The following is a 72,089-nucleotide window of genomic DNA, read 5'->3' on the forward strand; positions in this document are numbered from 1 at the left end:
ACACTGAGTGTTAGTAACAGCAGACCGCTCACATCGCCGAATGATAGAGAAACCTGGTGGTACATAACACCAGGGCACTATCAAGGGTGAAGTTAACCCTTTGAAGTGCACCCATTTGAGATACCTATCATTCCTGGAAGGATATTTATGCGGTAAATAGGTATTGATACAATACCACAAATACCCTGAGGAGACTATCCCTGACAGATACATTTTAAAAGACTCTCAATAGAGTTGTTTCTTGTTTTGTTTCGTTTTGTATTGTATTACATGTGGGGATTATTATAAAGAAATAATATTAAAAGTTATATTTTAAAATCTGACCTAAAACAGGTATTACTGGTCATTTGACCATTGTCTCTCAGAAAGGGGCATATCGCCTAAAGGTATTTTAACCCCTTGTCTGCTGAAACGGTCCGTTACAATTGGTGGCAAGCAGCAGGATCGTTCCTACAGCCAGAAGGACAGCTACAGGAGACACCATTTCTTTGGATTTTACAACTTAAGGGCAACGCATGTCTCAGTACAGTGACCCTAAAAGCACCAGGATGGAACCAGCAGTGGATTACAGATACTCTGTTGAGGAATTTGACCGTATGATGTGGTTGCGGCTGAACTTCTTCGGACCCAATCCAGCTGAGAAATCCGTGAAGTTCGTGAGGAGTCTAGTGTTCAAGACCCTACTATACCGGGCAGAAGGTGACGGTCAGCTGCCAAGTTGGGTGGACCTCCATTGGAAGTTACAGTTGCGGGACAGAGGGAGCCCAGTTTCCATTCCCCAGCGGCAGTGTGAATTGCGGGGAATTGGGAGCCCAGTCTCCATTCCCCAGCGGCAGTGTGAAGTGCAGGGAGAGGAGAGCAGCGTCCTCCCTCCCCAGCAGCAGGCGGAGTTACAGGGGGCAGAGACAGTTGGTCCTGTCCCCCAGCGGCAGAGTGTCCAGCAGGGGATAGAGAGCCCAGTCTCCTTTCCCCAGCAGCAGGACACTGTATTGGGAGCGGAGACAGTCGGTCTCCCCCTCCAACAACCATGCTCCAACCAGGCTTCTTCCATGGTAGCGCTGGCACCAGGGCAGAGTCCCGCTGATCCCTGCCCACAAAGCAACCTCCACTCCAAGCCAGGGAGCAACTCAGAGACCGGGAGTACCAGCTACCAATATAACCTTGGTGGATTCACTGGACAGAGACAGGCTACTAAATTCAACAGGTCCAGTATTGGGTTGTGGGTGGGCTGCCAGACTAACTCAGGTACCGACCGGCGTGAGGTCAGGTATCTGGTTAGTCTTCCCTGGGGGGGGAGATGTGTGGCAAAACCAACCTCGCCACGGTGTTTTGGAGGTGGCTGTTTGCCAGCCTCCTGCCCTGGGATTATGGTCCCTTAAGTTATTGGGTCTTAAGGCACTTGGGACTGAGCCCTCTGTCCCTGGATTGTATCATTTGCCTTACTTGCTTGGATTTTACTATTCCCATGGTGAGAACAATGGATGAAGCACATGGTGAGAGCAATAGATAGCGGCCATTTTAACTCACAGACCACTGCTTGACCCTCAACACGGAGCCTTGTCTCGTTATTGGGGGGATTCCCTGTATGCTGTTAGAGACTGATTGCCAGGAGTGTAAGCTGATTGTATGCTTTTCCTGTTGGTCTGCTAGCAGCTATTCGCGAGGTTCTAGTTTGGAGTGCTATTTTGTATCCAGTTCGGGAGTTTGGTGTTCTGCAGTAGCTGTGCCTGTCTCTCAGAAAGGGGCATATCGCCTAAACAGATTTTAACCCCTTGTCTGCTGAAACGGTCCGTTACATTCCACAAAATACTGATTGAGGGGTTCTATTGCTATATACCTTCTTTCACCAAATACTGATTGAGGGCTGCAATATACCTTGTTCCACAAATACTGCTCTTTTCTTCGGACTTAGGCAGAGGATCAATTAGAAAATGACAGGCAGAGGAAGAGGCAGACGGTTCCACAGGGATGGTAGGGGTCAGGCAGGTGCACCTAAGTGGGAAGTTGGAGAAGGCGCGTGGTTGGTTGAGTGGCTCACTCAGCCTTCCGCTTCTGCACCCTCCTCATCCTCCTGCACACTCCTCACTCTTTGCTGTGTGCACCCCCAAAGACACCACTACTACCACCATAGCCCATCCACTCGAGTTAGAGGAATTATTTTCCCATCCATTCCCAGAACTTAGCGATGCGCAGCCATTCTTGGCATCAGATCAGGAAGAGGAGGTAGCAACGGCCGCCACCCAGCGGTCTGACGACAGTAACCAGATCAGCCCAAGGAGGGTGGTCCCCACTGTTGCTGCCTACTCCGAGATCTCTAATGTGAGTGGTGGTGAAGGTGACGATGATGACTTGTTGATGGAATTCACTTGGGTGCCCACAAGAGAGGAAGAGGAGGGGAGTTCAGAGGGAGAGATGAAGCAGCAGATAGGGAGGAGAAGGAGGAAAAGCAGGCAGAACTCATAGTGCACAGGAGGAAAAAAGCAGACTGCAAATGTATCTGGAGCGAGCCATCCACCATTCACGGTCACATCTTGCACTCTCAGGACGCCGGTACATGGCTTCGCAGTGTGGGCTTTTTTTAACCTGTCAGCTGCTGATAATAGTGTTGCCATCTGCAGCCTGTGCTGTCAACGCATTTGTCGCGGTAAGCCCAACACTCACCTAGGGACGACCGCCTTAAGAAGGCACCTGGCCTCCCATCATCGAGCCCAGTGGGAGCAACGCCACCAGAACCCACAAAGCCACACTCCTGGCGCTTCACGTCCTGCCTCTTCTCCTCTCTCCTCCCATTTGTTCTCCACCTTCCACCGTGCCGTTGTCACATTCACCTGGCACAAGGCAGACTTCCATGGAGAAAATGTTTGAGCGTAAAAAAATGATGATGCTGGATAATCCTTTCGCCCAACAACTGACCACTGGCTTGTCAGAACTGCTAGCCTGCCAACTACTGCCATATAAATTGGTGGACTCGGAGGCCTTTAGAAAATTTGTGGCCATTGGCACACTGCAAAGGACGGTCCCCAGAAGGAAATATTTCTCCCAGAAGGGCATCTCCGAGCTATATGGCCATGTTCAGCGGCAAGTGAATGTATCTCTGGTACACAGTGTCGGTGCCAAGATACATCGACTACATACACGTGGTCTAGCAAGCACGGGCACGGAAGGTTCATAACTTTTACTGCCCACTGGGTGAACCTTCTGAAAACCGTCAAGCATGCAACTCGTGGTACCCATGTGGATTTGGTGTTACACTGCTACCGCCTCTTCTGCTGCACCCCCCAAGCTCCCCAGAACCCATTAGACGTGCCAGGTGAGACGTTGCCATGCTGTGCTGCGGCTGTTGTGCCACCTTGGTCCTGCATTCCTTTCAGCTCTGCGGTCACAGGCTGATCAGTGGCTAACCCCTCTCAATTTGACAGTTGGTAAAGTGGTGTGCGACAATGGTGCCAATCTGCTGAGCATGCTGAAACAGGCCAAAAGGACACACGTGCTGTGCATGGCACATGTCCTGAACTTAGTCGTGCAGCAATACGTTGACAAATACCCCGGGGTCAAGGACGTCTTTCGGCAGGTCAGGAGGTCAGGAAAATTTCTGGCCTTTTTAGAAGATCTTACACGGCCATGGCTCACCTTGCTGACGTTCAGCGGTGACACCACTTGCCTGTCAGACATCTGATTTGTGACTAACCGACGCGCTGGAACTCCACCTTGTATATGTTTGATAGGCTGCTACAGCAGAAACGCGCCGTTAATGACTACCTGTACAAATTTTGCAGCAGGAGCGGTTCTAGGGAGCTTGTTTTTTTTTTCACTGTGCCAGTGGCTGCTCATGCGTGACGCGTACAGACTTCTGAGGCCATTTGATGAGATCACCAAACTGGTCAGTCGCAGCCAGGGCGCCATTAGTGACATCGTACCTTGCCTTCTTTCTGGAGCCTGCAATGCGTTGTGTCATTGATCAAGCCGTTGATGAGCAGGAGCTGGAAGATGAGGAGGTCACAATGCTGAATGAATTCCCTGGGGGGCTACTCCATCTGAGAAAAGTCAGTAGGAGTCTGAAGAGGAGTCAGAGGAGGATGGTGGTTGAGGGGAGAATGAGGAGGAGGAGTGCAGCGTCCCGCTCAGGACACGTGGGAACTGCAAAATTACTGTGAAACGGCATTATCACATTGCATGTCATTTGGTATTACAACACCTGTTGTATCACTGTTCATTGGCTGGTCTGGTGTAATTTATACATCCCACCATTAGATGGGGATAGCACTTAGGTCATATAAATACTTAAGTTAGGCCTAGTGTGAGGGAGTGAAGGAAGGTAGAGACAAGTGAAGAGATGAGAGGAGCAGAGCCAGTTGTTAAGCTGAGGCTTCACACCACAGAGTAGTGCCAAGGTAAGAGGCACAAGAGAGCATTTTCCTTCTGTGATCCTCTTAGTTCCTTAATCCTACAACCAGAGGATAGTGTTTGCGTTCCTGGAAGAAGACCAAGCTAAATAGAGACATCGGTGATAACAGCCATTACTTAAGGCTTAATGGGCACCTTTGCACATGGTGGAGGACAATCTAGCTACAGGCAGCCTCACCATATATTGAAGAATACAGATTAGCTACCTGTTTAACCCCTTAAGGACACAGGGCGTACAGGTACGCCCTTGTGCCCTGGTACTTAAGGACACAGGGCGTACATGTACGCCCTGTGCATTTTCAATCACCGCCGCGCGGCCGGCGGCGATCGGAACCCCGTGCCTGCTCAAATCATTGAGCAGGCACTTGGGGCAAATGCGTCGGGGGGTCCGGTGACCCCCCCATGTATGCGATCGCAAAAAACCGCAGGTCAATTCAGACCTGCGGTTTTCTGCGTTTCCGGGTTATTCGGGTCTCTGAAGACCCGATAACCCGGAACAGGATGGTGATGGTGGTGTGATTTCACTCCACCAATCACCATCCAGCGATCCTGAGTGGTGATGGTGACATCACCACTCAGGATCGCTTTCTGATTGGTCAGGGGGCGGTGCGGCGGCAGATTCAAAAGAGGCAGGCGCCCCTCTCCTCCTCCTTTTGTGTTCCAGCGCCGGAGGAGAGAGGAGCTGCCTGCTTGTGTCCACCATCGCTGCCAGCACCCCTGATCTGTGCCCCCAGGACCCGATCTGTGCCCCAGCACCCCATCAGGTACATAGGGACAGCTAGGGAAAGTTTGGGATAGGCAGGGAAAAAAAAGGGAAAGTTAGTTTTTTTTTACTTTTTATTGCATCACCCTAGTTAGGGTGTCTGGGGTCCACAGCACAGCTGTGTGACCCTAGACCCCCCAGGGGTGCTGCCACTTGCCCCCCTGCCACTTGCCCCCCCCCCCCACCTTTTTTGGGGTGCTTTTTTTTTTTTTTTTTTTTTTTTTTTTTTTGAGTTCGCTGACTGTGACCGGCACTTAGCGTCCGGCCACTGTAAGCGCATCGCACACCCCACCGCTGATCAACTTCGGACGGTTGATCAGCAGTTTTGAATTTTTTTTCCTCACTTTTTTGCCCTTTTTTTAGTTAGTTTTATTTATTTTTTTCTGTTAGTTTTAGGGTGAGTTCGTGAACACCCGTGCCCCCTCACACACGCACACCAAATAAAGAGTTACACACACGCACATATACACGCAGACACACACTCCCCTATGGCCCGCCGGACGTTCTCGGCCGAGGAGGCATACGCCCAGCTTGCCTCCGAGTCCGAGAGTCCCAGTGAGGATGAGGATGACCCCACATTCCTGTTGTCATCCGCATCCTCCTCATCATCTAGCGATGATGATGAGCCCCCAAGGCGGCGGAGACGCCGCCAGGCGTAGCAAGGGGACCGCCATGTTAGGGACCCTGTGGCCCACACTAGTACGAGCAGCTCTGGGGCTCGTACTGGTTTCCCGGCCCACCAGTTAAATCCACCGGAGCACCCTGCCGGTGAACTTGTCTGGTGTAGCCCAGAGCGATACGAGCCCGTGATTCCTGATTTTGTAGGCCAATCAGGAATCCAGATTTCCACAGTGGGCTACACTGAATATGACTTTTTTTGTCATTTTTTCAGTGACTCACTGGTAAATCTGATGGTGGAGCAGACGAATCTGTACGCCCAACAGTTCGTCGCTCAACACCCGGGCTCCTTTTTGGCCAGGCCCGGTGGCTGGACGCCGGTCAGTGCAGCCGAAATGAGGACATTTTGGGGCCTCGTGCTGCATATGGGCCTGGTCAAGAAACCCAGTGCCAGGCTGTACTGGAGTGGGGACGTCCTATATCAGACCCCACTTTACAGTACGGTTATGACACGCTCCCGGTTTGAGGCCATCAGGAAATGTCTGCATTATTCCGATAATGCAGCATGTCCACCCCGAGGTGATCCTGCCCATGACCGTCTGTACAAGATACGGCCGGTCATCGATCACTTTGGGGCCAAATTCATGGAGGCCTATGTACCTGGAAGGGAGGTCGTGGTTGATGAGTCTCTCATTGCGTTCAAGGGGAGACTCATTTTCCGCCAGTATGTGCCTTCCAAGCGGGCGAGGTATGGCGTGAAGCTATACAAAATTTGTGAGAGTACCTCAGGGTACACTTACAAATTTCGTGTGTACGAGGGGCGAGATTCCCGGATTCAACCACCAGAATGTCCCCCCACTCTGGGTGTTACCGGGAAACTCGTGTGGGACCTTATGTACCCACTGCTGGATAAGGGTTACCACTTGTACGTGGATAACTTTTATACCAGTATCCCCTTGTTCCAGTCCCTTGCCGCCAGATCCACGTCCGCTTGTGGGACCGTGCGGAAAAATCAACGCGGCCTCCCTGCCCACCCCCTCCAGGTACCCATCCCCAGGGGTGAGACCCGTGCCCTTACCACTGGAAACCTGTTGCTGGTCAGGTATAAGGACAAGAGGGATGTCCTTATGCTGTCCACAATTCATGGTAACGGCATCACCCCTGTCCCTGTGCGAGGTACCGCGGCAACGGTCCTCAAGCCCGATTGTATCGTCGCCTACAATCGGTATATGGGAGGAGTTGATCTCTCGGATCAAGTCCTCAAGCCATATAACGCCATGCGCAAAACCCGGGCATGGTACAAAAAAGTTGCGGTCTACTTGGTGCAGGTTGCCATGTACAACTCTTTTGTACTATCCCGAAGCGCTGGCAGCACAGGGACATTCCTCCAGTTCTATGAGGCAGTCCTCAAGGCCCTGATCTTTTCGGACCGGGAAAGAGCAGGCCGGAGTACCTCGGGAACTGTAGGCGCCCGGATCGTCCCTGGCCAACACTTTCCAGGTGTGGTCCCCCATACTGGAAAGAAGGGACGAACCCAAAAAAAGTGCAGAGTGTGTCGCAGGAGGGGGATACGGAAGGACACGACTACTCAGTGCGACACATGCCCCGATCATCCGGGCCTCTGCATTGACGGTTGCTTCAGGGAGTATCACACTTCCATGGAGTACTAAATTTATATCCCAATTTAGGACTGACATGGGATAAAAAAAAAAAATGGTTCTCAGACTTGAGACACCCAAAAAAACTAAAATAATTTATTAAAAGTAGACATAGGTATTGCCGCGTCTGTAATAATCTCCTCTATAAAAATGCCCCATGACCTAACCCCCCAGATTAACACGGTCCAGAAAAAAAAAAAAGGTGCAAAAAAAGTTTTTTTTTGTCACCTTACATAATAAAAAGTTTAATAGCAAGCGATCAAAAAGTCATATAGCCCCCAAATTAGTGCCAATACAACCGTCATCTCATCCCGCAAAAAATGAGCCCCCACATAAGATAATCAGATAAAAAAAAAAATTGAAAATGACCCTTAGACTTTAGAGATACAAATTTTTTTTTAGGGTATCAAAAAGGATAATATAGTCTAAAACCTAAATTATTGTAAAAAAAAAGTTGACTTATTAGGTATCGCCACGTCCGTAAGAATCTCCTCTATAAAAATACCCCATGACCCAACCCCCCAGATTAACACAGTAAAAAAAAAAAAAAAAAAAAATAGGTGAAAAATTTTTTTTTTTTGTCACCTTACATAACAAAAAGTTTCATAGCAAGCGATCAAAAAGTCATATAGCCCCCAAAATAGTGCCAATAAAACCGTCCGCTCATCCCGCAAAAAATGAGCCCCCACATAAGATAATTGGCTAAAAGAAAATTAAAAAAATTACACTTAGACTTTAGAGATACCCAAAAAAAAAAGTTGTATCAAAAAAGATAATATAGTCAAAAACCTAAATAATTGTAAAAAAAAGTAGACTTATTAGATATTGCCGCGTCCGTAAGAATCTCCTCTATAACAATATCCCATGACCTAACTACCCAGATTAACACGGTTAAAAAAAAAACAAAAAAACGGTGCCAAAACCGCTATTTTTGGCACTTTTCCATTTCAGTCCGTTTTTTCCGGTAAGAAAACAAGGGTTAACAACCAAACAAAAGTTAAAATTTATTACCCTGATACTGCAGTTTACAGAAACGCCACATTTGTGGTCGTAAACTGCTGTATCCGTAAAAGGGAGGCTGCAAAAGGAAAGGACCGACATGGTTTCTGGAAGGCCGATTTTGATGGCCTTTTTTATTGACACCATATCCCTTTTGAAGCCCCCCTGATGCCCCCCTAGAGTAAAAACTCCCTAAAATTGACCCCATCTAAGAAACTACACCCCTCAAGGTATTCAAAAATGATTATACAAACTTTATTAACCCTTTAGGTGTTCCTCAACAGTTAATGGCAAATGGAGATGAAATATCAGAATTTCAATTTTTGGTAACCTTACCTCACAAAAATGTAATATAGAGCAACCAAAAATTATATTTACCCTAAAAATACTCCCCCAAAAAATGCCACCTTATCCCGTAGTTTCCAAAATGGGGTCACTTTTAGGGAGTTTCGACTCCAGGGGTGCATCAGGGGGGTTGAAACAGGACACGGTGTAAATAAACCGGTCCATAAAAATCAGCCCTCCAAAAACCAAACGGCGCACCTTTCACTCTACGCCCCGCTGTGTGGCCGTACAGTAGTGTACGGCCACATATTGGGTATTTCTGTAAACGGCAGAGTCAGGGTAATAAAGATACAGTCTTGTTTGGCTGTTAACCCTTGCTTTGTTAGTAGAAAACATGGGTTAAAAAGGAAAATAAGGCAAAAAAATGAAATTTTCCAATTTCATCCCCATTTGCCAATAACTCTTGCGCAACACCTAAAGGGTTAACGACGAATGTAAAATCAGTTTTGAATACCTTGAGGGGTGTAGTTTCTTAGATGGGGTCACTTTTAGGGAGTTTCTACTCTAGGGGTGCATCAGGGGTCTTCAAATGGGACATGGTGTAAATAAACCAGTCCATAAAAATCAGCCCTCCAAAAACCAGACGGCGCACCTTTCACTCTACGCCCCGCTGTGTGGCCGTACAGTAGTGTACGGCCACATATTGGGTATTTCTGTAAACGGCAGAGTCAGGGTAATAAAGATACAGTCTTGTTTGGCTGTTAACCCTTGCTTTGTTAGTAGAAAACATGGGTTAAAATGGAAAATAAGGCAAAAAAATGAAATTTTCCAATTTCATCCCCATTTGCCAATAACTCTTGCGCAACACCTAAAGGGTTAACGACGAATGTAAAATCAGTTTTGAATACCTTGAGGGGTGTAGTTTCTTAGATGGGGTCACTTTTAGGGAGTTTCTACTCTAGGGGTGCATCAGGGGTCTTCAAATGGGACATGGTGTAAATAAACCAGTCCATAAAAATCAGCCCTCCAAAAACCAAACGGCGCACCTTTCACTCTATGCCCCGCTGTGTGGCCGTACAGTAGTTTACGGCCACATATTGGGTGTTTCTGTAAACGGCAGAGTCAGGGTAATAAAGATACAGTCTTGTTTGGCTGTTAACCCTTGATTTGTTAGTGGAAAAAATGGGTTAAAATGGAAAATTAGACAAAAAAATGAAATTTTCCAATTTCATCCCCATTTGCCAATAACTCTTGCGCAACACCTAAAGGGTTAACGACGAATGTAAAATCAGTTTTGAATACCTTGAGGGGTGTAGTTTCTTAGATGGGGTCACTTTTAGGGAGTTTCTACTCTAGGGGTGCATCAGGGTTCTTCAAATGGGACATGGTGTAAATAAACCAGTCCATAAAAATCAGCCCTCCAAAAACCAAACGGCGCACCTTTCACTCTATGCCCCGCTGTGTGGCCGTACAGTAGTTTACGGCCACATATTGGGTGTTTCTGTAAACGGCAGAGTCAGGGTAATAAAGATACAGTCTTGTTTGGCTGTTAACCCTTGCTTTGTTAGTGGAAAAAATGGGTTAAAATAAAAAATTTGACAAAAAAAAGAAATTCTCAAATTTCATCCCCATTTGCCAATAACTCTTGTGCAACACCTAAAGGGTTAACAACGTATGTAAAATCAGTTTTGAATACCTTGAGGGGTGTAGTTTCTTAGATGGGGTCATTTTTGGGTGGTTTCTATTATGTAAGCCTCGCAAAGTGACTTCAGACCTGAACTGGTCCCTAAAAATGTCGTTTTTGTAAATTGCTGAAAAATTTCAAGATTTGCTTCTAAACTTCTAAGCCTTATAACATCCCCAAAAAATAAAATATCATTCCCAAAACAATTCAAACATAAAGTAGACATATGGGGAATGTAAAGTCATCACAATTTTTGGGGGTATTACTATGTATTACAGAAGTAGAGAAACTGAAACTTTGAAATTTGCAAATTTTTCCAAAAATTTGTTAAATTAGGTATTTTTTGGTGCAAAAAAAAATATTTTTTTGACTTCATTTCACCAGTGTCATGAAGTACAATATGTGACGAAAAAACAATCTCAGAACGGCCTGGATAAGTCAAAGCGTTTTAAAGTTATGAGCACTTAAAGTGACACTGGTCAGATTTGCAAAAAATGGCCTGGTCCTAAGGTGTAAAAAGGCTGTGTCCCTAAGGGGTTAAGGGCTTGAAAGATACAGAAATAATAGGAGTAAGCATACCAATAAGCATTACAGGCAACCTCACCAAATTACTTTGGTTTACAAGGGTCCCAAAAGAAAAGTCACCTACCAGAAATACTTATACAGAACCACAGCCTGAGTTAAAACCCAGCCAAACCTATTAACAGTGGATCAACAGAATTCCTCTAAGAACAATAGACTGTATTCTGTCTGGATGTATATGCCGCAACTGGAACCAATATCAGTAAAAGTTGTGAATTGTATCCTACCACTGTCTACTTCATTCTTCAATATTACTACAACTGGTTGTACCACCATTAACGGTACTGGCATCACGACAAATACCACCAAAGGACCCAGCTTCCACAAGCACCCTAAACACCACTGCCATCAAGGGCACCTCAACCTCCATCTAGGCTGGTGCTCCCTACCACAGAGTGTGCCCTGGAGGATTTTGTGCTGTCTTCCTCAACACTGTGCTGTCGGCCCAGGGAGGCTTTCTGCTAACCGTAAGTAAACTGATGAACTGTGTTATTATTTGGCCCCTCATCGGCCCCCTGTGCACCTCATGTGTTGCCCCTGCGGTTCTGGCTGGCTGCAGGAGGAGCAAGAAGAGCAGGCTTTAAACTTTTCGTGGATCCCGGGTGTTGTCCGTGGCTGGGGGGGAGGAGACCGAGGACGACATTCTCCTGGGCGATGAGCAGGAGCCAGGGCACTCCACCGCTTCCAATTTAGTGCACATGGGGGCCTTCATACTCCAGTGTTTGAAGAGGGATCCCTGTAAGAAAATCAAAAAGGTCAAGGACCTGTACTGGGTGGTAGTGTACTCAGACCCCCGTTACAAACGCAAAATGGCAGACATGTTACCAGCATCACAGAGGGCTGTCAGAATGCAGCATTTCCAGGCCTTGCTGCGAGAGATGCTGCATTTTGCTGTTGCGAGCACTGGCAGAGGAATTTCCACCCACAGCGAAACAGGTGCGGGTACCAATCCTACCGCACATGTAAAAAGAGGGAGGTTTGAAGATGTGTTGGTCACTTCGGATATGAGATCATTCTTGCAGCCAACCCATTAACAGCCGTCCTTTGGATCCAGCCTCAGGGAACGCATTGAATGACAGGTGTCCGACTACATCGGGTTAAAGTCCGATGTGGACGCTCCGAGAAGCGATGAACCCCTTGACTACTGGGTGTGCAGGCTTGACCTGTGGCCAGAGCTGGTACAATTTGCCATGGAATTCTTGGCTTGCCCCTTGTTGAGTGCCCTGTCTGAAAGAACGTATAGTGACCTGTGACCGCCTAATGTAACTCCAGCCTTAGAATCCAAAGTTCTTTGTTGTCACGTGAATGCCTATTGGCTAATTTTGGAGCCTGTACTGGCCGACAGTTACATATTTATCCTGTGACACCCTAATGTACCTCCAGCCATAGAATCCAAAATTCTTTGCTGTCAGGTGAATACATATTGGCAAATATTTGGGGCCTGTACTGGCCGACAGGTACGTATTTATCCTGTGACCGCCTAATGCACCTCCAGCCACAGAATCCAAAGTTCTTTCCTCTCAGGTGAATTCCTATTGCCTAATTTTTGGGGCCTGTACTGGACGACAGATACATTTTTATCCTGTGACCGCCTAATGTACCTCCAGCCACAGAATCCAAAGTTCTCTGCTGTCAGGTGAGTTACTATAGGCTAATTTTTGGGGCCTGTACTGGACGACAGATACATATTTATCCTGTGACCTCCTAATGTACTTCCAGCCACAGAATCCAAAGTTCTTTGCTGTCAGGTGAATTCTAGTGATGAGCGAGCACCAAAGTGTTCGGGTCTTTGGGTACTCGGTCCGAACACATATCAATATTCGTGTGCTCGGCCGAGCACAAGAGATTAATGGAAGTCAATAGGAGCCAACTAGGCAGCCCCTGCTAGGATGAGGGGAGGATGCCTGGTTCATAGGAAAAGGTCTGAATTGATCAGGAACAGCAAGGGGACCATGTCTGGATGCATCTTGGACTTCGATGTCGCTGCTGGGAATCCTGTTGTCAGAGTTGTTCTCCACTTTTACAGACTGACAAAAATACGCACAAACCCCCCCCCCCCAAAAAAAAAGTACTCCGATACAGCCTGTATTTCACATAAAGGAGGGCCTCATTCACATTGTGGTACAATAGTTCAGGCAGTGGGACTCCTACGCCTATGCACTAAGTCTGCCAAATATTACAAGGAACCAACACTCCAATACACCCTTTCTTACACATAAAGGAGGGCATCATACACACATCCTTGAAAAATTATCCTTGATGGCCTGCTGGAGAGCCTCCAAAACATTCGGAGCAAGGGTCTGTTGATCTGACCATCTAAGAAGTTAAGTGACCCGGTCAGCGAGGCTACCAAGAAAGAATGACTATTTTCAATTTCTTTTTTTGGGGGAGGATAGAGATAACATTAACGTCACATAGCAAAGTACTCGCAGTGAATGGCGGTCAGTAGGGTTGAGCAAACTCAAACTGTAAAGTTTGGGTTTGTACCGAACTTTGGGATTTTTAGACCCCGGAACCGAACCAGAACTTTTCAGTAAAAGTTTGGGTTCAGGTTCAGTGTTCGGCGAGTTAATGGCACTTTTTGAAAAGCTGCAGAGCAGCCAATAAACAAGCGTTTAACTTGCGTGCCATTGGAAGCCATCACAGCCATGCCTACTAATGGCATGGCTGTGATTGGCCAGTGCAGCATGTGACCCAGCCTCTATATAAGCTGGAGTCATGTAGTGCTGCACGTCACTCTGCTCTGATTAGTGTAGGGATAGGATGCTGCTGCTGTGAGGGAGAGAATAGGACAGAATCTTTAATCAGAAGTCTTTTTACCCTGACCTGAGCCCAGTGACACAGAAAAATAACTTTTATCCATCTGTTAGTTAGGTGGGTGGCGGAGGCCATTTTATGTAAGTTCAGTGCACCAGCACAGCATATGTGCATTTGTGACAGTCAAATAGAAGCTTATGCAGTATTTGTTAGTGTGAAATTTAAGCTTGCTGCTTTAAATACTGCTGCCATATTCTGTTATTTAAAAAAAAAAACACCTATTTTGGGCAAAATCCTAATTTTGCGGCATTTGCTGCATCTGTTATTGTTAAATACAAGCTTGAAAGACTGCAATAATTTTCTGGGTTTCAAAAAGCACCGCTTTGTGGCAATACACTCCATCTGAGGCCTATGCAGCATTTGTCAGTGTGAAATTTAAGCTTGAAATACTGCAATACATTTCTGGGTTTTAAAAAACACCCTTTTTGGGCAAAAGACTACATTTTACAGCCCTTGCTGCATCTGTCAGTGTGAAATACAAGCGTTAGATACTGCTGTTATATTCTGTTATTTAAAAAAAAAAAGACAACACCCATTTTGGGCAAAATACTAAATTTGCGGCCATTGCTGCATCTGTCAGTGGAAAATACATGTGTTAGATACTGCTGTTATCTTCTGTTATTAAACAAAACACCCATTTTGGGCCAAATACTAAATTTGCTGCATCTGTCAGTGTGAAATACACGTGTTAGATACTGCTGTTATATTCTCCACCCACATCCCTGCCCCTGCCTACTTGCAGCACTCGTCCTAGGCAACGAGGTACAACTGGACAACGTTCCCTAGCCTGGGTAAGTGCAGAGGGACATACAAGACAAACAACAGATATGTCAGCAAGCCGAGTCAGAACCAGGATGTCGCTAAAGTTCTAAAGGATAATTAAAGACAAGGCAAGTCCATGCCAAAGGTCAAACCAGGAGAAGCCAATAAATGCAGGGAGCAACCGAGGATGCAGTCGGGAACGGAGCCGGGAATCTAGCCGCATGTCACGCTGAGCAAGTTCAGGAAGAGACTAAGGGTTTCCCAGGGCCATCCACATAGCCCTGACCCAGAAGTGGAAGAGATAGAGTGCTCCGATGCCCAACCACTTATGTTTCAGGATGAGTACATGGGAAGACCACTGCAGCACATCTCGGATGATGACGAAACATAGGTGCCAACTGCTGTGGCTTTCGAAAGTGTGCAGACCGACAAGGAGGGCAGGGGTGAAGACTGGTTGGAAGATGATGTGAAGGACAATGAGGTCCTCGACCCCACATGAAATCAAGTTTATGCGAGTGAGCCAACAGCACAGCAGAAGAGGGAGTAGGGTGCAAAAGCGGAGCGGCAATCCCCTAGACAGTACGCCTGCTACTGCCCAATGCAGCAAGGGACCGAGCACACCAAAGCCATCGCCAAGAAGTTCCCTGGCATGGCAGTTCTTCAGACAATATGCTGACGATAAGACATGAGTGGTTTGCACCCTGTGCAATCAGAGCCTGAAGCGAGGCATAAACGTTCTCATCCTGAGCACAACCTGCATGACCAAGCATCTAACTCAAAAACAAAGAAAGGTCTCTGGCTCCTCCTGCTTCCTCTTCTGCTGCAGTCTCGGCCTCTTCATCCACCTCTGGAGTGACAGTGCCACCTGCCACCCCGCAAACAGAGGATCTGCCAGCAACACCACCACCTGGGTCGCCAGGCATCTCCACTCCTCTCCTACCGCCTCCTCATCTGGTCAGCGTAACACCTTCACCAGCAACTTCAGCACAGCCAGGGGTAAACGACAGCAGGCAATTTTAAAAACTTATCTGTTTGGGGGACAAACCCCACACCACGCAGGAGCTGTGGAAAGGCATGGAACAAAATACCAATAAGTGGATGGTGCCAGTAAGCCTCAAGCCCGGCCTGGTTGTGTGCGATAATGGGCAAAATCTCGTAACAGCTCTGAGACTAGCCGGTTGGACGCACATCCCTTATCTGGCGCATGTGCTGAATTTGGTGGTGCAAAGGTTCCTTAAAAATTACACTGATATTTCAGATCTGCTGCAGAAGTGCGGGTCATCTGTGCGTGGTTTCGGCGTTCTCACCCTGCTGCTTCTCTGCTGTCAGCGCTGCAACGTAACTTCGGCCTTCCCGCTCACCGCGACGTGCCCACAAGGTGGAATTCCGCCTTGCACATGCTGGCCAGACTGTGCGAGCAGCAGCAGGCGATAGTGGAGTTTCAGCTGCAGCACGCACTGGTGAGTCGCTCTGCGGGACAGCAGCACTTCACCACCAATGACTGGGCCTCCATGCAAGACCTCTGTTCCTTGTTGCGCTGTTTTGAGCACTCCTTCAACATGGCCAGTTCCAATAACGCCGTTCTCAGCGTTACTATCCCACTTCTATGCCTCCTTTAAAAAACGCTTCTGGCGATGATGGAAGAGGAGGAAGAAGAGGGATCATTTCATAGGGTTTCCGGCCAGTCATTTACAAGTGGCTCAGAGGGTGGGTTCCTGCACTCACAAATGCCGGTTACACAATTGTCCAGCCAGGGCGCAGTTCTGGAGGATAAGGAGGTGGAGGATAAGGAGAAGGAGATGGAGGAGGATGAACTGTGTTCACAGCAGGGTGGCAGTAAAACCAGCTCATGGCCATTACTGGTGCGTGGCTGGGGGGAAACAGAGGACACAGATGATACACCACCCACAGAGGATAGCTTGTCATTGCCTCTGGGCAGCCTGGCAATTACATGCTGTAGTGTCTCCACAACGACCACTAAGTTGCCCACATTCTAACTTGTGCTGATTACTGGGTGGCCACGCTGCTGGATCCCCGTTACTAGGACAACGTACCGTCCTTAATTCCGTCACTGGAGCAGTATTTGTGAACTGCTCACGCCTACACGTACTGAATGATGGGTCTGCCCTCTTCAAATTCTGGGTCTCCAAATTGGGCACTTTATGCCTTGGAGGTGCCGGCCTGCCCTGCAGCCAGTGTATTGTCTGAACGTGTGTTTAGCATGGCAGGGGGCATTATCACAGACAAGCGCAGCCATCTGTCCACAGCCAATGTAGACAAGCTCACGTTCATTCAACTTAACCAGGCATGGATACCACAGGACTTATCCATACCTTGTGCAGAATAGACATGTATACCGGCCTTACCCATCCATTGTTATAATACAGCGCAATTGCTCATTGTTGTATTTTTTATATTTCCCACTCTTTTGGGGTGTACCCTAATTAAAAAATAAAATAAAACATTTAACCAAAAACCAGTGTTGACTACATCGTCCTTCTCCACCGTTGCTTCCATCTACACCGCTACGTCCACTGCCTCCTCAACCTCCTACTCCATATGGACCTCCACCTCATGCATCAAGATTATTTATTTTAATTTGTAAGTATTTTATTTCAATAATTTGTCTGTTAAATTTTCGTGTGAAATTCACACATTTTTTTGCTGTGATATACCCCTGCTCTACCTAGTTGACAGGTTAAAAAAAATTCACTAATTTGTCTGTTACATTTTCAAATGAAATTCACCAATTTTTGGCTGTGATATTCCCCTGCGCTATCTAGTAGACAGGTTAATAAATTTCACTAATTATTTTTTTTACATTGTCAGGGGACATTCAACAATTTTTGCCTGCAATGATATACCCCTGCTCTACCTAGTAGACAGGTTAACAAATTTCACTAATTTGTCTGTTACATTTTCAAATGAAATTCACCAATTTTTTGCTGTGATATACCCCTGCTCTACCTAGTAGACAGGTTAATAAATTTCACACATTTTTATTTTACAATGTCAGGGGACGTTCACCAATTTTTGGCTGCAATGATATACCCCTGCTCTACCAAGTTGACAGGTTAATAAATTTCACAAATTTTTCTGTTGCATTCTTGGGTGACATTTTGCCAGTTTTTCCGTGAATAAACCCCTGCTCTGCATAGGTGACAGGGACCAACATTTTTAAAAATCATCTGTTTCATTGATAGGTGATATTAACCCATTTCTGGCAATGAAAAACCCCTGGTCTTCATAGGTGACAGGGACTTCAATTTCTAAAATTCGTTTTTAATTGGCCCTTTCATTCGATCCTTATGCTTTAATAATTTGTCCCACATATTAGCTTGATCACATTGCAGCCATTGAGCTCCCTTGGATGTGTTCTACCTTTCTCACGCTCCCTCACCGGCGTGAAACCCTGATTCGCCGCTGACCGTGATCAACATGGTAGGCACAGCAAAGAACATCGAAAGTTGATAGAGCAGATATCCAATTGGATCGTGGACATCACGGGCACGTGCGACATTGTGGAGCAGTATGTATGCAAATGTCTACATGTACTAACTGATGGGTCTGCCCTCATCAACTTCTGGGTCATCAAATTGGGCATAAGGCCTGAGCTTGCCCTTTACGCCTTGGAGGTGCTGGCCTGCCCTGCAGCCAGTGTATTGTCTGAACATTTGTTTAGCATGGCTGGAGGGGGTTAAAACAGGTTGTATTTCCCAATGTTTTGGGGTGTACCCTAATTACACAAAAAAATAAAAAAAAATAAAACCAAAAATAAATGTAGGCTACCTCCTCATCCTCCACCGTTGCTTCCACCTACACCGCCACATCCACCGCCACATCCACCGCCTCCTCAACCTCCTACTTCAGATGGACCTCGTCGTCCAAGATCAAGAGTATTATTTTTTATTTTTACGTATTTTATGTTATTTGAAGTCATTTCCCTATCGACATTTGTTTGCAGAGCACTTGCCATTCTCTTAATCGCATTTTTTCTGTCATTTGCAGCCCTCTAGCCCTTTTCATCAGTTTTTTACAGCCATTTTAGTGCTCAAACGTTTGGGTCCCCATTGACCAATGGGGTTCAGTTTCGGGGTCAAGTTTAGGTCCCGAACTTGAACTTTTTTGTGAAGTTCGGCCGAACCCGAACATCCAGGTGTCTGCTCAACTCTAGCGGTCAGCTCCGACTACAAAAAAATTACATTGCATTTCACAGTTATATTTTGCATGCGCTAACTTTACTCTGCAGATTGAGTTCAGGGAATGTCATTCAGCACTGGCTAAGAAAAAAGTTTGAAATATTTACCCCAGTGCAAATGTATAAAAACCCGAATCCTGCAAAAAACACATGCGTGAAACATTCACCACCGAAGGAAAGCAAATTATGTTTCCTTCCAAGTCTGAAACATAGGAGTTTCACAGTTCAGACAATAACCAGTCTGCAGGTCTTATGTGTTTGGAGTGGCAAATTCCAATTAACAATATCACAGGTAACCACCCTTAAAACTTAACTTTTAATAAATGATCTATCTAAAATAGCTACAAACCCTCCAACACAAACCACATAACAGTAAAATAAGAAAACAAGATGGAAGATATCATTTGGTTGATACTTAGCTTTGGGGCTAGGAATGGCAGAGATTGGGCCTAATATAATGCTAAGGGCTCTCTCCCTATAGCTGACCGTCTCGCTATTTGTGCCCTGCCTACAAACGGAATGGCCGCCCCGATAGGGGATATCCCGTATCAGAAACCTCCTGAATGCCCTTGAATGGACCAAAGTCGGGATGTCCCTGGTAGCTATTGTATGCTCACCTATTAGTTAATCGTTATTGTAATAGCTAACGACTAAAGGTACATAAAAAGGCATCAGCGAAACGAATCTGCATCCTTGAATTACTTATCTAGTAACAGGGCGGAAGTAACAGCAAGCTCCCTACGGGTGATGGGGTTATTACTAGAACAAGAAAATAGAAAGTTCTTAGAGATTGAAAAACAGATGGAACAAGTAACAGAGATAGCTCTCAAATTTAGGGACCACACACAGTTCCCCAAAAAAGAACTAGAATTACAAAGTAACATTGATAAATTTAAGACATCCCTAACTGAACGAAAACATAGACAATTTATTAAGAACCTTACTGAATTCCGTAATAAAACAACAAATGAGAACACCCTTCCGAACCAGAAAGGATCTGTAACAGACTCATCTGTATTGGAGTTAGATAGTTCTGACCCAGAATTTTATTCAGGACAACAAATCAACCGGAGGAGCAATTGGAGAGGTAGAGGGTGGTATAGAGGTAGACAGAGATACTCAAGATTTGGCTCAAGAGATAGTGAATAGAGTTGAGCGGACACCTGGATGTTCGGGTTCGACGGGTTCGGCTGAACTTAACAAAAAAGTTTGATTTTGGGACCCAAACTTGACACCATTGAAGTCAATAGGGACCCGAACTTTTGAGCACTAAAATGGCTGTAAAAATGTAATGGAAAGGGCAAGACGGCTGCAAATGCCAGCAAAATGTGGTTAAGAGCATGGCAAGTGCTCTGCAAACAAAAGTGGATAGGGAAATGACTTGAAAAAACATAAAATACAAAAAAATATATATAATTTTGATCTAGGAGGACGAGGTCCATATGAAGTAGGAGTTGAGGAGGCAGTGAATGTGGCGGTGTAGGTGGAAGAGGCATTGGAGGAGGAGGTAGCCTACAGTTTTTTTGTTTTTAATTTATTTTTATTTTTTTAAATTAGGGTACACCCCAAAACATTGGGAAATATAACCTGTGACAACACCCTCCAGTCATGCTAAACACACGTTCAGACAATACACTGGCTGCAGGGCAGGCCAGCACCTCCAAGGCATAAAGAGCAAACTCAGGCCATGCGCCCAATATGGAGACCCAAAAGTTGAAGGGTGCATAGGGAATGTCACTGTGGTATTTTGGATTTGGAAACGTTAGCCAGGAGAGGCCCTGCTGCCGCTTTGTTGACTCTAGATAACTTATGCCTGATCGCACGTCCCTGTGACGTCCACCATCCATTTGGATATCTTCTCTATTAACTTTCGATGTTCTTTTCTGAGCCTACTATGTTGATCACGGTTATTGGCGAATCAGGGTTCCATGCCGGAGAGGGAGTGTGAGAAAAGAGACCACATCCAAGGGAGGTTAATTGTTTCAAATTAAATATGATAGAGTGGAAATATGGGACAAAGTATTGAAGCACAAATGTGAGACAACTTAAAGTTTAAGCATTGAATGAAAGGAGGTGGCGCTCATCAAGTAAAGAAGAATTTCTGAAATGTTATTCCCTGTCACCTATACAGAGCAGGGGTTTATTCAAGTCCAAAATTTTAAAATGTTAACCCAAGAATGTAACAGAAAAAGGGGTATATTACACCCAAAAATTGGTGAATTTCACCCGAAAATGTAACAGACAAATTAGTGATTTTTTTTTAACCTGTCTACTAGGTATAGCAGTGGTATATCACGCCCAATAATTGGTGAATTTCACCTGAAAATACAACAGACAAATTTGTGAATTTTTTTAACCTGTCTACTAGGTATATCAGTGGTACATCACACCCAAAAATTGGTGAATTTCACCCAAAAATGTAACAGACAAATTAGTGATTTTTTTCCCCCCCACCTGTCTACTGGGTATAGCAGTGGTACATCACACAAAAAAATGGTGAATTTCACCTGAAAATGCAACAGACAAATTAGTGAATTTTTTTAACCTGTCTACTAGGTATAGCAGTGGTTTATCACACACAAAAATTGGTGAATTTCACCCAAAATGTAACAAAGTAGTGAAAAGACATAAAATAAAATACGCACAAATAAAAAAATAAAAAAATTGATTTATGAGGTGAAGGAACATATGGAGTAGGAGTTTGAGGAGCCGGTGGACGTAGCAGTGTCAATAGAAGCAGCGTTGGAGGAGGAAGAAGTAGCCATCACTTGTTTTTGGTACACTCCATAAGAGTGTGAGATATCCAAAATACAAGAATGAGCAACTGCGCTGTAGTAAAACAATGGCTGGGTAAGGCCGGTATACATGTCTATTCTGCACAAGGTACGGACAAGTCCTGTGTGATCCATGCCTGGTTCATTTTAATGAACGTGAGCTTGTCCACATTGGCTGTGGATCGGAGGCTGCGCTTCTCTGTGATAACGCCCCCTGCCGTGCTAAACACACGTTCAGATAATGCACTGGCTGCAGGGAAGGCCAGCACCTCCAAGGTGTAAATTACAAGCTCAGGCCATGTGCCCAATTTGGAGACCCAGAAGTTGAAGGGGGCAGACACGTCATTCAGTACGTGTAGCCGTGTGCACACATACTGCTCCACCATGTTGTTTAAATGCTGCCTCCTGCTAAGACGTTACATATCAGCTGTTTTTCAAATAACTGAATTGAACCACAGTATGTAAAGGGTGTATCTCACACGTATCAATGCAGACTAGGCCGCAAGTTTTTTGCCTAAAATGGGTGTTTGTTTAATAACAGAATATGACAGCAGTAAATAATCCTTGAATTTCACACGTGCTGATGCTGAAAGGGCTGTAAAATTGTGTATTTTGCACAAAAAGGGTGTTTTATTTATAGAAGCATATAACCACAGTATCTAAAGTGTGTATCTCACACGTGCAGATCCAGACTAGGCCGCAATTTAAGTTTCTTGCCCAAAATGGCTGTTTTTAAAATAACTGAAAAGAACCACAGTATCTAAAGTGTGTACCCCACACGTGCAGCTCTAGACTAGGTAGCAATTTAAGGTTTTTGCACAAAATGGTTGTTTTTCAAATAACAGAATATAACCACAGTATTTAAAGTGTGTATCTCACACATACAGATCCAGACTAGGCTGCAACTTAAGTTTTCTGCCCAAAATGGCTGTTTTTCAAATAACTGAATAGAACCACAGTATGTAAAGGGTGTATCTCACATGTACAGATGCAGACTATTAAAGTTTTAATTAAAGTTTTTTGCCCAAAATAGGTGTTTAATAATAGAATATGACAGCAGTATATAACCCTTGAATTTCACACGTGCAGATGCAGCAAGGGCTGTAAAATTGTGTATTTTGCCAAAAACGGGTGTTTTTAAAAACCCAGAAAATTCTGGCTGTATTTCTAGCTTAAATTGCACACTGACTAAACCTGCAAAGGCACCAGATGTTGTATATTGCTAAAAAAGGGTTTTCTTTTAAAACCAGATTATTAGTGCAGTATTTCAAGCTGAATCTGAATGTCGCAAAAGCACAGAAGCAGTGCTGGTGCACTGAGCTTGTATAAAATGGCCGCCGACCCCCAACACTAACTAACAGACAGATAAAAGTAATTTTTTTCTGTCACTGGGCTCAGGGCAGGGTAAAAAGATTGTGCACTGCACCCACATAACTAAATCTGTGTGAATCTGAGTTCAATTGGAGTTCTAATAACAGATTCTGTCCTATTATCTCCCTCACAGCAGCAGCAGCATCCTCTCCCTACACTAAGAACAGCAGAGTGACGTGCAGCGCTACGTGACTCCAGCTTATATAGAGACTGAATCACATGCTGCACTGGCCAATCAAAGCCATGCCATTAGTAGGCATGGCTGTGATGGCTTCTAAGGTCACACAGTTAAACGCTTGTTGACCGGCTGCTCTGCAGCCTTTCAAAAAGGGCCAAGAAATGGCTGAACAACAAACCCAAACTTTTACTGAAATGTTCGGGTTCGGGGTCCAAAAATATTAAAGTTCGGTACGAACCCGAACTTTACAGTTTGGGTTCACTCAACCCTAATAGTGAACATAAAAGAAGTCATCAATACAAACAATAGGGCCCTACAGATCCTCAGTCCACACTAACTATGGCCAATATAGCAAAGGAACAAATACAATCAAAGAAAGTAGATGGATACTCTACCTCCTCTGGTACATCTACACATTCCTCTACCAGTCCAGCCTCTTTTTTAAGTCAGATGCCAGTGAATACCTATGGACTTAGAGAGAGACTGCAGGTACCAAAAAAGTCATAGAACATACTAATGATAAATTGACGGTACTGAATCTTGCGGGAATTCCGCTGTCTAAGACTGAAGTGGCTATCCTAGAAAAAGGCTTGTCCTTGTCCATGAGAAAACATAGATGGCTGAAAATCTTTGCATCTTCAGACCAGAAAAGATGTCAGGAACTAGGACTGGAAATAAATGATCTGCAAGGAGTAGACACTCTGGTACAATTGTTAAATGAGGAGGACCACCCAAAGGGACAAGGTCCTTTTACATCACTTAGGAACAAAAGTCGCCGAGGCGAATATCGATTTATTTTTAAAATCAGTGGTTAGGGACCTAGAAAATATCCAGCCGAAAACTACTGACAGAAATTATTCTAGGATAGAAATGGAGGCCCTTAAGTCATTAAGTGAGAATAAGGATGTTGTAATCAAAACCGCGGACAAGGGGGGCAACATCACTATTCTCCCACGCCATCAATATAGAGAAATGTGTCTGTCCCTGTTACAAGAGGAACTAATTTATGAGTCTCAGAATGGACCCTACAGATATGTACTCAGCTGAACTCATTTTAATCCTCCAAGCGGCTCTTGAGCAAAAACTCATTGATAGGACGGAGTTTGAATATATTAGACCTGGAGCCCCAAAGGTAGCTACCTTTTATGCACTCCCGAAAATACACAAAGGTCTAGGTCCCATCAAAGGGCACCCAATAGTGTCTGGGATTGATTCCCTTACACAGATCACAGGGACTTATATTGATCAGATCCTTCGCTCTTTCGTTACAGCCTTACCGTCATATCTGAGGGATACGACTGACCTTCTTCAACGCCTAGAGGGAATTACAATAGAATCAAACACATGGATAGCCTCCATTGATGTAGAGGCATTATACACATCAATACTTCATAACAAAGGTCTGGCAGCTGTTAAATACTACTTAGATCCAAGATCCAAAGAGTTGTCTGAGCACAACCATTTTGTCATTCAACTATTGAACTTTGTATTAAAACATAACTATTTTGTGTTTGAGGACCACTTTTACCACAAGCTCAGAGGCACTGTGATGGGTAGCCCCTGTGTGCCGACATATGCAAATTTGCTCCTGGGCTGGTGGGAGGACACTGTGGTTTTCGCAGAGTCAATGTATCACTGGACGAAGTACATTGTGCTTTGGTCCAGGTTTATTGATGACATTCTGTTACTATGAAAGTAAAGAAGTGGAATAGACGGCTCTACTGCTCAGATAAATGATAGAGGTGCAGAGCTGCTTGATCTGACTCACCCAGTCAGAGATATAAAATTGCAAATGAATAAGAGATAAGCAGGCACACTTATTTGGGTACAAGTATTATTTATTAATAGTTTAATATATGTGTAGTCTAGTAGAAAGTTGTATGCAGTCCCTTTTTGATAAAAAATGAAGGTATGTTGGAGTAGTGATGAGTCTTTTTAGCACATTTTCCCAGAGAAAATGTGGGTGTAAAAAATGATCTGCGTAAATGGTGGATTGTATGTTTTGAGTATATATAAGAGAAAAATTGTATAAAATTATCAAAAATTGAAAAAATTGAAAAAAGTTTACAGTCTTTCAAATGCAGGTAAAAATGCAGGTAAAAAGATGTCAGTAAAAAAGATGTCTAAAAAAGTTCATAAATTCTTGCATATAATAATCACTGATCAGGATAAAAATCACTAAAAATCTGCAGGATGATCATTCATCATTCAACAGGGTTGTTATCCAGTAATGCCTCTTAGTGGAATTAGAATAAAACAGATGGCCGTTCTGTAGGGGATCAATAATGCGCCTTTTAGAGATAAATGCGTGTATAGCAGTTTATAACTGGTGGTAATTCTGTATGTATGGTGCGCTGTGGAAGAAAGTGGTGCTCTGTGCCACAGTGCGGCGTCCCGCACTGTCCCTGGCTACAGAGATCACTTACCCTTCCCGGCGCTTGATCTCCTGTGTTCTCTGGTGATGGTCTGCTGTTCCTGGGAGGCTCCTGCGATCCAGTCCGGTTCTCCAGAGGCAGCGGCGTGCCTCGTGTTGCCAGGGACGCCAGGGGGCGTGGTTCGCGCGTCTGGAGGATGACGTAGGTGGTCACGTGATCACGGACTTTCTCTCAAGCGCCTTCACAGTGTTCTCCCGACTATGTGAGTGGTGAGTGTTCCGATAATCCTCAGCTTCCTTAAACGCGTTTCGGGACTCTGTCCCTCCAGAACTTGTAAGTGTCACAAATATTTAGACAGCACTCCTTTGTTTAGTGATAATTAAATGATTTTTTTTTTAAACTTCTCTTTATTTGAAGAAGACAGCATTGACAAGTTACACAATACTCCAGAGTACATCAGTATACAATTTTATTTTTTTTCCAAAACATAATCCCCATACAACTTTTTCCCCTCCCTCCCCCTCCCCCTCCCCCTCCCCCTCCCCCCTCTCATCTCGACTTCAGCATATGATGAACCTATCATCATGGTTCGCCATCCCTCTCACTGATTCCCTGTCCTGCTTTTTCATTTAGCAACTGGTACCATGGGTCTGAAGTTCCCAATTTTAAGACCCACTCCGTTTGGGTGAACGGCACAACAATATCTCGAATTTCATCCTTGGTGAAGAAATGTTCCATATATGATCTCCACTTTTTGAAAAAGGGCCCTGTCGACTTTGACTTACAAATTTCCGCCTCAATACATTCAAGTTTCAAACAATGCGTGGATAAGCGAAATGCCTCATCAATACTGGGAAGCTCTGGACGTAGCCAGTAAGCTAGTATACTCCGCTTGGCTGCGAGTAGTATCACATGTATTGAGTCGTTTAGACGAGGTTGCATCTCAGCTCTCCCCACTTGAAATATAATCAATTCTGGGTCCAAAGGAATCTTCATTTTGTACTTGTTAATCTTATCAATGATATAAATGATTTTATTTCATGTTATTTCAGCCGGAATAGGTGGTTTTTGTCAGTTGCCGGCTGTATACCTAGTGTGGTCCTCAGAGTGCCTGATGAAGGGCGATTATTACGCCTGAAACGTTGCAACTGACAAAAACCACCTATTCCGGCTGAAATAACATGAAATAAAATCATTTAAGCATCAATATGGGGGGGGGGGGGATCTAGACAATATCCTGAGACAAAAAGAGTCCAGGTGGATCTTCACCCTCAAAACTACGGTTCCACAAAGTATTAATGATGGAATCGATTTTGCGTGCTTTCTATAGTCCAGAACTATTATCATATGCAGGGGTCCTACATCCTTTGATATAATTATGGAATAGCCAAATAACATAGGGGGTCTATGGTGACCCCAATGGCTCTCACTGGCCCAGAAACAATATAATTGCTAATGTATTATGGACCAAAGCCTCTGCCCCTGCATTAGTGGTTTTACTGAGCTGGGATGACTCTTTGGTAAATAAGAGACTATACATCTTAACCTATTGTTCTGATTCTGATATAGACGGCAGTGTCACTGGTTCAGAGTTATCATACATGGACTGGGCTCTGTAGATTTACCATCTAAAACAGGCATCTTCAAACTGCGGCCCTCCAGCTGTTGCAAAACGACAACTCCCAGCATGCCTGAACAGCCTATAGGTATCAGCTTACAGCAGGGCATTGTGGGAGTTGTAGTTTTACAACAGCTGGAGGGCCACAGTTTGAGGATGCCTGATCTAAAAGGTCTGCGGAGACACCACTGAAGTAGTATTATGTCCTTCTGATTACTGGACCCCGGCAATTAGTAAGTACTACACGCGGAAATACAGACACATCTTTCTGCATGTTACAATTCATAAAGCCAACTAGAACCAGATATTCAATAAAAAGAAAAAATAAACTATTGTATGCTAATTTATGGCACCTACAAGCAAAATAGTATTTTATTTATATTATATCATATTACAGGTGGCTGCTACTACATGGAGATATCCGGTATAATGCCCTCTACCATGATACGCAAGTAGACAAATATTTATCAATGTCATAACTCCCAATTTAAATCTTTTAGATACTAAAGCACTATTTATACCCCTGTTTCTGAATACAATTTGGTTCTCTGATAAACTGAGTACAATAAGGGTGAAAAGCGTCGGGACAATGGTGTCATCAACTTAGATGGCATCATAATATCTATGAAATAAAGGGATATTGATACCACCAACTCTAGCTGATGTCAAATATTCTGTTTAACTAGAATATGTGATTATGTGCTATCTGACAACAAATAGTATGTATCTACAAGTATAAGCAGGAGATAGACTAATCATTCCATGATCTGTCTCTAAACTTTCATTACTTTTTATGGTATATATATACAGTACAGTCCAAAAGTTTGGACACACCTTCTCATTCACAGAGTTTTCTTTATTTTCATGACTATGAGAATTGTAGATTCACACTGAAGGCATCAAAACTATGAATTAACACATGTGGAATTATATACATAACAAAAAAAGTGTGAAACAACTGAAAATATGTCATATTCTAGGTCCTTCAAAGTAGCCACCTTTTGCTTTGATTACTGCTTTGCACACTCTTGGCATTCTCTTGATGAGCTTCAAGAGGTAGTCACCTGAAATGGTTTTCACTTCACAGGTGTGCCCTGTCAGGTTTAATTAGTGGGATTTCTTGCCTTATAAATGGGGTTGGGACCATCAGTTGCATTGTGGAGAAGTCAGGTGGATACACAGCTGATAGTTCTACTGAATAGACTGTTAGAATTTGTATTATGGCAAGAAAAAGGCAGCTAAGTAAAGAAAAACGAGTGGCCATCATTACTTTAAGAAATGAAGGTCAGTCAGTTCGAAGAATTGGGAAAACTTTGAAAGTGTCCCCAAGTGCAGTCACAAAAACCATCAAGCGCTACAAAGAAACTGGCTCACATGTGTACCGCCCCAGGAACAGAAGACCAAGAGTCACCTCTGCTGCAGAGGATAAGTTCATCCGAGTCACCAGCCTCAGAAATCGCAGGTTAACAGCAGCTCAGATTAGAGACCAGGTCAATGCCACACAGAGTTCTAGCAGCAGACACATCTCTAGAACAACTGTTAAGAGGAGACTGTGTGAATCAGGCCTTCATGGTAGAATATCTGCTAGGATACCACTGCTAAGGACAGGCAACAAGCAGAAGAGACTTGTTTGGGCTAAATAACACAAGGAATGGACATTAGACCAGTGGAAATCTGTGCTTTGGTCTGATGAGTCCAAATTTGAGATCTTTGGTTCCAACCACCGTGTCTTTGTGCGACGCAGAAAAGGTGAACGGATGGACTTTACATGCCTGGTTCCCACCGTGAAGTATGGAGGTGTAATGGTGTAGGGGTGCTTTGCTGGTGACACTGTTCGGGATTTATTCAAAATTGAAGGCATACTGAACCAGCATGGCTACCACAGCATCTTGCAGCGGCATGCTATTGCATCCGGTTTGCGTTTAGTTGGACCATCATTTTTTTTTCAACAGGACAATGACCCCAAACACACTTTCAGGCTGTGTAAGGGCTATTTGACCATGAAGGAGAGTGATGGGGTGCTGCGCCAGATGACCTGGCCTCCACAGTCACCGGACCTGAACCCAATCAAGATGGTTTGGGGTGAGCTGGACCGCAGAGTGAAGGCAAAAGGGCCAACAAGTGCTAACCATCTCTGGAAACTCCTTCAAGACTGTTGGAAGACCATTTCAGGTGACTACCTCTTGAAGCTCATCAAGAGAATGCCAAGAGTGTACAAAGCAGTAATCAAAGCAAAAGGTGGCTACTTTGAAGAACCTAGAATATGACGTATTTTCAGTTGTTTCACACTTTTTTGTTATGTATATAATTCCACATGTGTTAATTCATAGTTTTGATGCCTTCAGTGTGAATCTACAATTTTCATAGTCATGAAAATAAAGAAAACTCTTTGAATGAAAAGGTGTGTCCAAACTGTTGGTCTGTACTGTATGTATATATATATATATTCATTCTCAAACTAGAGCCATTCTTATATTGATATGTGCACATTATATTAAGTGCACAGATTTGTCTATCACAATAACTGCTATCTGTGAAATTATATGAATGGCCGAACTTGAGCCATTCCCACATATATACAGTATAGGTATGTGCATTATATTATATTATATTATATTACTAACTGCACAGAATTATAGGGGAAAAAGTTTTAAATTTTATAATAGATAAAAAAATACAAAGTAGAATAGAAAAATGATCAATAGTAACCAAAAGTACAGTAGCAACAATTTAATAATATGCAGAGGAAAACTACAATAACCAAAGGATATTTTTATATGGTAATATTGTTACAAATCGGTAAATGTTCAAAAGAGATCAGTAATATCATTACAAAATCTTAAATGTTCTAAAGAGTGTGGGTGCAGCACTAGTAACAAACAGATGGACTGGAACTGTGTGTGTATGTGGGGGAAGATTAGCAGAAACAATAGGCTTGGTAATTCTACCATGTGTGTGTACGGTATGTGGGGGAAGGGGAGCAGAAACAATAGGCTTGTTAATTTGCTCATTAACAATCCTACAGTATACAGTACAACCCTTTCAGCAGCAGCGACATGTTACCTACTGTATATAAAGATCAGCCTGAACATGTGAAGTGGGCAGAAAGGAGAGGAACACTGCCTCATTAACTACAGTATATTCATACTCTATTAGCTACAGTATTTTGCAGGCTACAGGTAGCAAATATAATATACTATAGTTAATAGAGCATGAATGTAGCTAATAGAGCATGTATCTATTGCAACATTGTCACTGGCTGGGTTTCAGATGCAATAGTATCATGCCCAAGCCTCCTGGTGGGCTCCACTCTTTTCCGATGCTCCTGGAAGAGCATTCAGCCTCTATCTATATACAGTATGGTAGTAGATCATTATATACTGTATATAAGGTAGTGTGTGTATATATATCTGTGGATAGATGGCATTTGTAAGAGACTGGCTATCTGGTATAGTCTATATGTGTATCATGATTATCAATTTTGTGTATAGGCTACTCTGCTCTGGTTGAGCATGCAACACTAAGTTATTGCACAACAGACACATAATAGATAAAATGACACATACCGTATTATAATAAAAAAAAGAATACAAATATATTTAAATGTATTAATCTAAATAAAATAGTTGTGATTATTAGTAAAAAAAAAAAAACTGCACAAGAAAAAAAATGGGAGCACAGTAGTAGATTAATAAATCAATACAGGCACAGCACTGGATAAGGTGTAAAATACACCAAAAGTGGACAGGCAAAAAAGCAGTGTGTGCAGTATGTGTCTGTATATAATATTGTGTGTGATGCCAGTAGCTTGGCAAGGGGAACATCGTGCAGAGCATACCAGCGTGCGCTGGGGCATGTTCGTGGCAGGAGCTCCCACCCAGGTTTTAGTGGGATAGGATGCGCTGTCATGCCTGCTGTCCCTGCTGCTGGCGCCTGGTGGCTTAATTAGAGATGAGATTGAGATAGATATAGATATATATCTATCTTTCACACAACACTGAGAGGCGTTAACAATTTGGAAAAGAGTTTTCTGCTCACTGAGCAAGCACTCTATAGGGTAGTTAAGGGGCAGGATGATAGCGAGGATGCTGAGGAAAGTGAGGTAGCTAGCTAGGTAACAGTTAGAAAGCGGGGTAGAGGGAAGAGTGCCAGGGAGGCTAGCTCTGATCTGTCACACCCCAACAAGTTTGCACGGTTGGCAGATGAGGGGGATGTCGGTTCAGGGAGAGCACTGCTGCAGCCAGACACTTCCTCTGCAGTCAGGGAAATGTCAGCTCCAGTAAGCAGGGGACCAGGAGAGCAGGGAAGGCCAGACAGGTGCTGGTAGTGGGAGACTCTATTATTAGGGGTACAGAAAGGGCCATCTGTGACAAAGACCGTGATAGCCAAATAGTGTCTTCCTGGTGCTAGAGTTCGACACATTGCGGATCGGGTTGACATATTACTGGGAGGGGCTGGAGAAGACCCAGCAGTCATGGTCCATATCGGAACCAATGACAAAGTTAGAGGATGGTGTAGAGTCTGTACCACAAGCCACACAAAGGCAGCAGGAGATTATGGAGTTTAACAAGTGGCTCATGAACTGGTGTAGGAAGGAGGTGTTTGGGTTTCTAGAGAACTGGGCCAACTTCTCTGTCAGCTACAGGCTCTATCGTAGGGATGGGCTGCACCTCAATGGGGAAGGGGCAGCTGTGTTGGGGGGGGGGGATGGCTAGAAGGTTGGAGGACTGTTTAAACTAGGGACTGTGGAGGGTAATTACGTTATAGGATAGGAAGATAGTGAAGATAGAGACCAGGGGCAAGGTAGTGGGATTGGGGGAGGAATGGAAGGAGGGACTAGAACAGTTCAGAAAGAAAGGTGTAGGGTAAAAACATTAAATAAACCTCTTAATTGTATGTATACTAATGCCAGAAGCCTGACCAATAAAACTGGTTAATTGGAATTAGCGATCTGTGAGGAGGACTATGACATATTGGGAATAGCTGAGACGTGGCTGGATGATAGCTATGACTGGGCAGTTAATGTAAAAGGTTACAGTCTGTTTAGAAAGGATCGTCAAAACATGAGGGGGAGGGGTCTGCCTTTATGTAAAGTCTTGTCTTAAGCCAATAGTCCGAGAAGATATAAGTGAGGGACATAAACATGTGGAGTCACTGTGGGTAGAAATACATGGATGCAAAAATAATTATAAATTACTAATAGGAGTTTATTATAAACCACCTAATATACCAGAGTCCACAGAAAATCTACTACTAAACAAAATAGACAAGGCAGCAAATCATAATGAGGTGCATAGACGTGTGCACGGGGTGTGCCGGGTGTGCCTGGGCACACCTTATAGTCACCTCCGTGCTCACTGCCCGCCGCTGATTCCGCTGTCTGTTATGCTGCCGCCGCCCCCAGCACTGTGAATTAATTTACAATACCTGGCTGTGGGCGGGCAGTGGCTAGTATTCACATAGGGGGTGGAGTCCTGGACCCAGCAGAGGCAGAGAGGGAGCTGTACAGTGTGTGCTGTGCGGCGCAGGCTGAGTTGACTTGACGTGACGTAACGTCACGTCACGCTACATCTGTGTGTACCTAGCGCGCCTGCAAGTGGGTGAGGGCTGAGGGCTGATAAAAAAAGAAGTATGTACCTTTGTAACCCTCTGTCCCACAGTGCTACGCCTCCTCTGTTGTCCCCTGTATTACCCTGATATCCCTCAGTTATATAATATATCTGAGGGGTATCAGGGTACATGAGGGGTAATATAACTGAGGAGGGCTAGGCTACTATCAGACATTATACAGGGGTAATATAACTTATCTTACCCCTCACCCCTATATTATGTCCCTGATAGCCCTCCTCAGTTATATTACCCCTGTATAATGTACCATGATACCCCTCAGTTATATAATATAACTGAGGGGTATCAGGTTAAATTATACAGGTCAGAGTAATATGACTAAGGGGTATCAGTGTACATTATTATACAGGGTAATATAACTAAGGGGTATCAGGGGACATTATTATACAGGGGTAACATAACTGAGCAGGGCTATCAGGGGACATTATACAGGGGTAATATAGCTTATATTACCCCTGTATAATGTCCTTGATAGCCCTCCTCAGTTATATTACCCCATGTATAATTTACCCTGATACTCCTTGGTTATATTACCTCATGTATAATTTACCCTGATACCCCTCAGTTATATTACCCCCTGTATAATATCCACTGATAGCCCTCCTAAGTCATATGTAATCCACAGATGCCCCCATAAGTGTGTCATCCACAGATCCCCCATAACAGTGTGTCATCCACAGATCCCCCATAACAGTGTGTCATCCACAGATCCCCCATAACAGTGCACCCGCGCACTGAGGAGAGACTGAAAGCAGGGGAAGATCCGCGGAAGCAAGCAGAGGACGGCACAGCAGACGACTGAACAGCTTCTTTTGTAAGTAAATTATTTTATTATAGTGCTTAAACTGCTTTAAACGCTAAAGAAAAGTTTTGGAGAGTGTTTCTCTCTTTCTCAGGTCTGAAGCAATACTGAGGAAGAAAGGAAAACTCTTGAAAGCTTGTCTTTTAAGTATTAGGATAGTACAATAAAAATATATCCCTGCATACCGCAATACTCTCGTATTTTGTAATCTTATTTATATATACTTATTTAGGTTTTTTCAGTAGTATGATTAAGTGGTGAAAATTATTAGTGACCCCCCCATTTTTGACTGTGGTATCTTATGTGCCCCCCTATATATTGTTCCTAGGCGCAGAGGCAGAGTCACAACAACGCTAGGTGAGACCCGGCCTGTGTGTGTATGTATATAGTATATATATATATATATATATATATATATATATATATATATATATATATATATATATATATATATATATATATATATATATATACACACACACACACGTGCGCGGGGCTGCGCACGCCTATGATGAGGTGGTTATTATGGGGGACTTCAACTACCCAGATATAGACTGGGAAACTGAAAGCTGTACATCTCATAAAGGAAACAGGTTCTTGGCAATAAACAAAGACAATTACCTCTCCCAACTGGTTCAGAACCCAACTAGAGGGACGGCCATACTGGACTTAGTATTAACCAATAGGCCTGACAGAACAACAGATGTGCATGTCGGGGGACACCAGGAAAATAATGACCATAAAGTAATAACCTTCCAATTATCCTTCAAACAAGCGTTTCTACAGGGAGGAACACATATACAAAAATTCTAAAAAGCTAACTTTAGCTAACTAAGAGAGGCCATAGGCCTAACTAACTGGGACAAAGTCCTAAAAATACCACCACAAAATGGGATATTTTTAAAAGCATCCTAAAATATAATTGTGAGAGGTACATACCTTATGGGAATAAAAGGTTAAGGAACAAAAAGAAACCAATGTGGATAAATAGAACTGTAAAGAATCAATAAATGACAAAAAAAAGCATTTAACCCCTTTAGGACATAGGGCGTACAGGTACACCCTTGTGTCCTGGTACTTAAGGACACAGGGCGTACATGTACGCCCTGTGTATTTTCGAATCATTGAGCAGGCACTTGGGGCAAATGCGCGGGGGGTCCTGTGACCCCCCCCCATGTATGCGATCGCAGAAAAACGCAGGCCAATTCAGACCTGCGGTTTTCTGCGTTTCCGGGTTATTCGGGTCTCTGAAGATCCGATAACCCGGAACAGGATGGTGATGGTGGTGTGATTTCACCCCACCAATCACCATCCAGCGATCCTGAGTGGTGATGGTGACATCACCACTCAGTATCGCTTCTGATTGGTCTGTGGGTGGTCCGGCGGCAGATTCAAAAGAGGCAGACGCTCCTCTCCTCCTCCTTTTGTGTTCCGTAGCCGGAGGAGAGAAGAGCTGCCTGCACGTCCGCCATCGCTGCCAGCAGCACCCGATCTGTGCCCCCAGAAACCCCCATCAGGTACATAGGGACAGCATAGGGAAAGTTTGGCTTAGGCAGGGAAAAAAAAGGGAAAAAAAAGGGAAAGTTAGTTTGTAAACCTTTATTGCATCACCCTAGTTAGGGTGTCTGGGGTCAGCTGTGTGACCCTAGACCCCCAGGGGTGCTGCCGCTTGCCCCTCCCCCTGCCCTCCTCCACCTTTTTTTTTGGTGTGCTGTTTTTTTTTGTGTACGCTGACTGTGGCCGGCACTCTTAGCGTCCGGCCACTGTTAGCGCATCACACACCCCACAGCTGATCAACTTCGGACGGTTGATCAGCGGTTTAGAATTTATTTATTTTCACATTTTTTGGGCTTTTTTTAGTCCGCGAACACCCGTGCCCCCACACACACGCACACCAAATAAAGATTTCCACACACGCACATACACACACAGACACACACTCCCCTATGGCCCGCCGGACGTTCTCAGCTGAGGAGGCATAGGCCCAGCTTGCCTCCGACTCCGAGAGTCCCAGCGAGGGCGAGGATGACCCCACATTCCTGTTGTCATCCGCGTCCTCCTCATCATCTAGCAATGATGATGAGCCCCCAAGGCGGCGGAGACGCCGCCAGGCGGAGCAAGGGGACCGCCATGTTAGGGACCCTGTGGCCCACACTAGTACGAGCAACTCTGGGGCTCGTGCTGGTTTCCCGGACCACCAGTTAAATCCACCGGAGCACCCTGCCGGTGAACTAGTCTGGTGTAGCCCAGAGCGATACGAGCCCGTGATTCCTGTTTTTTTGTAGGCCAATCAGGAATCCAGATTTCCACAGTGGGCTACACTGAATATTACTTTTTTTTTTTCATTTTTTCAGTGACCCACTGGTAAATCTGATGGTGGAGCAGACGAACCGGTATTGCCCAATAGGTCGTTGCTCAACACCCGGGCTCCTTTTTGGCCACACAGATGTAACACTGACTATGCTGGCAAGACACAAATGAAGGTATTAAAAGCTGAGACTTTTGCCAATATGTTCCAGTAATGGAGATATCGGAGCCCATCATGCACCACGTCACGGTTCTCAGCATGGCAAGGGGTCCTAACCGCTGCTCTAACTATGGTGTGAACACGGTCTGGGGGTGATATAATTCAGCTCACAGCAAAGCTTCCCACAAACGCCCAGCATGAATGCTGCGGTTGTGCAATGTGAATGAAGCCAGGCTGCAAGCCACACCCTCACCAGACCATGATGGGCTCCGATATCTCCATTAATGGAACATATTGGCAAAAGTCTCAGCTTTTAATACCTTCATTTGTGTCTTGCCAGCATAGTCAGTGTTACATCTGTTTGGTGCATTCTTTCTCTGTGTTTCATATGATTGCTACATTCTGTGTAGTTTGCTCTTGTGGTGCATGTGGACTGCGCCGACATCCTCCATTGTATGCATATTTTGCTGGGGTCAGTCGATTACTGCTGTCCACATTCGGTCGGGCTGCTCCCCCTAATTAAGGACACGACACAGTGTCAGGGGTTGAGCAGCTCCTCCAGAATTGCCACTATATTTTTTGTTTTTTGGTTTCTTCCTTTTTGGCCAGGCCCGGTGGCTGGACACCGGTCAGTGCAGCCGAAATGAGGACATTTTGGGGCCTCGTGCTGCATATGGGCCTGGTCAAGAAACCCAGTGCCAGGCTGTACTGGAGTGGGGACGTCCTATACCAGACCCCACTTTACAGTATGGCCATGACACGCTCCCGGTTTAAGGCCATCCGGAAATGTCTGCATTATTCCGATAATGCAGCATGTCCCCCCCGAGGTGATCCTGCCCATGATCGTCTGTATAAGATACGGCCGGTCATCGATCACTTTGGGGCCAAATTCATGGAGGCCTATGTACCTAGAAGGGAGGTCGTGGTTGATGAGTCTCTCATTGCGTTCAAGGGGATACTCATTTTCCGCCAGTATGTGCCCTTCAAGCAGGCGAGGTATGGCGTAAAGCTATACAAAATTTGTGAGAGTACCTCAGGGTACACTTACAAATTTCGTGTATACGAGGGGCGAGATTCCCGGATTCAACCCCCAGAATGTCCCCCCACTCTGGGTGTTACCGGGAAACTTTTGTGGGACCTTATGTACCCACTGCTGGATAAGGGTTACCACCTTTACGTGGATAACTTTTATACCAGTATCCCCTTGTTCCAGTCCCTTGCCGCCAGATCCACGTGCGCTTGTGGGACCGTGCGGAAAAATCAACGTGGCCTCCCTGCCCACCCCCTCCAGGTACCTATCCCCAGGGGTGAGACCCATGTCCTTACTACTGGAAACCTGTTGCTGGTCAGGTATAAGTACAAGAGGGATGTCCTTATGCTGTCCACAATTCATGGTAACGGCATCACCCCTGTCCCTGTGCGAGGTACAGCGGCAACGGTCCTCAAGCCCGATTGTATCGTCGACTACAATCTGTATATGGGAAGAGTTGATCTCTCGGATCAAGTCCTCAAGCCATATAACGCCATGCGCAAAACCCGTGGATGGTACAAAAAAGTTGGTACAGGTTTCCATGTACAACTCTTTTGTACTATCCCGAAGCGCTGGCAGCAAAGGGACATTCCTCCAGTTCTATGAGGCAGTCCTCAGGGCCCTGATCTTTTCGGACCGGGAAAGAGCAGGTCGGAGTACCTCGGGAACTGTAGGCGCCCGGATCGTCCCTGGCCAACACTTTCCAGGTGTTGTCCCCCCATACTGGAAAGTAGGGACGAACCCAAAAAAAGTGCATAGTGTGTTGCAGGAGGGGGATACGGAAGGACACTACTACTCAGTGCGACACGTGCCCCGATCATCCGGGCCTCTGCATTAACGGTTGCTTCAGGGAGTATCACACTTCCATGGAGTACTAAATTTATATCCCAATTTAGCACTGACATCGGATAAAAAAAAAAAAAAACTGGTTCTCAGACTTGAGACACGCAAAAAAACTAAAATAATTTATTAAAAGTAGACATATTAGGTATCGCCACGTCGGTAATAATCTCCTCTATAAAAATACCCCATGACCTAACCCCCCAGATTAACACGGTCCAGAAAAAAAAAGTTGTCACCTTACATAATAAAAAGTTTAATAGCAAGCGATCGAAAAGTCATATAGCCCCCAAAATAGTGCCAACAAAACCATTGTCTCATTCCACAAAAAATGAGCCCCCACATAAGATAATCAGATAAAATAAAAAAATGACTCTTAGACTTTAGAGATACAAAAAAATGTTTTGGGTATCAAAAAGGATAATATAGTCTAAAACCTAAATAAATGTAAAAAAGTAGACTTATCAGGTATTGCCACGTCCGTAAGAATCTTTTCTATAAAAATACCCCATGACCCAACCCCCCAGATTAACACGGTCAAAAAATAATAATAAAATAGGTGCAAAAAAAGATTTTTTTTGTCCCCTTACATAACAAAAAGTTTAATAGCAAGCGATAAAAAAGTCATATAGCCCCCAAAATAGTGCCAATAAAACCGTCCGCTCATCCCAAAAAAGATGAGCCCCCACATAAGATAATTGGCTAAAAAATAAATAAATAAATGACGCTTAGACTTTAGAGATACCCAAAAAAATTGTATCAAAAAGGCTAGACTTATTAGGTATTGCCGCGTCTGTAAGAATCTCCTCTATAAAAATATCCCATGACCTAACCCCCCAGATTAACACGGTTAAACAAAAAAAAAACAGTGGCAAAACCGCTATTTTTGGCACTTTTCCATTTCAATCCGTTTTTTCCAGTAACAAAACAAGGGTTAACAACCAAACAAAAGTTAACATTTATTACCCTGATACTGCAGTTTACAGAAACGCCACATTTGTGGTCGTAAACTGCTGTATCAGTAAAAGGGAGGCCGCAAAAGGAAAAGACTGACATGGTTTCTGGAAGACCGATTTTGATGGCCTTTTTTTATTGACACCATGTCCCTTTTGAAGCCCCTCTGATGCCCCCCTAGAGTAAAAACTCCCTAAAAGTGACCCCATCTAAGAAACTGATTCAAAACTGATTATACAAACTTTATTAACCCTTTACATGTTCCTCAACAGTTAATGGCAAATGGAGATGAAATTTCAGAATTTCAATTTTTGGTAACCTTGCCTCACAAAAATGTAGAGCAACCAAAAATCATATTTACCCTAAAAATAGTCCCCAAAAAATGCCACCTTATCCAGTAGTTTCAAAAATGGGGTCACTTTTAGGGAGTTTCTACTCCAGGGGTGCATCAGGGGGGTTGAAACAGGACACGGTGTAAATAAACTAGTCCATAAAAATCAGCCCTCCAAAAACCAAACGGTGTACCTTTTACTCTACGCCCCGCTGTGTGGCCGCACAGTAGTGTACGACCACATATTGGGTGTTTCTGTAAACGGCAGAGTCAGGGCAATAAAGATACAGTCTTGTTTGGCTGTTAACCCTTGCTTTGTTAGTGGAAAAAATGGGTTAAAATGGAAAATTAGCCAAAAAAAAGAAATTCTCAAATTTCATCCCCATTTGCCAATAACTCTTGTGCAACACCTAAAGGGTTAACGACGTATGTAAAATCAGTTTTGAATACCTCGAGGGGTGTAGTTTCTTAGATGCAGTCACTTTTAGGGAGTTTCTACTCTAGGGGTGCATCAGGGGGGTTCAAATGGGACATGGTGTAAATAAACCAGTCCATAAAAATCAGCCTTCCAAAAACCAAACGGCGCATCTTTCACTCTACGCCCCGCTGTGTGGCCATACAGTAGTTTACGGCCACATATTGGGTGTTTCTTTAAACGGCAGAGTCAGGGCAATAAAGATACAGTCTTGTTTGGCTGTTAACCCTTGCTTTGTTAGTGGAAAAAAAGGGTTAAAATGGAAAATTAGACAAAAAAAAGAAATTCTCAAATTTCATCCCCATTTGCCAATTACTCTTGTGCAACACCTAAAGGGTTAACAACGTTAACTACCTTGAGGGGTGTAGTTTCTTAGATGGGGTCATTTTTCATTTTTGTTTTTTTATTATGTAAGCCTTGCAAAGTGACTTCAGATCTGAACTGGTCCCTAAAAATTGAGTTTTTGTAAATTTCTGAAAAATTTCCAGATTTGCTTCTAAACTTCTAAGCCTTCTAACATCCCCAAAAAATAAAATATAATTCCCAAAATAATTCAAACATGAAGTAGACATATGGGGAATGTAAAGTCATCACCATTTTCGGGGGTATTACTATGTATTACAGAAGTAGAGAAACTGAAACTTAAAAATTTGCTAATTTTTCAAAATTTTTGTTAAATTAGGTATAGGTGTCATGAAGTACAATATGTGATGAAAAAACAATCTCATAATGGCCTGGATAAGTCAAAGCGTTTTAAAGTTATCAGCAATTAAAGTGACACTGGTCAGATTTGCAAAAAATTGCCTGGTCCCAAACCGAGAGATTAATTGCCAAAGAGAGCAAAACTTACCCTAAAATGTTCTTCAATTATATAAATGGTAAAAAGTATAAATCTGAAGGTGTCGGCCCTCCACAGAGCAATGAGGGGGGAGTTGCAGAGAGCGACGAGGAGAAAGCAAAGCTATTAATTTTATTTTATTTTTTCTCTAATGTATTCACTGAGGAAAATAAACTGTCAGATGAAGTTCAGAATGTAAAAGTAAATTTCCCATTAAAAGTGCCCTGTCTGACCCAGGAAGAAGTACAACAGCGACTTAAAAAGATTAAAATAGACAAATCGCCAGGGTGCAGATGGCTTACACCCCCGTATCCTAAGAGAATTAAGTAATGTCATAGCCAGACCCTTATTTCTGATATTTACAGACTCTATGCTGACAGGGAGTGTTCCACAGGATTGAGGCATAGCAAATATGGTGCCAATATTCAAAAAGGGTGCAAAAACAGACCCCAAAATATATAGGCTGGTAAGTTTGACATCTGTTGTCAATAAACTGTTTGAAGGTTTTCTAAGAGATGCTATCTTGGAGGATCTCAATGAAAACAAGCAAATAACATCATATCAGCATGGCTTCATGAGGGATCGGTCATGTCCAACTAATTTTATCAGTTTCGATGAGGAGGTAAGTTCTAGACTTGACAGCGGCAAATCAATGGATATTGTATATCTGGACTTCTCTAAAGCATTTGACTCTGTACCACATAAAAGGTTAGTATATAAAATGAGACTGCTCGGACTGGGAGAAAACATCTGTATGTGGGTAAGTAACTGTCTCAATGATAGAAAACAGAGGGTGATTATTAATGGTACACACTCAGATTGGGTCACTGTCACTAGCAGAGTACCTCAAGGGTCAGTATAGGACCCTATTCTCTTCAATATATATATATTTTTATAAATCTTATAATTTTACAGTTCATTACAAACGTCAGCATTGTTAATTATTTTTAAATTGTAAAAAAGTATAATTACGGTTTATAAATTGCCCACCCAATTTACCCCAGTGCCTGTTGCTCCCCTCGAGGGGCGAAAAAAAAAAATCCTCCTTAACTCACCACCCCTCTCCATTCGCTCACCAATCCCCATCTTCCCCCCCAAGACATCTCCCAGTTCTTATTCATTTGAACCATTTCTGCCACAATCTAGTAAATAAAAAATATATATCTTTATCGATACCAGGTGTGATCTTTCTCTGATAATCGAGATTCTAGCTAGGTTCTCCCATTCCTTGGCCGTGTGTAACCCACTACTACCCCAATGTCCGATGATGCATTTCCTAGCATAAAATATAAGTTTTATTGCTATTTCTCGATTATTTGAGTTGTTTATCCCTTCCATCACCCCAAGAATACATGTTTCAAACTCTAGTGGGACTCATGATATGCCTCTATTCTTTAATTTACCTTCCTCCAGAAGTCTTGGATCTCCCTACAAAGGATATGGATGTCATCCATACCCATCTGTCCGCATCTTTAGCATCCAAAATCTTTGGGTTTATAAAATTTCATCAGATCTTTAGGGGAGTAATATAGTCGATATAGGATGTTAAATTATGAGACCCCATTTTTACCTGTATCGCCTTCTCCCAAAACTCTATAAGTACAAGACTTTTGCATTTGTACAGTAGGCAGTTGATTGCTTTTTTTTCTGTCCTCTGTTGTAACAGACCTTGATATATCCTTGATATCAGCTTCTTACCCACAGTTAGCTTAGATATATTAGCTATAACTTGTGGAAGGGTAAATATGAATGTTCCCTTTCCTAACGATGCCCTCAGGGCTTGTTTCAGTTGTAGATAAAAAAAAGGTCAGCTCTCTATTTCCAATTCCACTGAAACATATGAGGTCTGAATATGTGATTATATCTCCTTCCTTCCATACCTGTCCCAATCTGTAAATTCCATTCTTACACCACACTTCTTGTAGAATTGATTTTAGTTCTCTAAGATAAGTATTATCCCACAATAGAGTATCCATATGTGCTCCAGTATAGGTCCACATACCTCTTACCTCCTTCCAAATTTTGGTCCATAAAACAAATAGTGGTATTTTCTTAGTTTGCTGTTGTGACAGAATGTCAGCTTTCAGCAGTTGGAAAATACTACAATTATTTAATCCCTTCTACCATAGCTTTATATCTTTGTGAGTTGCTCCAATTTATCATATTTCTAATATGGCCGGAAAAAAAGTAGAGTTCCAAATCTGGAGCCAATAAACCGTCCTCTTTCTCTCAGATATACAAAATTTGCGTTCTTATTTTAGTTTTTTTACCGCGCCATATCAGATCCATCAGTAGGGAGACTACCCTTTTAAGGATTCTCTTGGGGATTATTGCAGGCGCATTCCACATAGGTGTAGTTCAAAGAGGGTAAAATATACATTTTCACCAGTGAAATGCGGCCTGCCATTGATACATGTAGTTTTTTTTCCATACTTCTACTTTTTTCCTTATTTCCTGTATTTTGGGAAGCACATTTAGGTGCAGATAGTCCTTAGGGGTGATCTGAATGCCTATGTTTAGAGGATCAATTGGAATACAGGCCGATTTAGCCCAATTTATTTTAAGTCCAGCATACTTGCTATAATTATCAAATATCTGGAAAATCCTAGGAAGTGAACCGTATGATCCCACAAACAGCATAATATTGTCTGCATATAAGGCAATTTTTTCTTCATAGGATCCATACCTGAACCCCACAATCTCCCTATCTTGCCTGATCATGTAGGCTAGGGGTTCCATAGCTATAGAAAACAGCAGGGGTGGAAAGAGGGCAACCCTGACTAACCCCCCAGCCAATGGGTATATTATCAGAGTACTCTCCGTTCAGTATCACTCTTACAGCTATTTCAGTATATAGTAGTTTAACCCAGGAGACAAATATATCACGACTCCCATTTTTTAAAATGTTGCCATTAAAAAAGGCCATTCTATGGTGTCAAAAGCTTTTGAGGTGTCTATAGTTAGAATCATACGCTCACCACTGTTTGTAGGTTCCACTTGGGTATTTACAAAGTATCTAATAATATTTTCAGTTGTTGTTTTACCCAACATAAATCCTGACTGTTTCTCATGTACCAGGGCCGGCAACACATCCCTAAGCCTAGCTGCCAGAATTCTTGCTAGTATCTTATTATCAGTATTAATCAGTGAGATGGGGCGACATGAATCTGGGAAAGTTGGATTTTTCCCGGGTTTTAAAATGAGAGGGATCAGGGATTCCCTCAAAGAGTCGGGTAATTTTCCTGATTCTCTCGAGACCGCCCACATTTTAGGCAGTTTCGGGATCAAAATTTCTCTATATTGGGAATAAACTTCAAACTGAATACCATCTGTACCCGGGGTTTTATTCTTAGTTATCTTTGATAATGTATTCTCCACCTCTACTGGGTCTAAGAGAATTTCCAGCCTATCCCTTTGATCTATAATTAGTGTGGTAATAGTGATTTTCTCCAAAAATTGTTGTATTTGCTGTATGTTCTTCTTTATTCTACTGCAATATATATTCTTAAAATATTCTTTAAGCAGATCTATTTTAGCCGCTTGTTCAACGATGTTATGTTCGGATTTATCTACCAAACAGTCTATGTACCTGTTCCTATTTGTCTGAGCAGCCACCAACACGGCTAGCCTTTTACCAGGTATATGCGCATGAATGTAATTGTCTCTCACAAAGTTCTCTTTTTGTTGTTCTGCCATCAAAACAGTTCATCTTCCATACAAGTAACTTTATCTAGCCATTCTTTATAGTTTTGCTCTGTAGGATTTTCAATATATATATATATTTTCATATCTTTCCGCTTCATGTTCTAGTTCTAGTATTTTTCCACTTGATTTTTTATTTATTTTTATTTATTGCCGTATATTTCACAATAATCCCTCTAATGAAGGCCTTTTTGGCCTCTCAAACAATGTTAGTTTCCACTGAGCCCTCATTTATAAGGAAATATTCCTTAATCTCTTTCAAAATGTTATCATGTGCACCCGTTATATTTATCAAACCTATGTTTATATTCATACCTCTTTCCCACCACCCGTTTTCGTGTTTATAATGATAGAATTATGATCCGAGATCCCCCGTTATCTGTAATTTACTGGTTCGATATCTAGTGAGCCTTTGCTATTGGTGAAAGCTAAATCCATCCGTGATAAGCTTTTGTGCGTTTTAGAAAAACACAAATATTTCCTTGATTTTGGGTGCATTGCCCTCCAAATATCAGTCCAACCTAGTTCTTGTGTAGTGTTTTTTTTAATTTAGACCCCATGCATTTTCCTTGTGTGTTCCCTATTCTACATCTATTTGTCCCATCCATTATGTTATTAAAATCACCTAACACCAACAGTGATTTATCCCCTGCATTAAGCGCAAGTGCAGCCATGAGGTGCAGGGTGGACCGATGAGGGGCCAAATAATATAACATACAGTTCATCAGTTTACTCACGGTTAGCAGAAAGCCTCCCTGGGCTGGTAGCACAGTGTTGAGGTGGACAGCACGAGATCCTCCGGGGCACGCTCTGTGGTAGGAAGCATCAGCCAAGATGGTGGGTAAGGTGCCCTTGATGTTAGGGGTGCTTAGGCTGAGTCCCTTGATGTTTTTTGTTGTGAAGCCAGTACCGTTAATGGTGGTACAACCAATAGTGGTAATAATGAGGTAGACAGAGGTGAAATGCAACTCACAACTTTTACTGTTGATGACTTTGGTTGTAGCAGTACAAAAATGCAGTCTCTTGATGGTACAGAGTTGATTCTGCAAATCTACTTTTTCTAGGCTTTTCAGGTTTTGGTTTGGAGCCGTGGGTTAGGTGTACCTTGTTCCTATTGATGTGCTGGATCCTATTCCTTGTCTTTCCCTACAAGCTGAACATTTAGACAGGAAAACTCAACTGTCTCTCAGAAGTATGGTGTGGCTGCCAGAAGCTATAAATCCTCCACCATGCAAAGGTGTCTGTGGCCCTCAATAATGGCTCTTTTCACCGATGATTCCTTAGGAAGCTTGTTTCTATTCCAGGGAGGCAAACTCTTCTCCTACTGGTCAGGGATGCAAGTCTATAGTCCTGCCACAGAAGGAAACGCTCTTCTGCACCTCACATCTTAGTATCACCTCCTAGCGAAGTTGGCTCCACTCACTAATCTGTGTCATGGAGTCTTCACCCTACATTCTCTCCCACTAATCTGATCTGACCTCCTCAGATCTGCTCTCTTCTCTGACTACATTTTCTCATCTCTCTCCTCTCACACTAGGTCTGACCTAGGAATATATATAAGACCTAAGCTATATCCCCATCTAGTGGTTGGATGTATAAATTACACCTAATCTGCTTGGTAAGAGGGATTTTGCAGATATAATAGTACAAAGTCATACATTACAACATAATACTTAAGTCTTAAATGTAAAAAAGTGTTTTTAAGCAGTGCCCACACACACATAGTGGGACGCTGCACAAGTCATGGATTTTTAGTAGGGTATCTATTTTAAAAGGAGGCGGTATATAAACATTTGCTATTATCCATACCCTATCTTCTAATAAACAATCCATGAGAATATAGCGACCTTTGTCTACAACCGTTTTTACTATTTTGATGTCGATATCGAGGTGTATTAATTGCAGTCCCTCTATAAACACTGCCACTTTTTAATGTCGTATTGTGTCATGAGTAAGGGCGTGAATTGTTTTCAGTAGCCCGAAACGCGTAGAACTGTAACTGTAACTGGATGTGATTTTACCACAAGCAAAATAAATTTTTCCTTTACCGAAGTGGAGCTGGATTTCTTAAACCACATTGTAATAACGAGGTGTATTAATATACTCACTCCCCTTGCATAGGATAAAAAAACGAGTGAAAGGAGTGCTGCATCCATGGTCTAATTATCCACCCCACTGTCTCGTTTGTTAAGTGGGTTTCCTGCAAACAGACTATAGCGGGGAGGAATCTTTGTATTTATACCCCTACTATTCCATGAAATTATCCTCATAAAAGCCTATAATATTATCCATCTCTTGCCTTCTTTATGATAGTCCAAGGGGGAGAGGAGAGATGGCGACCGGGGAACATCTGGGGGCCAGAAGAGGAGAAGAAAAAAAAAAAAGCAACACAGGCAGGCATTGCCAATTTACCCACCCTACTATACGTATGACCCAGGATAACCTCAGTCCTGGCTCTTACTCAGCATTACCCCCTCCCAGCACGACCCCAGCCCCTGCACATCAGTTCTTTATCTTTTCTCTAATCCACTCACTCACAGACTCTACAGAGTCAAAAAAACAAGTTCTGTTTTCCCATTCTATCCGTAGTTTAGCTGGAAACATCATTGAGTACTTGACGTTATTCAGGCGCAATATTTTTTTAACATCAATAAACTGACTTCTTTCTTTTACAGTTTCCCTTTCATAATCGGGAAACAGCATTACTTCTTCACCCAGGTACTCCAGCCTGCCCTTCTTTCTAGACCTACTCACTATCTCCTCCTTGTCTCTGACTTATAATAGATTCATCATTATCTGTCTCGGTCTTGTTCCCAGTGGGGTGGTTTTGCCGGTACCCTACCATATTTTGTGGTCTGAAATATCCTGACCCAGTTGTTCCAAGAGCCACTTTTGCATAAACCCACAGAGGTCTCGTCCCTCCACCTCCTCCGGGATCCCCAATCATCTCAAATTGGTCCTCCTGGACTTGTTGTATAATTCTAATAGTTTATTTTTTAGTTCTCTATTTTCGTCCTTTAATGTTTTTTTTTTTCCCCTTGACCGTTAATTGTAGAAGATCTTCCAAGTATGATATTCTTTTCTCTGCTTCTGACAATCTATCTTTATACTTTTGTAAATCTTTTTTATTTCTTTAAATATATCCTGCAGACTAGGCGCTTGTTTTTTTTTTCTTCCGTCTACCTCTTTTTGTTGTTTAGTACCTCTCTCCCCAGTCCGGGGGTCCTCATCAGCCATTTTCGAATAATGTTCTCCAAAGAACCAAGGGATTCGCCCTCCTGGTCCTGAGATATATCCTCCTTTTTTTCTTAGGGGGGCTTATCTGTCCTCGCAGATTAGTCAGTAACTGACCTTTCAGCCTTTTTGAACATTGGGGAGATTGAAGTATTCAACTCAAGTAGTCCCCTCCCCTTTTTCCTTGCTCCCTGTCTAGCCATTTTATCGTTCGTGGACCCCTCTGAAACGTCCTAAAAATTTTGACAAGGAAATTAGCCCGATACACTCAGGGGGTTGTGAGCTTAAAGCCTTAGCGCAATTCATTCAACCCCACAGCCCTTTAACTCCGGGCCAGCAGTCATACTTTGGCCTGTATATGACAGGCTGCCCACAGACTGCCAGGTTATATAGATGTTAATTGCGAACAATTGCTAACAAGCAGGTCTCTTTTGATATGTGGGCAGTCGGTCACAAAGGGGGTCAGATAGACCACACCTTCACAGCACACAGTTTAAAGTCGTACATGTAATTTTCCGCCACAGCGCCACGCATAGTCCATTTAGTACAATGACACAACTGAGAATGCCTTCTGGTTAATGCAAGTTCCATTAAATATGGTTAACACCACTAACACAGTCCCCAGTAGTTCAGTTAGTGTAGTTAGGGCCTTTAAGTTGGCAGTCCAGATAGTGCAGTTAGTGACGCAGATCGGTTAGTATATTAGTACACTTAACAGTCAGACAAGAAACCCAACATTTCTGCTGTAGAGGAGCAAAATTAGCATATGCCAATTAGTTGGATTCAATCATGCAATAGCTATAGATGAGAACATAGTCCTACCACTTTACAAATCACTAGTAAGACCACACATGGAGTACTATGTACAGTTTTGGGCTCCTGTGAACAAGGCAGACATAGCAGAGCTGGAGAGGGTTCAGAGGCAAGCAACTAAAGTAATAACTGGAATGGGGCAACTGCAGTACCCTGAAAGATTATCAACACTAAGGTTATTCACTTTAGAAAAAAGATGACTGAGGGGAGATCTAATTACTATGTATAAATATATCAGGGGGCAGTACAGAGATCTCTCCCATCATCTATTTATCCCCAGGACTGTGACTGTGATGAGGGGACACCCTCTGCGTCTGGAAGAAAGAAGGTTTGTACAGAAACATAGAAGAGGATTCTTTACGGTAAGAGCAGTGAGACTATGGAACTCTCTGCCTGAGGAGGTGGTAATGGTAAGTACAATAACGGAATTCAAGAGGGGCCTGGATTTATTTCTGGAGTGTAATAATATTACAGGCTATAGCTACTAGAGAGGGGTCGTTGATCCAGGGAGTTATTCTGCGTGCCTTATTGGAGTTAGGAAGGAATTTTTTTTAAGTGGGGAAAATTTGGCTTGTACCTCAGTTGTTTTATTGCCTTCCTCAGGATCAACTTGCAGGATGACAGGCCGAACTGGATGGACAAATGTCTTTTTTCAGCCTTATATACTATATTAATTTTATATATATATATATATATATATATATATATATAAATCTGTAATATTTTTTATTTTTTTATTGCTGTAAATAACTACGAAAATAGCATGCAAAAGCAAATACAGAAACTTATGTTGTAACAGGAACCTGAAGGTACTGTACTTTATATAAAAAGGACACATACAGTATATAAATATACACTGAATATACTGTACAATGAAAATTGCTTTTTGTAGGGATTTTTTACAATACAAAGATGAAATTAAAGATCAATTCATTAAATTGCAAATTGAATTGGAAGAAGGGAAAAGAAACAAATGGGTACGTGATACTGAGGATTATAGAAAAGGAGACATTTATGCGTGGCATTCTGATTTTTCCAATATGGGCGTTAACCGTGACAACAAGAAGAAAAGAAAGAACACTCAACCGACTACAGATGATGATAACGCCGTTTTTTTAGGGAGCAGTCAGGACATAAAGAAAAGAAAAGAACAAGAACCAGAAGAGGTGGCTCCAGATATAGAAGGAAGACAAAAACAACGCTACAACAGGACCAGATTGCAGTCGATGAAAGTACCTTCACACAAAAAGAAACCATAGTTTTTAATTTGTCATCTATGCAATTGACTGAAGCACAATATAGAGTTCTATCTAAAGGACTTTCATTTTCTCCTAGTTCCAAGGTAAATTGGTTTGATTTGGAAATTGATTTAAATTGTTTCTTTCGCTCTGTAAAATTGAAAAGTTTCTTTAGGGGCACCAACATTAATTTACAAACACGCACTAGTGAACTAACACTTAAAAAATTAGGTTTGACAAACAAAAGTACCTTTACTCCGATTGTCAACGAGCCAGCAGTAGAGGCCTACATTTCTGCGGTCAAAAGAGACATAAAAAATTTGAAGTCCTCCATAGGGGAATTAAATGTGTTGAAAAATCCTAATCTAACCACTGCAGAAATTGAGGCCTTGGCGCAACTCAAGGACAACTCCCTTATAACAATCAAACCCGCTGATAAGGGCGGGGGGGTAGTTGTACTTGACACATCCAAATATATTAAAGAAATTCAACGTCAATTGGAAGATACTAATGTATATGGTATCTTACACAGTGATCCGAAATTCATCATAATGAACACTATTAAAAAGAGTCTATCTGATGCGGTGGTGGCAGGTATTATAGACGAGGACTTAAGAGATTATTTGGAGGTACCTTTTCCGGTTACCCCGGTAATATACATTTTACCTAAAGTGCATAAAAGTCTTGTGGATCCCCCCGGCCGCCCCATCGTATCAGGCTCAGACTCTGTATTTAGTAGAATAGCCATTTTTTTGGATAAAATGTTGAGGCATTTCTCGACAGCTGGAGAATCCTATATCAAAGATACAGGACACTTTTTGGAACAATTAAAATCTGTTGACATTAGTAATGTAAAATCTTTATTTCTTGTGTCCTTCGATGTAGTATCGTTATACACATCGATCGGACATGAGAAAGGTATTGGAGCAGTCAATAAATATCTTGAAGGTACAAATATCTCTATGGAGACTAAACATTTTATTACCTCCCTTTTGAAATTAATTCTTGAAAATAGTTATTTTCTGTTCCAAGACACCTTTTTTAATCAAAAACGCGGCGTTGCGATGGGGTCAAATGTGGCCCCAACGTACGCGAATATATATATGCGCCATGTGGAGGAGGACTTTATCTATGTATCCCACCACTTTCAACATGTTTTGAGGTGGTGGAGATACATAGATGACGTCTTCCTCCTATGGACTGGTACTGAAGCACAATTGACTCAATTTCATGAATATTTGAACAGCATGGATGCCGATCTTCAGTATACTATATCATATTCTGCAAACCATTTGTCATTTTTAGATACTAATGTTAAATTAGATGGAGGCAGAATAAGTACGGGGTTGTTCGTCAAATCGACGGACAGAAATACGATTCTACGCTTTGAAAGCAATTACCCACGTAGTCTTATCAAACATCTTCCCCAATCCCAATTCTTGAGGGCAAAACGCATTATATCTGACCACAATGAATTGCCAACCACACTAGATATGATGGTTGGTAAATTCAGGGAACGCGGTTATCCACGTAAATTGTTAAATGAACAGAAAAATAAAATCCTTAACAGTGATACAGAACGTGCACAATCCACTCTTCTAAAAACTCAGAGGATACCATTTATGTCTACATACTCGAACTACAGTGTAGAGATAGGACAAATTTTAAAAAGGAATTGGAATATTCTCAGTAAAGGAATTAAAGATGTCCCTGAATTTAATAATCCTCCTCTGTTATCATATCGGAAGAATAAAAATTTGAGAGATTATCTGGTTAAAGCAGATGTAGGTCCAAAAAAACATGTCATTCAGCGACCATTGACGCAAGCGGGGCTGGGATGTTTCCCGTGTCTTAATTGCGTAAATTGTCGTTATATCTGCAAATCAAAATTTTTTGTACATCCATTTACAAATAAAGAATATCCAATCAAATTTCATTTGACCTGTACGTCGTCATATGTAATTTATGTTTTATCATGTCCATGTAACCTACTATATGTAGGAGAAACGTCCACTGAACTAAAAGTCAGATTAAATAATCATAGAAATTCAATTAGAAAAAGCCGCACTGATTTACCTGTTTCCAGACATTTTGCATCCCTTCATCATGGTGAACGGGATCTAAGATGCTGGATAATTGATCATGTTGCAATGCCCAGGAGAGGTGGCGACCGTCTGACCATCTTAAAAAAACGAGAATTAAGATGGATTTACACTTTGGATAGCTTGCATCCAATAGGACTTAATGTAGAATTTAGATAAAAAGCCTGTAATGAAGCTGAACCATATTTTCTCTGCATTTGCTGTTCTTCCTTCCCTGCTTAGTATTTTTGTGCCTTGAAACAGTGATAATACTGAATAAGTACATTATACGGAGTATTCAATTCTGTTATTAATTTGTTAATTTCTCTTTGCCTTTTAGAACCATTTTTGTAATTTTATAAGAAGTTTGGATTGAGATCGTGGATCTGGCCCTCTTCGATGATAATGGAACAATGCTACAGCACCAAAAAATCTTGCACTGCGCATCTCCAGTGATAAAGGGAAAATATATTTTCTTTGTTTTATTTGCATGTTTTCCTTTAAGAATTCCCCTTATGGCTGCGAATCTTCAGTAATTACGCTGGCGGTGCCGGTCGGGTACATTGACGTGTCCCCTTCTGACACATGCCGCGCAGTGGGATGGATCCACCTTGACAAAGTTGGCTCCTTCCTCACATACTGATCTAGTAGGATGTACCTACTGCGGCTTAATATACAAAGTACCATATAGGAAAACATTTTGCATATCGTAGGCCCTCATGTATTACATATTGGTTGGGCAATGTTGCCCTTTACCTAAATGGCGCCTTTGAAGCAACTAGGCGATAGCGCATGCGTCACCGGAGAACTGCATGACAGAGACGATGACGCGAACCTGGGCATGCGCAGTGGACGAACAGAGACGCTCAAGGATACATGATGCTGTAAGCGGACGCCATTTCATCGAGAGGTGCGATATCTACGATCTCCGTCCAATGTATTATTCACTCTATTGTATACACTTTATAAATCTATAGTAATTTTTTATATATATGAATAGCACACAGGGAGAAAGTCCCTGAGCTGTATATCTTTCATACACTTGTATAATTATGCACTTGCACTTTATTCATATGCCTCACATGTGTTTGATTTACTTATGATTGTAACCAGAATACGATTGGTCAGTCACTTTAGACATGCCTTTATATGTCGCCATTTTCACTGTTTCTATGCTGGAAGAAGGCTCTTGTGAGCCGAAACGTCGCAAAGTTGCCATACTATGGGTGAATAAAGCTTCACAGAATTTCACTTTTATCCGGAGTGCAGTCCTATCTTTCTTCAGTTATAATATTGGGTCTCTGCCGTTGCCCTTGTGGATTTTGCACCCACGTTCAAGGTGGTGCTCCCTCAGGATTTCTCTTTTATATATATATATATATATATATATATATATATATAAATCTGTAATATTTTTTATTTTTTTATTGCTGTAAATAACTACGAAAATAGCATGCAAAAGCAAATACAGAAACTTATGTTGTAACAGGAACCTGAAGGTACTGTACTTTATATAAAAAGGACACATACAGTATATAAATATACACTGAATATACTGTACAATGAAAATTGCTTTTTGTAGGGTTTCTCATACTGTAGGAATCCCCTATCCTCTCATCTGTACATCATCTTTCTCTCTCTATTAACTCTCTATTTCTTTATCTACCTATCTATCCACAGTATCTATCACTGTACTGTATCTATTACTTGAACAGGTGTAAAAAGTGAAAGGCATGAAAAAAAGATATTGTCTAGAAATAAGGTGGCTCTCCCATATACTGTGAGGAAATGGGGTGCACTAATCCTTGTGACTGACTTACCCTGTCACTGAAAGTAATTAATATAAAGCTATTAAATGTTTGATTGGAACACAACATCCAGAATCACAATGAGAGATAATGTATTTATGAGTCAGATCAATAACTGTAAAAATATTAAATTGAAAATAAAAATTGTTAAAAACAAATACGGTATTTATACAGTATGTCCTATGTTGAGAATGCCCATACAGTATATACCACTCAAATCATATATGGCGCTCAAATAGAGTAGCAATTCCTTCCATCAATATTATTGGAGTAAGTACAAAATACTTCCGCAATATCTATACTGTACATTTGTTGAACACACTGTCGCATCCAGCATCTATGCGACTGCATGAGCATAAAAATTGCTTGTTGTGTTATCTGACTGCATGCCAATAGAAAACACTTGTTGTATTTTGGTGGTGTCGAACTGTAGCGCTTATGCAATTCACTAAGTGCAGTTGTTCCTTGTTATGTTACACTGATAATGTGTATCTACTTGTTCAGCAGATGTAGTTCATCCCACCATATGCAAAGCACGTAAGTTCTTGCGTGGATGATTAAGGCCTCTTTCACACTTGCGTTGTCCGGATCCGGCGTGTACTCCACTTGCCGGAATTACACGGCGGATCCGATAAACGCAAGTGTACTGAAAGCATTTGAAGACGGATCCGTCTTCAAAATGCTTTCAGTGTTACTATGGCATCCAGAACGCTATTAAAGTCCTGGTTGCCATAGTAGGAGCGAGGAGCGGGGGAGCGGTATACTTACAGTCCGCGCAGCTCCCGGGGCGCTCCAGAGTGACGTCAGAGCGCCCCATGCGCATGGATGACGTGCCATGCGATCACGTGATCCATGCGCCTGGGGCGCCCTGACGTCACTCTGGAGCGCCCCGGGAGCCGCACGGACGGTAAGTATGCTACTCCCCCGCTCCCCACTACACTTTACCATGGCTGCCAGGACTTTAGCGTTCCGGCAGCCATGGTAACCATTGAGAAAAAGCTAAACGTCGGATCCGGCAATGCGCCAAAACGACGTTTAGCTTAAGGCCGGATCCGGATCAATGCCTTTCAATGGGCATTAATTTACGGATCCGGCCTTGCGGCAAGTCTTCAGGATTTTTGGCCGGAGCAAAAAGCGCAGCATGCTGCGGTATTTTCTCCGGCCAAAAAACGTCCCGTTCCGGAACTGAAGACATCCTGATGCATCCTGAACGGATTTCACTCCATTCAGAATGCATTAGGATAAAACTGATCAGTATTCTTCCGGCATAGAGCCCCGACGACGGAACTCTATTACTGTAATCCCCTTAAGGACATGCATATAAGACATATATGCTGGATCCTAGGGGAAAGATCACTAGTTTGAAATAAAAGACTTCAATACAGCGATCTGGCACTATCCACATTTGAGTATCATATTGTAGACTATTAATACAACTTACTTGCTTTGCATATGGTGGGATGAATTACACCTGCTGAACAAGGACAGTAGATACACACTATCTGTGTAACATAATAAGGAACAACTGCACTAAGAGAATTGCATAAGCGCCATTTTTCGCACTAACAAAATACAACAATCATTTTCTATTGGCATGCAGTCGCATAGATGCTGGATGCAATATCTATATATTGTGTTCAACAAATGTATAGATATTGCAGAGTTATTTTGTACTTACTCCAATAATATTGATGGAAGGAATTGTTACTCTATTTGAGCGCCATATATGATTTGAGTGGTATATACTGTATGGGGATTCTCGACATAGGACATACAAATACCGTATTTGTTTTTGCTGGCACACAGAGATGAGACTCCACGTAACACTACTGGACAGCCACCCATTATCAAGGAGCCCCAGTAGACAGAGCCAATCTGTGCCCTACGCCTGGTGGCACCACATCGCCCAGGCCTCTGGTTCAGGCTGGAAATCAACGGGAGCACGCTATCTTGCAGAAGAATATGGTGTCAGCAGCGTCGGGTGCAGGATTCAGTACATGATGCTGAGTAGGATGCAGTCCGGTATGTGCGGCTCCCCACCACCTGCACAGATTCACTCTCTGCACTGGCATCATCACATGGTCCTTACAGTTAGAGTCTGGATGGCCATCAACAAATCCATGTAATCCTGCCAGCCGGACATCTTCGGGGGGGGGGGGGGGGGGGGGTCACTGACAGGGGTGAACAATCGATACAGGTGATAGCAATAGCGGGGAGCCTGGGGTAGGGATGAGGGTAGCCGGTATTAGGGATGAAGTGGGTCCCTCACCACCAGAGATAATCTGAGCTCAGACAGTGGGGAGAAGCCAAGGAAATAGATTAGCGTTCCTGTGTAGCCCCCCTACCCCTGTAATGCCACTACAGATCTCTCCAGTGCCAAGCTTTTTTTTTTTTTTTTGCGCATAACTACATACTTTAGCTTAACACTGCCATCTACTGACCTTGTTGTGCATTGCTGTAGTAAAGGAGGAGAACTCGCGTTTAGTTAGTAATAAGTGAAAGCAGTGAGCGCTACCATGGCTACATCTGTATATGTTCGAAAGCCCTTTTTGGTGTATATTAATGGCAAAAAAATATATATATTTGCTGTTCAGCGGTGCAGTTATATGTTCTAAAGCCTTCTGTGGTGTGTATAAGTAAAAAAAAAATAAGGACCTATTTGCAGTTCGGCGGTGCAGTTATGTTATAAAGCCTTTTTGCTGTGTATTAGTGGAAAAAAATGGGCTTATTACCTTATTACAGGTGACACCTGCCATTTGCTCAGGCCTTTTAAGGAGGCCACGTTATTTGTCAGTCGCCAGGACTACGGGATAAACGTCAGTATGATGTTCAACTGAATTTAACTTACTTGGTGCAAGGATATTTTTTAACGTACGTGCTCTCCTATATGTTAATGTCGGGAGCTCTGGAATAATCTGGTTTAGGATTGGGTCCCTTTTTAAAATATTCCAATGTTTCTCTAAAATGGCTTTAATGGACATATGGTTTTGATGGTAAGTAGTAATAAAATTATAACTATATCGCTATTACTGTCTTTTTCCTTTTTAGGAGCTATAATGAGGCATTTCGTCTTGGGTGAGTTTGGCTGCTTTGGTTCTTGCGCCAGAGATAATGTTAGGGGGATCCTATATTGTTCCACCCTGTGGCCTCCCCCTGATGCTGCTGCCACCTCCAGACTCTGTCATTGGGTCACTCTGTGGTCTCCTCATGCTGCTTCCACCTCACCACTCTGTCACAGGGCCACTCTTTTGACTCCTCATGCTGTTCCCACCCTCCCCACTTCAGGACTGGGCCACTATTTTGCCTTTCGGCCTGGCTGACATCATCATTTATTTGACCTTTCTTCTGATCTGTCAGAAGGAAAGAAAAATGAGACGCACAACTGATCCTGTCTAGTGTTGATCACGAATATGCAAATTTTAATCGCGAATATCGGCACTTCGAGAATTTGCGAATATTTAGAATATCGCTAAATATATTCGTAATCGCGAATATTAATTTTTTTTTTAAATACTAGTTCATGCGAATTTTTATGCGAAAAATGGTTATGCAAATTTTATGCGAATTTTCACAATCAAGAAAATAATGTCTGGAAATCAAATTCGCGAATTCTCGAATATATGGCGAATATTCGCCCAAATATTTGTGAAATATCGCAAATTCGAATATTGCCCCTGCCGCTCATCACTAATCCTGTCTATGTAACAGCTGTAACTTTTGCATCAGAATTGGCTTATAATTTGGTAGCCAAAAGCATGCGTGGGTACAAAACACAGAAGACATGCAAATATTCCATTCACGTGTCATCTGTTTCGGATCCACTCCTGTTTTTTTTTTTTGGGGGGGGGGGGATTTAGCAATACTGATGACCGAGTGAAGGTGGATGCTCCACAAACAGGATCAGTTTTTTTGGGGTTATTGCTCTTGATCAGTGGAGGGGCAAAATAATCAGTGACGTCAACAGAAACTTACTGCTGACACCCTCTCCACTCTGTCGGGGGGGGCTCTACTTGTATAAGCATTTAATAGAACAGGTTCTGTAGACATCTAGGTGGAATCAGCTGCCGACGGTGTAAAATGTGTGTGCTTCTTCTTGTTGCTAACATTGACCTGTATGGCTGAGTTTACACTTGAGTTATTTGGTCAGTTTTGGCCCTTTGACTGCCCAAATAAGTGAAGTATGCAGTTATTCTAAGAGTGACGCCTGTCATCCGCATGTTGTACTGACTCACAGTATTGTTTCACTACCATAGCAGACTCCCTATGCGTGTTACTGCAAGGTGCAGTGTTCTACACTACTATAAAGGCTCTCTACAGCCCGGAAATAGCTGTTTTTTAACGCGATTCACCACAAATAAATTCTGATCAAACCGGACGAATTGAGAAATTCGGTCATCTCTAATGGCTATGTATGAAATCTTCACTGTGGAATAAACTGTATTTTAAAACATTTGCACATTTCCACTCACTAGATCAAACTCTGAAGATAAAATACTATTTTCCTGCACTTTTGATTATGTCGATTTTATATGGGGTCACTGATCAGTCAGCTATTAAATAAAATACAGATTGCACAAAATAACACCAGCAGCAGCATCATAACTAACTGTAACACTATCAATGCAAGGGAAATTACACTTAGCTTCACTGTTATTCAAATACATAAATTATGCTGGCTGATTAATCCTAAAGGCATTTGAAGCCATTAAACATATTTTATGAAAGCAGAACCTGATGAGATTGTAAAATGTATCTGTCACTGAGCAAAGTAAATAAAATTGTCAAATGAATTTGCCTCTAGGTCTTTCTCCCTTCCAGTTAAAGCTTTAGCAAAATATTAAGGAAGGAACCTCACAGCTAAAACTAAGGAATTTGTACTTGGATTACAATTTAAAATAAAGGGAAAGACTGTAATTTACCATCTTGTTTCATGTATACAGTAATGTACTGTATGGTCAAAACTGAAATGATAGAAAAGCAGATTATTTTTGCTTCAAATCAATAAGCTAAGACATTATATTTAACCCCTTCAGGACCTTTTTTTTTTCCCTTTCCTTTTTTTATTTTAGTTTTTTACGGACTTCCCGGATACGATTTCATTCACGTATCCATGTGATGGCTTATTATTTTTTAAAGGACAAGCTGCACTTTCTATCGGCGCCATTGAATATTGTATATGGGAAGCTGGAAAGACATTTCAAATGGGCTGGAATTGTAAAAAGAAAATGCTATTCTGCCATAAATTTAGGGTTTAATTTTTACATAATTTCACATGCATTAAAAGTGATCTTTTATCTTTACTCTCCAGGTTAGTACAATTATGGCAATACCACATTTGTATAGTTTTTCTATAAAAGTTTTAATTTTGGAAAAAGTGATTTTTGCCTTGTATCACCATATTCTGTCCACCTCATATTTTTTATTAATTTATTTAGTTATTTATTTTAGTTCACCGTATGGGATTAATAAGTCTACAATTTTAATAGTTAGATGTTTTGATTAACGGCAGTGCAAATGATGTTTACTTTTTATTTTATTTTTTATTATGGGGAAAGGGATGTAATTAGATTTTTTATATTCTATTTTTTTTTTATATTTTTAAGAACTTTAAAAAACATTTAACCGAGTAGGGGACTTTAACAAGTTATTGTTAAAACTAACAGTCATTAGATTAATCCCTTATCCGATAAATTGCAATGAATTAGCATTGCAGTCTATGGGAGTTGAGTTAGGCCTCTATAGGAACCACTGCCGTGATGGCCTCGGATCCTTCAAAAGGATCACAAGGAATGAATGGTACCCCAGATGACTGCCGCCTCCGATGCCATAGTCACAACTGACCATGGCATCTGAGGGGCTAAATGTGACTTGCTTTGTGACTTAATTAATAGGTATAAAAGATGATAGCTGGAATTATATGGATATAAGGTTGGGCTAGGTTGCCTTGGACCTAAGTTTGATATATAAATGGTCACTTTTAAATACATAATAAATTAGGATAATAGCATTGTTCTAACAAGACATATAAGATCATTTCTTAAAGGGAATCTGTCAGCTCTTTGAAGCATATCTAACAGATGACAATGCCTGTTAGGTCAGTTTAACATCATCTTAGCTACATACCTTTGCTATGGACTTTGCAGCTTTTGATCAGAAAATGAAGATTTTCTTTTTGATATGTTAACTAGCCTTCAAAGTGTCCAGCAGAGTGTGATTAAAGGTTGGTGAAGCCCAAGCACACTCTTGAGAGTGCCTAAGCGTACCTCCATGAAGTGCCCAGGTCCACCTTCACACAAGTTCTCAGTGCTGCTCATGCAGCTTAACATGAAAAAGGCAGCAAAACATGAAGTTAGCAATGTGTGCCAGAGTACCAGAAGGCAAAATGTCGATGTAGACATCAGGATGAATCTCCACCTCCTTTTCCTCTTCTTCCCATCAACACTGAACAGATGGAATTAAAGTTCCATGGGTACTACCCTCTGTAGCAGAGGCAACTGTCTCCAGCTCCTCCTCCTCCTGGTCCAATCTGCACTGAGAAGACGAACCGTGGGTGGTCTGGCTATCACCTGTGTAATGTCCTCCCCCATTTCCTCATCTGCCACATTCAGATCATCGTCCTTAATTGTGAGCAGCGATCATTTGAGTAGACACAGCAGTGGGATGGTTACGCTGATAATAGCATTATCACCACTAACCATCTGTGTGGATTCATCAGTTTTTTAAAACCTTACAGAGACCTGACATAAATGCCCACTCCTCGCTTGTGAATAGTGGCAGTTGACTCGAAAGGTGACGTCCATGTTGCAGCTGGTATTCCAGCTTACTCTGCTTACAAATCCTGGCCAAGATGTGGAACGTAGAGTTCCAGTGCGTGCTCACGTCGCACAACAGCCTGTGAGCTAGAAGCCGAAAGGTACTGCAGCATTGACCAACTGAAACTGTGGATGACTTGCGGAAATGGGCACACGCGGCGCTCCTTCACTAGTAGCTCTGGCAAATTAGGGTAGGTTTTTATAAACCGCTGAACCACTAAGTTTAAGACGGGGGCTAGGCATGGAATTTGTGTCAGGTTGCTGAGCTCCAAAGCTGCCACCACGTTAAGACTTTTGTCAGACAGAACCATGCCTGGTTGTAGGTTGAGTGGTGAGAGCCACAGCTTGGTCTGGTCCCTTATACTCTGCCACAGCTCTGCGGCGGTTTGCTGTTTGTCCCCTAAGCAGATCAGCTTTAGTATGGCCTGTTGACGCTTATCCACAGCAGTGCTACACTGCTTCCAGCTAGCGACTGATGGCTGAATGCCGCTTGAGGTAGAAGTGGAGGAGGAGACGGCGGAGGAGGAGAAGTGGGGATTGGAGCCAGTAACATAGCTGCTGGCGGAGACCCTGATGGACGTAGGGCTTGCAATCCTGGGCATGAGTAGCACCTGTGCCATCCCAGGGTACGACTTACTCCCAGCCTCCAAGACATTCACCCAGTGTGCAGTCAGGGAAATGTAGTGTCCCTGGCCACCAGCACTTGTCCATATGTCCGTGGTTAAGTCGACCTTCCCAGTAACTGCATTGGTCAGGGCACGGGTGACGTTCTGGGACACATACTGGTGTAAGGCGGGCACGGCACACCATGCAAAATAGTGGCTGCGTACCGAGGGACTGCCGCCAACATCAGGCTGCGGAAGGCCTCGGTGTCCTCAAGCCTAAATGACAACATTTCAAGGGCCAGTAATTTCTAAAGTTAGGCATTTAGTGCTATGGCCTGTGGGTGGGAAGTAAATGATGGTTCATGCGAAGGTCCAGGTGCAGGGCGAGGGGCATCCGGGCCTGCACCTTTGACAGGGGATTGTCCAGCAGTGCACAAAACAGGGGAAGAGGAGGCAGTGGTGTGACCCACAGACACATATTGTGGACCCAGGCGTTCGGCTGACTTATTAGGGTGCTTGGATGCCATGTGACGAATTATGATGGTGGTGGTGAGGTTGCTAGTGTTCATGCCCCGGCTCATTTTGATATGGCACAGGTAGCAAACTATCACTCTTTTGGCGTCTGCTCTTTCATAAAAAAATCAACATACTGCGGAACACCTACCCCTTAGCAAGGTGCTGGTTGTAACGGTTGCGGGCCTGTTTGGTGTGGCAACTTCTCCCTTTTGCAACCCTGCTGCCTCTTCCAGTCTGTTGCGGTGCTGCAGATCTCTCCCCCTCTGTACTGCTGTCCTCTCTCGGCTTTTCACCTTCCCATGTTGGGTCAGTAACTAGGGTTGAGCGAAGCCGTACTGAACTTTAGGATTTTTGGACCCTAAACTCGAACCTGAACTTTTCAGTAAATGTTCGGGTTCGGTAAGTTAATGGCGCTTTTTGAAAGGCTGCAGAGAAGCCAAACAACAAGCGTTAAACTTGTGTGCCCTTAGAAGCCATCACAGGCATGCCTACAGTGCACCAGCACAGCCTATGTGCATTTGTGTCAAATACAAGGTTTAAATACTGTAGTTATATTCAGTGTTTCAAAAAAGACACCCATTTTTTGCAAGACACTACATCTGGGGCCTTTGCTGCATTTGTCACAGTGAAATACAAGCTTTAAATACTGCAATTATATTTTGGTTTTCAAAAAACACCCATTTTGGGCAAGATAATAAATTTGCGGCCTTTGTTGCATTTGTGACAGTGAAATACAAGCGTTTGATACTGCTGTTATATACTAGTTTTTTTTTAAATACTGCAATTATATACTGGGTTGAAAAAAAACACGCATTTTGGGCAAAATACTACATTTGTGGCCTTTGCTATATTTCTGACAATCCAATACAAGCGTTTGATACTGCTGTTATATACTAGTTTTTTTTAAAAAAAAACACCCATTTTGTGCAAGACACTACATTTGGGGCCTTTGCTGCATTTGTCACAGTGAAATACAACCATTCAATTCTGCAGTTACATTGTTGGTGGACAAATTTAATTTTTTTTGTGATTGTGAAGTAATTGTATAAAATTTGCCTGTCACAATGTTGTGACCTCAATAAATTTTTCATCTTTATGACACAGGCACTGCCTTACCCTCAATGAACTTAATTGTTGACTATTGGCAGTTACATTGTTGCCTGACATAAACCATTTGTTTGGTGGGTAATGCAAAGAATGAGGAGAGTGTCAAATAAGGGACGTGGCCCCGGTCGTGGTGCTGCTAGTGGAGCTCCTGTTGCAGGGAGAGGACGTGGTTGATCTGTACCAGCTACACGCACAAGTCAAACACCTTCCTCAGGTGCGAGTAGGAGACAGAACATTCAGCATTATTTTGGTAAGGCCAAATGCGGCTCTATGAATGGAATCTTGTGAGTATATCTCTTCCTTGTGGTTTTAAAACACAGTGGCAGAACTTCACCATATGGAGTTTCTATTTGCACCCTGCAGGCACTTGAAGATCTGAGGAGGATTTTTTTACATCTTGTGAACCTGGTGAAAACCCAGTCTTTCCATTTAAATCCGAGGAGAGAAGTTTGCAGAAGAAAAGAGGAAGGAAAAAAAAATTGAAAAAAAAGAAAAATTATATTCTTTTGGCAGCGCAGTCTCTTTTTTTGAGTAAACAACAGCAGGCATTTTAAAAATATATCTGTTTGGGGACAAACCACACATAACGCAGGAGCTGTGGATGGGCATGGAACAACAGACCGATGAGTGGTTGGTGCCAGTGAGCCTCAAGCCCGGCCCAGTGCGCGATAATGTATGAAATCTCGTAGCAGCTCTGGGCCTAACCTGTTTGATGCACATCCCTTGCCTGGCGCGTGTGCTGAATTTAGTGCAGAAATTCCTTTAAAATTACCCCGTTATGTCAGGCTGCTGCTGCTCGCCTGTCAGCACTGCATCGTAACTTCGGCCTTCCCGCTGACTGCCTCCTATGAGACAAGCCAACAAGGTGGAAATCCACCTTGCACATGCTGGCCAGACTGTGCGAGCAGCAGCAAGAGATAGTGGAGTTTCACCTGCATCACGCATGGGTGAGTCACTCTGCGGAACAGCACCACTTTACCACCAATGACTGGGTCTCCATGCGAGACCTGTGTGCATTTTTGTGCTGTTTCGAATACTCCACCAACATGGCCAGTGCCGATGACGCCGTTCTCAGCATTACTATCCTACTTCTATGCCTCCTTGAAAAAAACGCTTCGGGCAATGATGGAAGAGGATGTGGCACAGGAAGAGGGATAATTTCCAAGGATTTCAGGCCAGTCATTCACAAGTGGCTCCGAGGGTGGGTTCCTGCACCCACAAACGCCAGGTACACAAATTTACAGCCAGGGCACAGTTCTGGAGATGAGGAGGATGAGTAAGAGGAGATAGAGGAGGAGGAGGAACCATGTTCACAGCAGGGTGGCACCCAAACCAGCTCATGGCCATCACTGGTGCGTGGCTGGGGGGATACAGAGGACACAGACGATACACCTCCCACAGAGGACAGCTTATCATTGCCTAGGGGCAGCCTGGCACACATGAGCGATTACAAGCTGCAGTGTCTCCGCAACGACCGCTGAGTTGGCCACATTCTAACTTGTGCTGATTACTGGGTGGCCACGCTGCTGTATTCCTGTTACAAGGACAACGACTCGTCCTTAATTCCATCACTGGAGCGTGATTGTAAGATGCGCAGACATGCTGGTAGACATGCTGCTAGTGGTATTCACACCTGACAGCGGGGACACAGTGGAAGCACAAGGCGAAGGCAGAGGAGCAGGAAGAGTTTGTCAACGCAGCTGGAGCACCACCAGCACCTCAGAAGGCGGGTTAGCATGGCCGAAATGTGGAAAAGCTTTGTCAGCACGCCACAACAACCAGCACCACCAGCTGATATGGAACGTCTTAGCAGGAGGCAGCATTTCAGCAACATGGTGGAGCAGTATGTGTGCACATGCCTACACATACTGAATGATGGGTCTGCCCACTTCAACTTCTGGGTCTCCAAATTGGGCACATAGCCTGAGTTTGCCCTTTAAGTCTTAGAGGTGCTGGCCTTCCCTGCAGCCAGTGTATTGTCTGAACATTTGTTTAGACCAGCTGGAGGGGGTTATCACAGGTTATATTTCTCATTGTTTTGGTGTCTACCCATATTTAAACAAGAGGTTGCTGGTTTGTGTGTGCATGCACACAGTAGGGTATTTCTTAACTGAGGTTGCACAAAAGGCAACCTCAGTTAAGGGACTTTTGGTGAAGTAGCTGTTTTATTGTTCAGTAGACAACGCGTTTCAGAGTTTATAACTCCTTTTTCAAGTCTAAAAAGGGTATAACAAATCTGGAGGAGAGGGCTATAGCTGGCAGCGGGGGGGGCGGGAGGAAGGTGGGAGGATGAATAACCTGTAGTGGGTATATTTTGATGAAGGCAATCATATAATAAAATAAAGTAAAATTGTGGCCCCATATAGTGGTTGGATAGAGTGGCAAAATGGCTTTTGGTGAGTGCAGTGTATAATGTATCATCATTGCGCTGCTGGTGTATGCCGGTGAGCCTCTTACCTGGAGCCTCTTCTGGTGCGTCTGGTTTGCTTGGAGCGCCGCTCTCCATGTGTGTGAGCGCGCGCTATTTGAAGATCGGGTGGCGGGGGCAGGGTTGTGACGTCAGGTGGGAAAGGTTTTCACCGCTAGCGGCGCCGATCAGCTGGTCTGCTGGAGGCGGGGTGGTGACGTCAGGGGATGCCGCTTGGCGAGCGCTGGGCAGCAGGTGTGTGTGTTTATGTGATGCGACGGGGATGATTGGACAGCGCAGGAGAGGAAGGGGAAATAAAGGGCTGGCACTGTGTACTGATGTGTGGTGTTGGGGTTGGTTTAATGGGTTAATGGGACGTGTTTATGGGACGTGATGTGATATGGGGGCTGGTGTGTTGTCAGATGTTATGGCTAGGCTAGGGCATGCATATAGGATTTGGTAGTGTTGTGTGGCAGGATGGGTGATAAATCGGTAGTGGGGGTGGTAGGGTGGGAGTGGGACATGATGTGATGTGGTGTTGTGGTTGGTGTGTGGGTACTGTGTGGTATGGCTAAACCAAGCAGTGGGGGATAAGATCAACCTGAATGGCATGGTGGTTGGCAGGCGGGCAGATTGGATGTTGTGGTGAGAAGGGGGTGGGGATGGAACTTGATGGACAGTGGTAGAGAGGTGGCGGTGATGTGGTAAGAGAGGGGGGGGATAGAGAGGGATGGGGTGGACGTGTTGGAGCTGCGGTGTATTTAGGGGGGGAAGGTGAAGGATAGGGCAGGTGTGCGTGATGGGGAGGAGAGTGCGAGGTGGAGTGAGTGGTGAGATTTGGAGGTCAGTGATCTGGGTTTTAGAAGCAGTTGATTTCTAGCGATTCGTTTAGGCCGTATGGTTCTATGGTTTGCAGTTTGAATATCCAGTACATTTCTTTTCTCCTCAATTTCTGGAAGCGGTTTCCATGGGTGGCTGGGATTTCTTCGATGGGTAATAGGGAGATTTCCCCTGGATCTTTGCTGTGTGCCTGCAAGAAATGTCGGGACACCCCATGTTTGAGGAAGCCGTTCGCGATGTTCCAGCGGTGCTTGTTCATCCTCTCTCTCAGAGTGAGGGTGGTTCGGCCAACGTATTGTAATCCACAGGTGCATTCCAATAAATAAATTACGTATGTCGATGAACAATTTAGGAAGTCCTTTATTTCAAAATTCTCTCCTGTCACATTACTGGAGAACTTGGTGGTCTGATTCGAGATGTTTAGGCAGCACTTACATCTACGGTGCCCGCATTTATAACTTCCCAGCACTTTTGGAAACAGGCTCAAAGTAGGTGAAGGATGTTGCGCAAGCGACTGGGGGCAATGAGATTTTTAATTGTTTGCCTCTTCTAAAAGTTAATGTGTGGTTCCAGTTGTATATGTTTTGTTAGGAAGGGATCCGCTTGTAGTATCTGCCAGTGTTTCTTAAGTATATTTCTCAGGGTCGTGTGGTTGGTATTGAACGGGGTTATGAAGGACTGCGCCCACCACAAACCTTCTTGTTATCGCCGGCCACCCGCTCCCATCTCCATCAGACTATCCCTACGGCCAAAATTATAACATCACATTATATTATATCATACCGTACCCACCACAGGCTTTTCTTTCCCCCCACCTCCACCCCGCCGCCAGCCATCACCTTTCCCTCTCCTTTTTCCTTCATTTCATTTTTCCAACACCATACACATACATATACACAACAATGCCTTATTGTACCTTCTCCGTTCATTCATCTGTTGTGTCTTTTACCTACAGCCATCTGGCTAGTCTTTTTGCCGACTCCCCCTAAGGTAAACCTTCCTCTGTCCTACACACTTCCCCATAATTACACTTCAACAAACACCACAAATATACACACCACCATATAAACACCACACTAGGGACACCAGTTTTCCCTACATGCCATATATATTCACCCATTTCAAAACCGCAGTCTATGTAAGACACACAGGAGCACACAATTTTATGTTAGCAGAATTTATACGCGTATCATTGAACACCTATTGACTATCTTTGCTTTTAACTAACTACAGTTGAAACTGACGTTCACATTTTATTCCTCTCTGCAAACTACAGTTCCCATTATTATTATTATTTTATATCTGTGTGTACCTGCCTTCACGGACGTTGTGCTCCAACCCGCACAACACCAAAAGGTGAGCATACTTCAACCATTTTGCTAAACCACATTATCGTTACCCACACCCTATGAGCGCCTCTCCCTTCTTTTTGTCTCTCGCCTTAATTGCCATATTTAAACAAGGAAACAAAAAATAAATAAAATAAGAAACATAACCAAAAACCAGTGTTGGCTACCTCCTTCTCCTCCACTGCCGCTTCCACCTACACCGCCTCATACGCCGCCTTCTCAACCTCCTACTCCATATGGACCTCCTCCTCCTAGATCAAGATTATTATTTTTTATTTTTACGTATTTTGTTATTTTAAGTCATTTCCCTATCCACATTTGTTTGCAAAGCACTTGCGATGCTCTTAACCACATTTTGCTGCCATTTGCAGCCCTCTAGCCCTTTCCATGACATTTTTTACAGCTAATTTAGTGCTCCAAAGTTTGGGTCCCCATTGACTTCAATAGGGTTCGGGGTCAAGTTCGGGTACCGAACTCTAACTTTTTTTGTGAAGTTCGGTCGAATACGAACATCCAGGTGTCCGCTCAACTCCATCAGTGACCTCATCGTCCACTTCCTCACTCTGCTCATCCTCCTGTCTTGAACTAACCACAACCTCAATGATTGACAACTGACAACTGTATCTCATCATCATCCATCTGGTGAACAAATGATTGCCGTTCACCACCGTCATCTTCTTGAGACTGTGAAGACTCAAGAGGTTGGGAATCAGGGCGCAATATCTCTGGTATTCGTTGAACCTATGTGCCTAGCAGCAAATGTAGTCAGGTCATCAAATAAAGGTGATCGTTCAGGCTGGGTGTCGATCAGACCATCACCATATATTCGATAACCACAAAAATGCAATAACCGCAATCCACAATATACTCTGGTTAACAGATAGAATAGTCATTCAAACCAGAATCTCGATTAGATAGTCACCAAATATTCGGCATTAGTAGTCGCCATTAAACATGTTGGAATGCATTTGTATAATTTTCCCAGATAGCAGGAGGTGGTTTCAATTTGATTATTGGCTGTGAGTTGCAAGTGTTGTATCGATCCAACACTATATATTTGGTTGGCTCACAAAGTCAATATTTCGTTATAGAAACACTGTATCAATTTCACAGATTAACATGAATAATTCGGGATTCCAGCTCTCTGGTGGCGTCCCACCTCTTTATGAGCTGTACTACTCCCTTACCTCCAAAGCGCAAAAAAGGCTTTCCTCTGGTCTCTGCTGTTTCAGCGTCCCTTGTGCTTTAATCCTGGGTTGCTCCAATTAAGGTGGAGTGAAACAGTGTAGCTCCAGGGATTTCTTTAGCAGGCACGGGGCAGTCTGTTCTCAGCCAGCAGATAAGAGAGAGGTGCAGGTCCTGGTGGTCTGTAGCGTACACAGAAATGGTGGTATTAGAGGCTCCAAATTTCTCCCAGATGCGTTTCGAAGTCTTATGAGTTCTGACTTCTTCCACAGTGGTAATCTGGAACCCACCTTACCACCTTTTTATATCCCATTTCCTGATTGAAATCCGGTGAAAACAAAATCCTGTCTTGGACCATGATAGCGGTTAAATAGAAAGTCTGGCCTGGATTTTGATGTACAAAGTCACTTTGATGTTATTCGTGTTGTTAATCAAAAATATTGCATCTATCCATGGTTTTTTGACTAGCAGATCATATTCTCATATTCATCAAAACAAGCCTTCGCATCACATATAAGTCCGAAAGTTTTATTTATGAAAGTTCCAACTACTAAGTTTTAATTATTAAAGTTTTACCATGCTTTTATCTATTTGTGTATATTTTACAATTAGTTATGGGATTATTCAAATGATGAGGATTATTTTAGTAACAAAAAAAGGGTATATCTTGAGAAAGAATTAAGATAACTTTAAATCCTTTATCCAGTTTGTTAGGAGTTTCTTTTCAGCAGCATTGCACAAAAAAACGCATTGGGGGATAAAAAGCATGAAAAACGCACAGTTATTGCACCATGCGTTTTTTTTTTTTTCCAAAAGTAAGATTTTGACACTACATTGATCTGCTAGTCAAAAAAACATGGATAGATGCAATATTTTTGATTAACAACACGAATAACATCAAAGTGACTTTGTACATCAAAATCCAGGCCAGACTTTCTATTTAACTGCTATCATGGTCCAAGACAGGATTTTGTTTTTGATTAACAACACGAATAACATCAAAGTGACTTTGTACATCAAAATCCAGGCCAAACTTTCTATTTAACCGCTATCATGGTCCAAGACAGGATTTTGTTTTTGATTAACAACACGAATAACATCAAAGTGACTTTGTACATCAAAATCCAGGCCAGACTTTCTATTTAACCGCTATCATGGTCCAAGACAGGATTTTGTTTTCACCGGATTTCAATCAGAAAATGGGATATAAAAAGGTGGTAAGGTGGGTTCCAGATTACCACTGAGGAAGAAGTCAGAACTCATAAGACTTTGAAATGCGTCTGGGAGAAATTTGGAGCCTCTAATACCACCATTTCTGTGTACGCTACAGACCACCAGGACCTGCCCCTCTCTCATCTGCTGGCTGAGAACAGACTGCCCCGTGCCTGCTAAAGAAATCCCTGGAGCTACACTGTTTCACTCCACCTTAATTGGAGCAACCAAGGATTAAAGCACAAGGGACGCTGAAACAGCAGAGACCAGAGGAAAGCCTTTTTTGCGCTTTGGAGGTAAGGGAGTAGTACAGCTCATAAAGAGGTGGGACGCCACCAGAGAGCTGGAATCCCAAATTATTTATGTTAATCTGTGAAATTGATAGTGTTTCTATAACGAAATATTGACTTTGTGAGCCAACCAAATATATAGTGTTGGATCGATACAACACTTGCAACTCACAGCCAATAATCAAACTGAAACCACCTCCTGCTATCTGGGAAATATATACAAATGCATTTCAACATGTTTAATGGAGACTACTAATGCCGAATATTTGGTGACTATCTAATCGAGATTCTGGTTTGAATGACTATTCTATCTGTTAACCAGAGTGTATTGTGGATTGCGGTTATTGAATTTTTGTGGTTATCGAATATATGGTGATGGTCTGATCGACACCCAGCCTGAACGATCACCTTTATTTGATGACCTGACTACATTTGCTGCTAGGCACATAGGTTCAACGAATACCCTATTCCTCAGCTTTTTACATAATAATCGTCATTTTAGTGACGTTTTAATGTTTTTATTGTGTATTTCTACTACAATTTACGTATCTTGTATGTTGATTTTAGATGCATGATTTTTAGTAATTTGTCACCTGCAGACTATTTGAATATAATAAAATCAAATGTTTGAGCAGTCTTCCGGATATATGAGTGCCATATCTTTCTTGACTATTTTTCTGTATTAACCTTTTGGTGTGTGGAGTTCACACTGAGATATAGAGCACCATCCCATCCCCATTGATTAGTAGAGCCATCTCATTCTGCCAACACAATATCTCTGGTCCCTCTTAAAGCGTGCTGGGCGCGAGGGCCAAATGTAATAGTGGCGCTGGAAAGAGCTCCTCGGAATATCCAAGAGTGGGATCACTCGTTTGGCAAGCCTCTCCGTGGTGAGAGGAAGGATGATCAGAGTGAGGATTCGGTTGACCAGACTCTTGGCTACAGAGACTGGACTTGGTGGAAGAGAGGGTGGTGGTTAACTGACTGGAAGCATTATCTTCAGCAATCCAACTGACCAACTGTTTGCACTGGTCCGACTTGGACGGTGTTGTCCTGCGCCACCCATCTAAGTTGGACATGAAGCTGGGTATGGTGTATTTTTTTTTTCTTCTAGTGCACTGGCAGCAGGCACAGTTTCATTGCACCTAGGCCCACGGCCTCAGCATCACGCCCACTTCCCCGTCCCTTAGTGCTCGCCTTCTTCATATTATTGGTTTTGTCACTAGATGTGGCGCAGATTGTTTTACAGTCCGCTAAAAGCAGTTTCATGGTGTAGTACAGTATTGGTTACAGAACAACACAGATTATAGACACTAAATTAGGCCCAGATTATTGGAATCTGCAATACAGACACTGTTTTCTGATGTAGTGCAGTATTGGTTACAGAAAACCATAGAATATGGACATTATATTAGGCCCAGATTAGTTAAATTTGCCATAAAGAAACAGTTTCCGGATGACGTACTGTATTTGTCACAGAAAACACACTATGGACACTAGATTAGGCCCAGATTATTTAAATTTACGCTAAAGAAACAGTTTTCGGAAGGAGTACTGTATATGTCACGTATGTGTATTAAACGCACACAATAGACAATAAATGTGGCACTGATTATTAGAATTTATACAAAAAGACAGTCTGCGGATGTACAGTGTATATGTCTAGAGTTGAGCGGATACCTGGAAGTTCGGGTTTGACAAGTTCGACCAAACGTCGCAAAAAAGTTCACGTTCGTGACCTGAACCCAAACCCCATTGAAGTCAATGAGGACCCGAATTTTCGAGCACTAAAATGGCTCTAAAAATGTCATGGAAAGGGCTAGAGGGCTGCAAAAGGCAGGAACATGTGGTTAAGAGCATGGGAAGTGCTCTGCAAACAAATGTGGATAGGGAAATGACTTAAAATAACATAAAATATGTAAAGCTAAAAAATAATCTTGATCTAGTAGGAGGAGGAGGTCCATATGGAGCAGGAGGTTGAGGAGGCGGTGGATGTGGCGGTGTAGGTGGAAGTGGCGGTGGAGGAGGGGGTAGCCAACACTAGTTTTTTGTTTAGTATTTTATTTTATTATTATTATTTTTTTTTATTTGAGTAGACCCCAAAACATTGGGAAATATAAAAAATAAAACAAAGAGAGTGCGCTGGAGTAGAACAATGGCTGGGTGATGCTGGTATACATGTCTATGCTGCACAATGTACGGACAAGTCCTTCGGGATCCCTGCCTGGTTCATTTTTAATGTACGTGAGCTTGTCCACATTGGCTCTTGCCATGCTAAACATACGTTCAGACAATACACTGGCTGCAGGGCAGGCCAGCACCTCCATAGCTTAAAGGGCAAGCTCAGGCCATGTGCCCAATTTGGAAACCCAGAAGTTGAAGGGGGCAGATCCATCAGTCAGTACGTGTAGACGTGTGCACACATACTGCTCCACCATG

Source organism: Bufo gargarizans, chromosome 8 (genome assembly GCF_014858855.1).
Source record: "Bufo gargarizans isolate SCDJY-AF-19 chromosome 8, ASM1485885v1, whole genome shotgun sequence".
NCBI classification, from domain to species: domain Eukaryota; kingdom Metazoa; phylum Chordata; class Amphibia; order Anura; family Bufonidae; genus Bufo; species Bufo gargarizans.